General features: G+C 35.3%; 1 long non-coding RNA gene across 1 annotated transcript; it reads left to right on the forward strand.

Annotated features, from left to right (window-relative positions):
- The first annotated feature begins 13,081 nt into the window (after positions 1 to 13,081).
- Positions 13,082 to 34,981, forward strand: LOC118009149. The gene is made up of 3 exons (XR_004678824.1): positions 13,082 to 13,589; positions 17,154 to 17,204; positions 34,879 to 34,981. It is a non-coding gene; the product is annotated as an uncharacterized LOC118009149 (long non-coding RNA).
- The last annotated feature ends 37,108 nt before the right edge of the window (positions 34,982 to 72,089 follow it).

A 72,089-nucleotide genomic window follows, 5' to 3' on the forward strand; every position in this document is an offset into this window, starting at 1 on the left:
TATTTCAAAGGATGCCCTAAGTAGTGGCCACCTTCTGTTACCAACACTCTGTTATAATAGCTGGAATTATTGTGATGTAGGCAAAAGAAAAGTCTATATAAATTTTAGATTTGCTACTTCTGAATTTATGATCTTCTGCAAGTAACTTAAGCTCTTTGAGCCCCAGTTTTTTGAAAGGTGAGAACCATAATGCTCATGTCACAGATTGCTATCAAGTGAAGTAAGATAATGAACTTGATACTACCTCATTCATTAGAGGTAGGTCAGCATTTAATTAACAATAGTTCAGTTAGTGACTGTTGGCTTGATTCTTTGGGCTATTTTAATTGAGAGCTGAGTACAATATCTTTGTGTTAGAAAAAGAGTTTGGTTCTTCTGTTGTAATTATTTTCCAAACTGTAGTCTATATATTTTTGCCTGTACAGACAATGTGAGAAAGCTCTCCGGTGACTTATTCTGGCTTAGTATCTTATATGGTATTTAAAAAAAAAAAAAAAAAAAAACATGAGTAATATTATGAAAGATACAAAGGTGGTATTAGTTTGTGCTCATTGCACGCCAAGCACAGTGCTTAGCACATTAAAGATACTGTTTCAGTCACAAGAGAGATATTGCTATTGCCCTATTATACATCTGTGAAAACTGAGGTCTTGAAAGTTTAATAGATGACCCAGGATTGTGCAGCTAGTACATGATGGAACTTGGATTTCCAGGCAGGCATTCTGAGTGGAAAGACTCGACTCTACCACTCTGGGTCCACTGCCTCCCAACATTTACTTATGCACCCACTTTTTCATTTGATTTAGAAAGCTCTTGATAGACTGACTCTGATTTTATCTAGGAAATGCCTGACTTTGTTTACTTTTTAAAATCAGTTCTTTCACCATCTCATTTTTCCCTTGTAATTAATTCTGTGTTAACTCACATTGTAAGAAGTCTTTTGGAAGTAACCTTATCAAAGGCTTTTAAGTTTCTAAATATATGCAATGTATTGGTTGTTCATTTAATTCACTTACCTCCAAGAAATTGATTAGATTTACAAGGTATGTTTGCCAGTTTCAAGGAAGAATAAATACCTTTTAGATATTTGCAAAATAGACAATACAGGACAGCACACAGGTTGTTGAGTGATTTGTTCAGCCATTCTCTGTGGTGGTAGTCTGATCTGTAACATTCCGGCTATTTTCAGTAAAAATAAGTTCAGCAAAATTTTCTTTATTGTAGTATCAAAGAGAATTAATTTAGATATCATGTACTTTAAGATAACTGTCTTTGTATCATCTCTGCTTTCTTTTGGTCTACTTCTATTGTTAATAGATATAGAGAGAGACATACAGAAATATGTAAATACTTGTATGCACATATACATACATACACACATATATTCACATATTTCTGTAGATACATCTCCTCTTTATTCAAAAAAATTAAATTACAGTTTTGTGTTTAGAGTTTCTGCTTAAATTTAACAAAAATGCACTAATTTTTCATTACATATGATGTTGAAACCATACAGTGATTTATATATTGCACTGAAATGTCGTCAAAGGAATATATCATTGGTTTACAACATAGTGTAACCATTGACCTGGGCTATGTTCAGCTGGTGACCTAGGATTGATGTGCTCTGCACATTGTTACCAGAATAATTAATCACAAATATGTGAACATAAAGAGATTTTAGAGAAATTGGCATCTTCCTAATGATCAAGAGTACTTGCTGTTATCACTGTTATAAATATTTGCGGGGGGACTTGCTTAATTAAAATTAGTATTTACTCTTATTTTTTTTAGAAATTATCTTTCCTTACACTTGGACTTAAGGTATATTGAATACATTTTAAACCCTTCAAAGGTATCCATGGTAGCCATGTTTTCTTTTTCTTTCAAAAAATTTTCAATTGTTATCTGCAAGCAATTTTATTAATCAGGCAGTTTCGAAGTTTTCTATATTCCTATAAAAATTTAACTTTGTTATGTCTGTAACTAACTTTCTTAACAGACCTTATCAATTTTTGTTGCAATACATTGCATTTTCCCTAGAGCAGTAATGCCCTTTTCTGGAGTGGTAGCTAGTACTGTACTACGGAGAATGAGGGAACCTGATTAATTGCTTTTAGAATAGTAAATGAAGCCTTTTAATTTAATGAATATTTCAACAGAATCAATTCACTTTGTCTCTCTAAAGGCAAAATCCATAGGGAGAATTTCTTTGGGGTGACCTAGAGAGCAAATTGGAACCTCTGTGAGGTTGGCGCACAACAATATGTTTTCACAAGCACTTAGATTTTCTGAATACCTCTAATATATTACCGCTAACCTACAATGCATTTGGTTTCAAGAGTTTAGATTTACAAATTATCCTTGGGTATTGTGAGTTGTGAGGCCAGGGCATGGGTTCTCTCTATCTGAGATCTGTCTATTCTAAGTATACCACTGCAGTTGGATCTCTTAAAAGGCTGGAGAGTATAATGGATAGGTTGGTAGACTAAGAGCATGTCTATGTGTGGTAAAGGGAATGAACTGCATCTTAAATCCTGTGAGCATGACACAATACAACTCATTTATATGACATAGCCATTTAGATCTTTGAACTAGCTGGATTTTATAATCATAGTCTAAGATTATAAGCCAGAAATCAAGGCAATCTTTTTCTACTTGTTTAACCATTTGCATATTTCCTTTACTTCCTCTGTTGGGCCTCATTTTCCATTCATTTGAAAATGTAGTAACCACATTGATTATTAAGTAGCTTTCTCTGAACATTCTTTTTCTGTGATGGAAAATTAAAGAATGATAACTTGATAATGTTTTATTTAATTTGAATAAACTATTGTCATGTCTTCATTAATGTATATACATAAATATGTATTCAGGAAAATTTAAGACATTAAAATATTACCGTCAGAAGTAGGGCCAGTATTTATTTATTTATTTTTTTAAAGATTTTATTTATTTATTTGAGAGAGAGAATGAGAGGGGGGAGGGTCAGAGAGAGAGGCAGACTCCCTGCTGAGCAGGGAGCCCGACGTGGGACTCGATCCTGGGACTCCAGGATCATGACCTAAGCCGAAGGCAGTCACTTAACCAACTGAGCCACCCAGGCGCCCAGGGTCAGTATTTATTAAAAGCAGATGCACAGTTTGATCTTTCTGATGCTCTTGGCAATTTAATTTTGCTGATTTTTACAGAATTTTCAGACACGTGCTTCATGACTGCTTAATACAAATGTACTAAGAATAATGTAGAACAATTTAAAAATTGTAAGATAATGGATGCTAGCATTCTACCACTCAATAATAAGCCATTTTATATCCATAACATGTTAAAATAGATTGCAATTTCGTTGTTTGCATCTATTTATTTTATATTTTATTTACTTACGATTATCTCTCTCCTTTGGCTGTCTGGTTTGAAATTGATACTTCTAATCTTCAGTCCAATAAGGTGTTCTAAATATATTCATTAAACTCAGATTAGTGGAGATTTATAAATATGGTGAGGTACAAAAATTAAGAGGTCTAGCCAACAGAGCATAAAGTTGAATGATACAATAAAGTAGAAAAAGAAATTGCAAAAGCTGTCTTCAGAAGTCTTGTTTTTACATCAAGTCAATCCACAAAGACATGAAAACTAGAAAGACATCTCGAAACATCTAATTAGCTATTTGATTCCTTGTATATTAGCATCAACAAAATTGGAAAATAATAAAATTTTATTCCTAATTTTTAGATATTCAAAAATTAGCAATTCAGGTAAATATTTGATGATAAATATAAGTGATATTTTTCAAAAAGTTTTGACCTAGAATGTGTATTTGGAAATAACCTTATAATGAATCTCAGAATAGGACATAAATAAGATAAAACTGGATTTCCTGTTTAAATCTGTGGAGTATCAGAGCCTGTCTGCTTCTGTTTCCTTTATCTTTACTCTCTCACCCCAGCAATCTTTGGGAGGTTTCTGAGGAGGCCATTGGTTGAAAACACCTGAGAAAATTTTCTGAATGGAGGCAGAAAAATTGAAAATATCCAGCTAACAGTGTTCCCCAAATCAAGTTCATTTTCTATATCAGAATAAGATCACATTAGGAAATTTGTATTCTCCACTGAGCTGTTTTACTTTGATTTCATCTCAGAATCTATATTCTTTCAAGGCATTTGCAAAAACACTCATTTTACAACAGTCATTATTATCCATGAAGTGTTTTAAGTTGGACAACTCATATTTTCTCTTTGGAAGGGTAATTTGAACAGCTTGGAGTAGAAGATTTAGGGAGGACATGAATATATGAAGATCCTGAAGAAAACTAATGTACTAGTCTAAAGTTTATAGCTGCCCTCATTAAGCAGCTAGCCGGAACTAAGCTGCAAGAGTGTTTGTTACCGCTGTGAAAATGTGTTTGACCCATTAGGGCCGCTCCCACAACTGGTTAGGAAGCCTCATTCTATGTCACTGTTTCTCATATTTAATAATGCGTAGAACTCATTTAAAAATGAATAGCTTCTGCAGTGTTGAATATCTTTGGGCAGCTATACCAAAATATCACAAAGTAGGTATCTTATAAACAACAGGGCCTGTCTCATTTCTTGGTTTAGTATAGCTAGAAGTATATTAATTTTGTTGATATTTTCAAATACGCAGTTTTAGGCTTTATTGATATTCTTTATTCCTTACCTTTTCTATTTAATTGATATTCACTCTACTTTTTCTTTCCCCATACTTGTTTTGCTCTTAAAGTGCTCTTCTTTTTCTAGACTTCTGAGGTATAAGCATAGAGTTTTGGTTTGGGACTATTTTTCTTTTCTACAAAGAGCATTTAAAATTGTGACTTACCCGCTAACTATTACTTCAGCTTTATACCACAAATTCAGAAATGTTCTGGGTTTTAATTATCGTTCAAGATACTAATTTTCCTTCTTATTTTTTATTTGACTCATGAGTTGTTTGGAAGTGTCTTAATTTCCAAATATTTATGTCTTTTTAAATTGTTAATTTCAAAATTAATCCTCTTCTGCTCAGAGAACATACTCCATATGATTTTGATCCTTTTAAATTTATTAAAACTTATTTATGGACTATAATATCTATATTGGTTAATATCCCCTATCACTTAAAAAGAGTGTATATCATACAATGCATGTGGCAATTTGTTGAAGATAGTTTGTATATTAGTACAGATTCTTTTTGGTCTAGTTTTTTTTTATCAGTTACTGAACCAAGTGTGTTAAAATCCTGAATGTAGGGCGCCTGGGTGGCTCAGCTGTTAAGCGTCTGCCTTCGGCTCAAGTCAGATCCCTGGGGTCCTGGGATGGAGTCCCTCATCGGGCTCTCTGCTTTGTGGAGAGCCTGCTTCTCCCTCTCCTCCCTGCCTGTGTTCTCTCTTGCTATCTCTGTCTCTCTCTCTCTCAAATAAATAAATAAAACCTTAAAAAAAAATCCTGAATGTAATTATGTATACGTCCTTTTAGTTTTGTTGGTTTTTATTTTGTTTATTTTAAAACTCAGTTATAATGTATATCTATATATATAATTATTATATTTTTAGGGAATATATAAATTTATCATGATGAAGTGTTCTGTATTATTGTCTCTAATAATATTCCTTGTATTTAAGTTTTATTTTTCTGATATCAATTTAACTACTCCAATTTTTTTAAGCTGGTTTTTTTTTTTTTGGCAAGGTACTTTTCTGTTTTTACAATTTCAACTTAAGTGTATATATTTGAAGTGTTTATTCTGTAGAAAGCATAGATTGTCCTTATTTGTTTTTTGTTGTGGTGGTTGTATTATTTATGGACTAAAATATGATCTATATTGGTTAATATCCCATATCACCTAAAAAGAGTGTATATTATGCAATTTATGTGGCAGTTATTTGAAGGTGGTTTGTATATTACTACAGATTTTTTTTGGTCTAGTGTTTTTATCTAATTGTTGTCTTTTACCTCATCTCAGCCTTTTGATTTTAATCTGAGCCTTTTGATTGGAAGGTCTGGTCAATTTGCATTTAATGTAATCAGTGATACAGTTGTATTTATTTTAAACTCTGATATTTTGGTATTTGTTTTCCCGTTTGCCTTCAGTTTTTTGTTTTTGCTTTTTGTTTTTGCTTCTCTGTCTCTTCTTTCTTATTTTGTGTGAGTCAAAAACTATAATATTCTTTCTTAATTCCTTTTGGCATTCTACCTGAATCTATTACATTAATTTTTATGATAGTTTTGAGGATTAAAATATGCTTCTTAACTTATTGCAATCTCCTTATAGTTATTATTGAATTATTTCTGCTACAATATCAGAAGTGTGCTTGCAGTGACTTATTTCCTTTTATACCCTTATTCTATTGCTAATATTTTCATATGCATTATATTCATAGGTGGTGATGATATAATGCTACAATTTTTGTTTTAAACAGTTACATGGGTTTAGGGGAAAAAGATGAAAATGAGTGTGTGTATTTTCCCACATACTTACATTTTCAACATTTCAGTATTTCAGTGCTTTTCATTCGTATTCATCTTGCCATCTGGGGTGATTTTCTTCAGCTTGAAGAACTTTAGCAATTCCTGCAGTGCAGGTCTGCTGGTGATTAATTCTTTTAAGTTTTGGTTTATATGAACATGTCTTTATATCATTTCATTAAAAAAATAAATTTGCTGGATACACAAATTTTTATTGGCAGATTATTTTTTTTAATATGTGGGATATCATGTTATGTTATAATTGTAATGAGAATCAGCCATTAATTATATTGTTTTCTCCTGTAGTAAAGGGTTTTCTGCTGTTTTTGAAGTGTTTATCTCTAGCTGCTTCCACGATGTTCTCCGTACTACTCCCTTTCAGCTATACTGATTTTTCTTGTTTTTATTCTGTTTGGGGTTTATTTATCTAGAGAAACTTTCTGTCATTATTTTTTCCATTTTGTTTCTGCCTCCCTGTCTTCTCTCACTTTGAGAGTCAAATTTCACTTCTTATTTTCCACCTGCTATTTTCCCATGGGTCTCAGACGCCTTTCAGTTTTCTTAAATCTTTTCCCTCTGTTCTCCAGGTTGAATAATTTCTTTTGATCTGTCTTCAGAATACGAATTCTTTCTTCTGCCATTTCTTTTATTATTATTATTATTTATTTATTTGAGAGAGAGAGAGAGCATGTGCGCACAAGTCGGGGGGTGCAGAGGGAGAGGGGGAAGCAGACTCCCCACTGAGCAGGGAGTCCGACAGAGGGACATGACGTAGGGCTCAATCCCAGGACCCTGGGATCATGACCTGAGCCAAAGGCAGTCACTTAACCAACTGAGCCACCCGGACGCCCCTCTTCTGCCCTTTCTAATCTGTGTCAAAACAATCTGGTCAGTATTTTATTTCAGTTATTATATTGATCAGCATTAGCATTTCCATTTTTTATAGTTTTTATATCTCTTTTTAGATCATCTGTCTCTCTCCTCTTTATGGCTTTTCTTTTCCTTTGATTACTTGAATATACTTGTAAAAGCTGTTTTGAAGTCTTGGTTTGCTGTGTCCAACATCTGTGCTGACGGATTTGAATCAGTTTCTATACACTGCTTTTTACTCTCAATATAGGTCTTATTTCCATTTCTTTGGATGACTATGAAGTATTGGTTGAAGGGCGCCTGGGTGGCTCAGTTGGTTAAGTGTCTGCCTTCAGCTCAGGTCATGGTCCCAGGGTCCTGGGATCAAGTTTCACATCGGGCTCCCCACTCAGTGGGGAGCCTGCTTCTCCCTCCACCCCCATCCCCCGCTCATGATCTCTCTCTCTCTCTCTCTCAAATAAAATTAATAAAAGTTAAAAATAATAAAGTCTTGGTTGAAAATGATCATTGTAGGTAAGATCTAACAGTGACTCCAGTTCTGTTTTCCTTTTCAAAGGATTCTCAATTTTTGTTCTGCTCTGCTGCTTATTTTAGCCTACTTCCTTTTTACTCTACCTTCCAGAATATTCCTCTGCAGTAGTGTAGTTTGGTGGTCAGTCAAGTATTTAGGTATGATTTATACATAGATTTTGGGCTCACCCTTTTTGTTTCTATGAAATACCTAATAAATTTCTAGCTGTTTGCCTGTCTTGGTCTCTGTCTTCTCAGAACTCAAAGAGTTAGGTTTTAGCTTCCTGCTGCCTAAGCTGTGCAGAGATTATAAATGCACTCAGTTAAAAACAATAACAATGGCAAACAAAAATCTCACCAAGTCAAGCTTTGTCTCTAAAGAGTATATTCTTCTCTGGGCTCTACTATGAAGGAGGACCTTCATAATTCATAGTGAAAATATTTCAAGCCTTTAGTTCCATAGCAAGGTGGTCTGTTAAATATAAGGTTAGCAAAATAACATTTCAGACATGCAAGATCTCAAAAACGTACACCCTATCTCAGAAAGCTACTGGAACAGATTCTCCCATAAAATGGAGTGAATCAGGAAAAAAAACAAAAACAAAAACAAAACACATGAGAGTTTATCTAGGAAAAAGGGGATCTATCTCAAGAAAATGACAAAGTTAGCCCCCAGAATGGTAATGAAGGAAGCATCTGTGTTTATGCTATGCATCCAAAATGGCAGAGAAGAAACATTTCTAGGAAACAGAAAGTGATGGAATACTTGAGGTATGTGAGGGAAATAAAAGAAGATTTAGGCTGTTAAGAAAAGTTTGTGTATAAACTGGGTTTAAAATCTACACAAATTAAAAAGTTCAAGAGGAAAATTCCAGAGAAAACAAAAGGTTGTGCAAGAAAGGTTACGATGATCATGGCAAATATAAGGCTCATTTGTGAATAGTTTACAGGATCACAGTTGTGTCCCCAGTGAATGATACTCCCATCAAATGCTTACATAATTATATTGAAAGATTGAAGAGGGATAGGGGTACCAAGTAAAATACAGGATGTTCACTTAAATTTGAATTTCAGGTAAACAATTTTTTTGTATAAGTAAATAGGATTTAAAACATTTTTATACCAAAAAAATTGTTTTTGTACCTTATTTGTACATTAAATTCAAATTTAGCTGGCTATGCTATGTTTTATTTGATATATCTGACAACTCAAGGGATGAGAAGTGGTGAGGTGGGAGTACATGAAAGAAAGCTAAATTCTCACCTTACCCGTAGAAGATAATAGAGAAAAATTAAAATTTGAAATAAAAAATAGGCAATATACTTATATTTTTAGAGACTTGGAGGTAAATACCAAAATAAATAGCTGTAATAGTTGAAATTAGTTGCCTCTAAGAGGTACAAAATATGTGGGAGTTGGCAAAGTTTTTTTTTTTTTTTCTTTAGAAGTATTCTAGAACCGTATGCATAAAAATGTAATGAAAAGACAAACAAGGATGCCTGGGTGGCTCATCAGTTAATTGTCTGCCTTCAGCTCAGGTTATAATCCCAGGGTCCTGGGATCGAGGCCCACATCAAGCTCTCTGCGCAGCGAGGAGCCTGCTTCTCCCTCTGTCTGCCGCTCCCCCTCCTTGTGCGCTCTCTCTCTCTCTGTCTGACAAATAAATAAATAAAATCCTTAAAAAAAAAAAGGAAAATAGAAACAAAATAAACAATTTAAATGCAACCAAAAGTACAGAATAATAAAAATTAGAAAAAATAAAATTAATTTAATGAAAAACAAGTTTTTGAGGTTGAAATTGAAACCTCATTCAAACTATGAATCTGGTGTAACTCCAATAGCCATATTCTTTGGAGTTTGGCATGCCTATGCTGGACATAGGTTCCATGTGTTCACTCTAAATGAATTATTTTAGACTTCTATTTTAACTATTACAGAACTTTATTGTGATGGATCAAGATATCACTACGTTCATTTAATAATGAGTGTCTATTTATGTATTAAATATTCCTGTCATTTTCTCATTAACAAACAACATGAAAAATACTATGATGTGGTGCTAATGAGATCATGAACATAAAGACAGGAATGCTAAAATTATTTACTAATGCTTAGATTTAAGTGATTGTCCAGTGAACAGTGTTCTAATGCTAACATTAATTTTTAGTTTAATACTAAAATGGAAACATGAAAGTAAAATATTCATGTGGAAATCTCAGATATCCCTGAGATGACTTTCGTGATACCTAAAATTCATATATGACATTGTGGACAGTGGTGGCTGCCTTGCTTATTTTCTTTCCTTCCTTCCTTCCTTCCTTCCTTCCTTCCTTCCTTCCTTCCTTCCTTCCTTCCTTCCTCCCTCCCTCCCTCCCTCCCTCCCTCCCTTCCTTCCTTCTTTCCTTCCTTGCTCCCTCCCTCCCTCCCTTCCTTCCTCCCTCCCTCCCTCCCTCCTTTCCTTCCTTCCTTCCTTCTTTCTTTCCTTCCTTCTCCCTTCCTTCCTTCCTTCCCTTTCTTTTTTTCTTTCCTAGATTAAAATAAAGAGAGAAATTAAGATATTCAGGTTATACCTCTAAACTCTCACTGAATAGTCAATTGAAAGGAAAATCTAAATGGCTGCAGAGTTGAAATTTTCATATATATATTAAATATAAGAAATGACTTCTAGATTCATAGAAATTCTCAAACAAATCCTCTTTTTTTTTTTTTTTTTTTTTTTAGAGAGAGAGAGCTCACAAGCGGGGAGGGGCAGAGGGAGAAAGAGAATCTTAAGCAGGCTCCACGCCCAGCTGGAGCTGATGCAGGGCTCCATATCACAACCCTGAGATGATGACCTGAGTCGAAATCAAGAGTCAGATGCTTAACCAACTGAGCCACCCAGGTACCCCAGAAATCCTATTAAGTAGGTTTCATTTTGCTCCTTTTAACAGAGGGGAAAACAGAGCCAGAGAATTTAGGTATCCTGTAGTTAACAAATCTACAGAGGTCAAATATCCAGTCAGAGACAGATGATTATACCCCAAATGCCTAACTTCATTTTCTTCTCTGAGGCTGGGTTGCTCCCTCTAATCTATTAAAAAGTGGTTGCTTTCAATTTAACTATACAACTCTAACCATTTTTGAGCAAAAGCCTATGCTTGCCCATCTTCCTTTGTTCAGTGTCAGTATTACTAATTTCAGTGCATTCAGTATCATTTTTAATAAAATTTCATTCTATGATATTCATAAAAATAAAATATTTTCATAAAAATATATATAATGAAACATATGTTTCAGTGTCTAGTGAGATCACTGTTATCATTAGAGTGCAAAGTTTAGGGCCAATCTCTAACAATTATGTTTGTTTTGAATCTGATACGATTCTGAAAACTGTTTCTTGAAGATGACTTTTTCTTATCTCCATTTAAATTTCTGGATATTGTAGATTGCATAGGAGAGACTGTGGGAAGGTTAACTGCATAAACATTTATCATTTTTAAAACAAAATCACATACTGCAAAAGACACATAGTGAAGCACCAACTTCTACATACCATGAGATTATCCACTTCCAGGATGAGAACCAAAAATGGATCAGCATTCTATGTTTGGTTTACATCTGCCTTTTATGTATTAGGAAATACTCTCTCAACCACTCCTATTTACTTCATCTTTTCAGATGGGAAAACACTTTTCTCTGAATTGATGACTACTTATTTTTCAGCTAAAGTAAATACAGGTCTATATCTCTTTTCATTTGTGTGAGAAGCTGACACATTCTGTCACAACATCGCTTGAGTAAATGGGAAAGTGACAGCTTCCTGGCAAAATTTTAAAGAGATAAACATGTATTTTTGTTTAAACAGCCACTAAAAAAATCAGATAGAAGCTTTCCAGGTTGAAAGGATAAAGAATGCATGAGTGGTGCAAATTGGTAAATGAATGCACGTTCAAAAACTTCTGATGTTTGCCTCTGCAATTTTAACCACAGCTCAGTGTTTTTTGGGATTAAATAATAAGTCTTCAAAGAATAAATTCTATCAAGATGATAGAATTATCAAAAAGTAGATTAACAGGATTACAAAAACCACACAATAATATCCTTAGAAACAATTCCAAATTGAAATATCAAATATTTGCTTTTCCCAGCTTTTGAAATTTGTTTATTTTCGATTCCTAGAAATTCTATTACTGGTTTGAAAATGGCTCTGAGAAAATTACTGTTACTTAGTCTTTAATACTTTTAAAATAATATGTTTTATAATGTTTTCCCTTTCTAGCTATTTTACTGTTATCATATAAGCATTACTATTTTTATCCTGGCTTCTCTTAGAATCTATACACATAGTGTATATATACCAGTATAGTCAATTTTTATCTCAAGTAACAATGTTACTTACAAAACTTGTGTTTTTCCTTCTTTTTGCAACTGAGTCTTTAAAACAGAATTTTATAATTTACTATCAGTTTTTATAATATAGGACGAGTGAACACTTTCTATTAAATTTAGCATAAAGAATTTGGTAAATAAGAAAATTTGTGTTAATTCTGGAGACATAAGATCACATGAATGTCAGAGGTAGGTATTGAATACATCATTATTGGATTTTATGGTTCTCACATTTATAATTCCTGTTGATAGTAACCTTCTCTATATCACTGCAGGATTCTTCTTCAGAATTTCCTGGAGCAAGTAAACTAATGTTTAATCTTACAGATTCTATGTTGTTCCAATAACAGTCAGTGAGCCTTCCATTGAAACAACCATAATGTATTTCTGTATTCCTGTCTCATCTCATTCCACACCTCTCCAACCAAATCACAATTCTTGGAAGATGAGAACAGCAGGGGATTTTAATTTTCTTTTCAGTTACAAAACAGAGGTTGAGAGTCCTAACCTTTACTTCTACATACTGTTACTGATTAAGTAGAATCATATACTGGTAACTGATGAGTTGTATGCTTAACACAATGACTGGCAAATAAACCAAACCAGAATAGTGTTCAAACTATTCTGATACTTAAGCTAAAAATGGATTTTCTTTATAGAAGATGATTGAAGAAGAGTCATAGATTATGAAATGTAACCTGGGCCCAAGGGTGCAAGAGTGTCTGGCTCTGAGAGTCCCAGACAATCCACTTGTCACTGACAAAATCCAAAGGCAGAGGGACAGTGGTAGCGAAATGAGAAAGGAATATATTTCAGTGAGGTCAGCATCAGTGGACTAATGTCCCAAAGCCTATCTCCAAAGTGCTGAAAATACTTCTAGGTTTATACAAGGACAATGTAGGACAAAGGTCAGTGGGTCCATGCAGGGAGCAGTAAAGGGCATGTTGGTCATTGTCTTGGAGTCAATCATACAGGGTCTGGCTGGCTTCAGGGCAGTCATTATTGCCTGGGGTGGTAGTTTCGGTTTCCTCTCACAGGATGCTTTGCCTGAGTTAAAAGATAAACTGGAAAGAAGAACTTAATCAGTTCTTCGTTGTTTCGAAACTTTTGGAACATGTACTGTTAAGGTTTATATGTGAAAAAAAATTTACTAATCTACATATTTATAGAAGCATCTAATCCTGAACTCCATCATGAACTTTATCATGTGCCTCCTCTGACAGTCTTTCTGATTTCCAAACAGGGAGACCTTGGGATTGCAGTCAAGATGTTCAGGAAAAAGCAGAAGTGGATCAGCCAAAATGATATTAACTGTGATGACCAGGATCTCCATTTTTCAAACCTGAGTATCGAACTACTCTGAAGCAAGAAGGAAGAAAGGTGGGCTGAGATTTAAATAAACAGCACATTCATTTTTACATTGTAGTCTCTTGATTAACAGTAGAAGACATCACTCCTGAAAGCATCTGCAGTGTCAGTAATTCCATTAACAAAGAAGCCACTTTATTATCAACATACTGTAGATTCATTTTAATGTGTCATTTGCACTTCAAAGTCACATAACTTTTATTATGGTAAATCAATTAAAACTATTTCTCATGATAATTTATCTTCTGCAGAGTTTATCATCTCAGAGAATGCAATATTTCCCAATTTAACTTCCAAGACAAAAGTGATGTAATTTGAATGCCTTTTACTGAGCTTATTAAGCATAAAGATCACAGAAATTTCAAACCCTGAAAGATAACTGTTTCATCTATGTGATAAAATGGAAGCCACAGTTTTTTGTAGTGGACTATAGGTAGTGGAGACAATATGCTAATTAGTAATATAACCTCATTTACTGATTTTCTGTGTCTCCCATTTTAAAAGATAATCTAGTAAAAGCAGATAGTTTCTCTGATATTACTTTTAAAGAGAACGTAAAGATTTATATAAAAACATTTTATTGAAGATTTGCAGATGAACTGAATTTGAGGATGATAAAGTCACCTGTTTTGTTACTTTCAATGACTTTATAAGAGGGTGCTTCAAAGATTTAATTCTTATCTTTGAAAAATGCCAGTATTTTTCAACAGTTATTGAATATTTCTAAAATAAGCAGTTTTAATATCCTTTGCAGCCTAGAAAATGTTTGTGTGAAATGAGGAATTTTAGCTTTCCTAATTTGAGTAAACTTAAAAGATATATTCAAACACTGGCCACATTTTTTTTTTTTTAAGTTTATTGTCCAGTTGAATTTAACTCAAAAATTCTATCAATACAGAGATAGAATCAAAGATAAAAGTCATAATTTCTTTATGCGTGGTGATCAGAATATGTTAGATAAGTACTGTGTAAAGTACAGGGTATATTTACTTATTAATGCAATTTTAGTAAGGTTCAGTTTATTTTATGATAAAAATAAGCAATTTAAATGGCATTTTTTCCTTCTGAGATATTTATATTTCTTGAAAAACCTCATTAGAAATGGATGCATTATTCATTTTCTTATCATTGTCTCATTTTGTTTCTAAATATTAAGAAATTTGTGCCTAACAAATATCTTTGTACCCATTCATTTAATTTCTGCAAGGAGATTGTAGTATCTACAGGAGAAGTAGCACTTAAAAAAATTAAGTTACTATACACTATCAGAAACAGTGTCCTTAATTTCAGCGTTTGTAATGGAGAAGTTAGAATCTAATATAAAAGAGAATTTTGCTTATAAAAATGACTAGAGAGTAAAATCAAGTTAATTATAATAAACTTCCTGCCTCCCACCATCATAACAGTGCCTGAAGGATTTCCTGAAGTCCTTTGGGTCTTGGCAGAATAATTTGGGCACTGAGGACATTGTTGAAAATCATGAGGATTGAAACTGGAGAGACCTAGTCTAAAACCTGATAGATGTTATGTGTGGTTTTTTTGTTTTGTTTTGTTTTTTGCTTTAGAAACTTTACAGTATCCCATACCTCTTTTATTGTTAGTGGTGGTGGTGATGGTGGTGGTAGTAATGGTGAAATGTAATTAATATCAATTATTTTGAGGATAGTACTGCAAAGCATTTGGAATCTAGTAGCATGCAAATCAAAGGAAATACTTCAAGCTAGGACTCTGATCCCCTACCAGTCTGTACCTCTAACCTAGAGATTTACAGCATCCCTGAACCTCATGGCTATGTATTCCAAATTGTAATTAGGTTTCCACACCTAAGAGATCTTTTTTTTTTTTTTTAAGATTTTATTTATTTATTTGAGACAGAGAGAATGAGAGAGAGGGAGCACATGAGAGGGGAGAGGGTCAGAGGGAGAAGCAGGCTCCCCGCTGAGCAGGGAGCCCGATGTGGGACTCGATCCCGGGACTCCAGGATCATGACCTGAGCCAAAAGCAGTCACTTAACCAACTGAGCCACCCAGGCGCCCTACACCTAAGAGATCTTGAATTTAATCAGTCCACCCTTCTTTTCTTCTCACTACCATACAGTGTGACTACAAAAATAGACCTATATCAACCGGAGGAGGATTTGCAAATGAACTAAATTTCAAGATGTTGCAGTTGCCTAATTTTTTTTTTTTTTTTTTTTTTTTTGCATTTACCTATCCTGATAATTTTAATGACTTTGTAAGAAATTACTTTGGGGCCTTACATCCGTTTTTTATCTTTAGAAACTGCCAGGATATTTTTCCTCCTTCCTTATTGAATCTTTCTCAAATAAGAAGTTTTAATACCCATTTGCAGCCTGAAAATGTTTGTGTGGAAATAAGAACTTTTATGCTTTTGTAAATGGAATCTAGATATTCTGAGGTGATATCCACACTTTTACATTACATACCTCCATTATATTACATGTATATTTATTGATGTATAGAGCATATCTGTGAACTTTTATACTAATGTATTATGTATTTCGAAAATATAATTTAGCAAGATGTCTTCCTAATAAAAGTGGCTTAACATTATCTCAATGTAACTAATATCTCAAGGGGAAATGTACACTTAAGATAAGGCTATTGGTACCCATGGGTGTAAGTCTACTTTTCAATGCAGTTTTCAATTTCAAATCCTGATAACTTTGAATTATTTTGAACAACTTCTTTTTAGACATGGTTATGTCACAAATGTGTTGCCTCAGAACGAGGCAGATGAAGAGAGTTTTGAGCAATAAACTACCAACTCTGCTATAACCTTGTTGCCCTCCTGTACTTAAATCACTGGGACTATCATCAATCCATATTTTGTAGACATCTTGTTTAACTCACTTGTCCATTTTGTATGGGTTGGTTTAGTTAAAACTGGATGATTAAGTAGCAAATCCATCTAATTATGGAAATATACAAGAACTGTTCAGCAATACACCAAACTCCTGAGGATAGCTCCTTCATGTGGAAATCCTGCTCTCCTCTCAAACTTCCATTATAAATGCAACAGACATGAAATAGACCCGAGAAAGCTTACCATGTCAATTAATGCATTCAAGACTTAAATACCTTAAAGGAGCTATCATTTTTAAAATAAAAATTAAAGATAAGTAGAAATTTTAACATTTTCTTCATATATCTGTGTAGTTTGTCTTGTACAACCCCTGGTGTGTTTTAATTCTGTTTTAGAGCTGAAGTATCAGATGCTGCTATTTGAGCACTGTGATTCAGTTTTCTCCCTCCAGATACCAGCACATATATTATAGGAATTCTTTCTCCTGGGGAAATGATCTTACTTCCCATTGTTAAACTTGATCGAAACACAAGATTTCAGCTCTTTGTGTTCAGCTCCATCTGTTACCATTGCAATCGTCTTCCAGAGAGGCTCCCAACCAGAGATGTTCTAAAGTGGAATTGGCTACTATTTGAAACCTAAATGCTACCCTTTCTGCCTTTGAGAACCACACCCAAATCTTTGGCAAGTTTTACTTTAAAACCAGAGAAAAACAAAGGGTTTTTTATCTTCATTTCCACTCTCATCCAGGACCATGCGAAGACTCATGAAGCCACCAAAGTTATGCAGTCCGTGTTCTCAGTGAGTTCTCCACTTCCCTCCTCAAGAGATGCCATCTTATAAATTCAGTGTTTACTTCTTGTTATTATTTTAAGGAAGATCTTGTCAATGATCCCAAGATGCTAAGTCTGCTCTACATGAAAGAGGGGGGAAGGATCACTGGTAATGGTAAGGCACTCTTTACAGGCCCTCCCTGAGGGCAAGTGCCCTCAGTGAGTAAAAATTTATATGTAGCATATCCTTAATAAAGAGCAAATGCGAGAGACGATGGACTGTGAAAAACAAACTGAGGGTTCTAGAGGGGAGGGGGGTGGGAGGATGGGTGAGCCTGGTGATGGGTATTGAGGAGGGCACGTTCTGCATGGAGCACTGGGTGTTATGCACAATGAATCATGGAACACTACATCTAAAACTAATGATGTAATGTATGGGGATTAACATAAGAATAAATAAAAAAAAAAAGAAAAAAATATAGAAAGAGCAAATGCAATTTCTAAAGAGAGAGAGGATGCCAAAGCAAAATAAACAACAAAAAGCTCTTTTAACACTTCTAATCCTTTTTGCTATTATCGCTTTCCCCTCTGTTGTAAAACTTCTTGAAAAAAATTGCTCCCTTTCTTATTGACATATTCCTAAATTCTAAATTCATATTCGTGTAATCATCGTATAAAAATGGTTCTTTGGAATGTCACCACTGGCTTCTCTTCCTTGGGAAATGAAACCAACCACATTTAATAACATTAAGTACCAGGAGAATGTCTTCATTTACATAACTTTAGCATTCAACTGTCTCCATTAATATAATGATATGAGTCTGACAGGAAACATGAATAAAAATATAAAGTTACAGGTAACTTTATTGTTTGTTTCAGGAACTTCCTAAGAATCTATTTATCTGATAATACCACTAGTCTTCCTCAAGGATCCTTCCCATAACAATAGATTATTCAAAGGAGTTCAAAAGATTGTGTACTATTGGAGAGTTCTCTAAAACTCTTCCTCAAAACTCCCTTACCTCAGCCTGTTCCTCAATTGTACCATTATCTAGAAAATATTTCTCAATCTTATCAAACCCCTGCATAAAAAGACCTATCTTATACCAGACCCCCAAACATCCTGCCCTTGTCTTCCATTGACTAAAGAAACAAAAGAGCAAGTTATTTTACAACTGACTTTATAACAGTGGAATTGCAATTTGGGACAAGCAAACAATGGCAAAGCATGGCAAGTCCAAAGAAACAATGGGAAGGTCCGCTTGCATTCAGTTTCAGGAGAAATTGAGGAGGACTGTTTTGAACAAAAAGTTCACTGGAGAAGAACTTTAAGAGTTTGAGGTTGTGGAGGTTTCTTACTGGTTGTGAGGTGTGACTAGTGCCTTATGGGGCAGGGGGTGATCTTCCTTCTTTCTGCTAATTAAGCAGGCAGTAATGAGTGGTATGTGTATTTGCACGAGAGCGCCTCCTTCAGGGCTTTCCTTCATTTTAAATTAGGTTGCCCTTTATTCATTTTCATACTTCCAACTTCCAAAAAGGCACTCAAACTCTAAGGTAGCACCTTCCTTTATTCTAGGAAGCAATGACCTCAACTATGCTTTATTAGCTCGTTATTTGGTGGTGTGGTTTGTTTGCTGTTTGTTTTAGGGACTTAGGTATTTCACATATGCTCATCTGTTCACTTGTTTGTTGTGATATCTTAAAAACAAGTATATATATAACATATATGTACATTCTAAAGAATAGTGTTAATAATTAAATGTACTTTTGCTTTCTGATTATTTATGGTACTGTTATGGCAACCCAGCTTTCCTGCTGTAAACACTTGAAAAGATCATATCAAAAGATCAAAATCACACAAATTTTAAAAGCATCATAGCGATTCGAGACAATGAAGACTAGATGGACTAACATTCCAGAGAGTGGAGATTTCATTCCAAAGTGCAGTCACAGTTGCCTTTCCTGGCCAGAGAGAAAAATTTATCTTTGCTGGCGCAGCCTGAATTTATGTAGGGGAAAGAGAAACCAACAAAATTTTTAACAACTGCGTGGGGTTAGAGTGAGAAAGCAGAGAACTGAGTGTCCTCAAATGTATGGTCCTTTGCTCCACAAGACATTTTCTGTATTCTGAGGCTCTGCAGAAGGTTAAAATGCTCGGTAGAAAGCTTCTGAAAAATAGAGCAAAATTTTATAAAGTTTACCAGTCTTTAAAAAATAGAGATCTGTGGTGAGGGGTGGGGCTGAGGTGGGTAGAGTCTTTCAACAAAGAAGAAATTAAAGTCCTAGAAGGAGAGTTGAATGGATTCTGAGGACCTGTAGCCATATTTCCTCTGGGGGCACTTCCTGATTCTGGGTGTAGGTGGGGACCAAGAATCTAGGCTTGGTCTCTAACAGAAGGTTTTTGTGGAGGAACAGGAAATCAGCAGAGATTTTGCATTCTCTCTGGGTTACAGTGATGAAAGTGGTGACTGGATGGGCCTGAAATATGTGACATTTCTATATATCAGGATGTTTGCTGAAGTCTGAGGCTGTGGGGTGCTGAATGGCAAAGAGCAAATCTAAAACCTTCTGAAGGACAGAACTGAGTCTCCTACTGCCTTCCTAGGCGGAGGAAGTAAAGAATGGTTATGTCTTAGAATCAAGGATAAACTAATGACTGACTACAAAAACTGCAGTCCAATGCCAGCCTAACAAAATTTTTGATTTGATTGAGGCTATCAATTAGATTTTGATGTCTTAACCCAAAGAGAAAATGATGGACTGGATACATCTTTGCTGCTTTTAGCCTACTGCCTGAGCTGGTGGGAGTTTGAATTGGAGACCCTTTACATAATAGCTCGATAGCTGAATTAGAAAAGAAAAACCCCAAATCACCTGCATTGATTGGAGGTCATTGGAGATATTTGCCAGTCTCACCTTTGGGAATAGGGGGACACTATTAAATAAGTAAGGAGTAGTTAAATAGCTTCACCAGAAGTATCCATTTAGCACCTTATTGAAGACCAATTTTTGTTTACATATGTGAAATTTCAACGTGGAGTTGTTTACTTTCTGCTTAAATTTAGTCTGCTTTGGACTTTCCTTATTCCCTTACTATTTTTTTTTTCCTGGATGATTATATCTTTAACCTTCATTCTTAAGTGAATATAAAATTCCAAGTTTATAATTAATATCTCTAAGTTCTTGGGCTTACTCAATTGGTATCTTTTAAGAATTTTGAAAACTGATCACCCCATTATCTCTAGATACTGCTATCTTCCCTATTCTATTAGATGCTTTGGGATTTTATATGGACCTAGTGATGTGCTGGTAAATGTTTAACATTGGCTTTTCAAAATAAAAAAAGACCTGATTATAGCATTTTCAAATTTCCATGGTGTGACTATTACCATCATGGTGAGTTGTGAGCTACCAAAGGTGATGTTTACAAACAGACTTGGAAAGAGATAATGTACAAACATCTCTTGCAAGCTGATCAGAGCTGGTTCTAGCAAACTATTTTGTAGACTTACATTATTCTGTCTTACTGTGTCTTCTGTGTTACATATTTTAGTTGTTCCTCCAGGTTTCTAACATTTGCCTGAGGTATGATTAATCTGCTAATGCAGACCTTGAGTTTTAAATTTCAGTTTTAGGGGCACCTGGGTGGTTTAGTCAGTTGAGCATCTGCCTTCAGCTCAGGTCATGATCCTGGAGTCCAGGGATCGAGCCCCATGGCGGGTTCAGGGATCCTGCTTCTCCCTCTCCTGTTCCCCCTGCTTGTGTTTTCTCTCTCTCTGTCAAATAAATAAATAAAATCTTAAAAAAAATAAATTTTATTTTTAAATTTTTTCATTTTTGGGTTATGTTGAATAAGTTTTTAAATATGCTAGTTTTCTGCTTTCAAGCCTTATATTTATTTCAACAAATACATATATGTTACATATAAATTACATATATGTAGTTATGTATATACAATATTTTGTTTTCTGCTTAATTATTTCAAAATTGTTTTTGGAAATTTTGTCTGTTTTTGCTGGTTTTGATGCAGAGAGCCTTGTTTTCTTTCATGTTTTGTGATTTTTGACTGTGAACTGCTCATTATTTTTGGAAACTTGAGCTGAAGTTAAATTTCCCAAAAAGGATACATGTTTGTTTCTAACAGTGATTTTTAAAAAATTCTCTCTCAAGGTTTTAGACTGTGTACTATAATTTCCTAAAACAAATCAATATGAAAACGAAACCACCTTGTGGTTACAGATTCTCCAGAGATTTGTCCCTTTCCACCTCGTTCCAGAATTGAAAATGGCACGTTTTCTTGCTGTTATTTTCAGTAAAATAGTCTTTATCTCTCATTAATTGTTATTCAGAGTATATACTTTGAGGTCCTGGTTTTACACAGATTTCTCCTATTAGAGTTCCCATGTTACGTGGGCCTAGGGATTTATTTCCTATTCTCTGCAATCTTTAAAATAGTCTTCAAAACAGAAGCTTAAGGTCTCCAGCATTTAGCAGATACCGTCAGGGGGAATCTTTGAGATAAAAATTGGATTTGGTTCTCATCTGATTTTGGCATTCTGGATTTCCCAATTTGGGGGCTGGGAATTGCCCTACCAAGTTTTTGTTTTTGTTTGTTTTGAGGGGTGTCAATTTAACAGGAATTTTATTTGTATTTACCTTTTTACTACTTTTTCAGAATGTTACTTCTTTCACTGTGGAAAGTAACATGAAATATCTGATCTCTCAAGTTACATACCAAAACCTAAAAACAGGATTTTTTTTTTAAAGCCAGAATTTTAATCTAATGAAAATCCAAAGCACAGAATACAGCAGACTATGTCAACACTGAGAGAAAAAGGTTGTGCTTTTAATCTTAATTGATGCATGTTTTATCTTTTCACCTAATCCACTTTTAAGGAGCATTTTCAGTTTATAATAATTTAAATTTAGAACTTTTTCAGATTGTTAAATTAGATTGAATTTGCCTAATTAAATTGACTCACCTCACTTGTTTTACCCAAAGGTTTTTCCAAGTATAGAATGTAACAAGCTAGTTGAGTTCCTGTTAACCACAGACAACTGCATTTAACATGCATTAGTAACATCAAAATAACTTCTGAAACTGAATTTTACTCTTTAGTTGAGGTATTTAAGAAGCATTTGTTTTGAAGTTCTTTCTGGTGTTTAAATTTTATCTCTCTTTTCTCTATAGCTTGTGGTAAAACAGGGTATTTCTCTACTTAATAAAAATTGTCTTCACTCACTGATAGATACAGATTATCAGACCCTTAAAATTGAAGGATTACATTTTAATATTATACCTTTATTGTGGTTCCAAAATTATCTAACAAGAAACTGGTAATTTTTTTCTTTGAGTATGGATATTAAGAATCAAAGCGGGACTTAGTCATTAATAATATACACCTGTTGGGGGAGGTCACCCAAAAGACGTGACCTCTGATTGGCCTGTGAGCTGGACTCAGGCACTGGGAGAGTTCTCTGTCCTTGGTATGTGACTTCCACTTGCTTTTTCTGCTCACAGACCTAGGGATCAAATTGTATATCAAACAAATGTTTTCAGCATTTTGGATTGTGGTAGACAGAATAATGGGTCTCCCAAAATGTCCAGATCCAATTCCCTGCAACCTCTGCACCTGGAAATAGCAAACTAAAACTTGCTAGGTTACATGGCAAAGGGGAATTAAGGTAACATGCAATTAGTTTTGTTAATCAGTTGACTGTCAAATAGAGTAACCTGGGTTACTCAGGTGGGCCCAATGTAATCACAAACATTCTTAAAAGCAGACGAGGGAGGCAGAAGAGAACTAGAGGAAATCCTGACCATGGAAGCGTGGTTAGGGAGCTGCAGTGCTGGCTTTGAAGGTGGAGGAAGGGGTTGTCCCTCCAGGAGATACAATTGGTTGCTGGCAACTGGAAAAGGAGAGAAAATGGAATCTCCCCTAGAGCCTCCAGAAAGAAAAGCATACCTGTCTACACTGAGTTTGGCCAGTGATACCTGAGATGAACTGACCTCCAGAACTGTAAGGTAATATAAATTGGTAAAGTTTTAAGTCACTTAGTTTTTGGTGATTTGCATAAATCTTTTTTTTTTTTTTAATTTACAGCTTTAGTGAGATATAACTGACATGTAACTTCTGTGTAAGTTTAAGATCTATAGTGTAGTGATTTGATACACATAACAATTGCAAAATAGTTAACATTCGTGGTGACTTGTTACAGAGAAAACTTGCAGAGGTATCTGTTAGAGTTCTATGAAATTTATACTTTTGGTACTTAACATTTCATCCGCATTATCCAGAAATCTATTAGTGAACATAATGCAGCTATTTAATACTATTTTCAAAACACTTCGCTAGAAGTTAAAGGTACAATAGTAAACAAGACAGAAATCCTACCTGTGCTCAGAGAATACATAATAATATAGAATTTCCAGCGTATTAACTTTATTATTAACCATAAAAGCAAGCTCATTGGGTATAATACTCTACATAAAGGGATGAAAGCCGTGTCCTCAAAATATCGTTTAATTTTGGAAATTTTGTGGGTATAGAGGAAGATTTACTGGAGCAGACCTGAGGGTGTTGGGTGGAATAATCTCTCCGTCATACCAAATTTCAGTTGCAAAATTGGCCTGTTTGCGTATCTTTCACCACAGTGTCTTGCTGTGCTAGAGCAAGGTTCTCCAAATGAAGGCTGCTCCTTTGTACCTCCTGAGTCTTTACCTGTACTGTTCTTTTGTTTAACTGCTCTTCCCGTTGCTATTCACTTGGCAAACGCATTGCATTACTACTTCTTCACTTTCCCTCAGACTTGACTTATAGGAAGCGTCCATGATCCTCTTACTAGCCTAGGTTATTTTGTCATGTTTGTGTTTCCACAGTTTTCGGTGCTCATCACTATCCTATTTTAAAAGCATATTGAGGGGTGCCTGGGTGGCTCAGATGGTTAAGCGTCTGCCTTTGGCTCAGGTCATGATCCCAGGGTCCTGGGATCGAGCCCCACATCGGGCTCCTGGCTCAGCGAGGAGCCTGCTTCTCCCTCTGCCTCTGCCTCTCTCCCTGCTCATGCTTTCTCTCTCTCTCTCTGTATCTCTGTGTCTCAAATGAATAAATAAAATCTTTAAAAAAATAAAAAAAATAAAAAAAAATAAAAGCATATTGAAAGGAAAATTGTTATGTGACTATAATAGAAAATAGGTGCAAAAGTAAGTGTGTGAAAGAAACCGATTCAGAACCTACAAAGGAAACCTCTGAGAACTAGTTCATGACTAAGCTATAAATAACATTGAAAAATGTAAAAGTATCCTAACATAATATAAAGTATATCAGTATGACAAAAGTGGGCTAATGAGAGAACAGAATTTCCTTGAGAGAACCCTTACCACTTTCTGATGCCGAAAGCATGCCCCCACACCCAGGGAGAAGGATGGAAGTTACTATCTTCCTACCTCAAGATTAGTGCTTTTTTTTTTTTTTCCCTCTCAAGAGACCACTCAGGGAGCTTGGCCTGCATCTCCTGAAGTGGAGATGCTCTGCAAACTGGTGCCTGTTTCACGCCTGAGCAAGCCTGTGTGCCTATGTTGTGGCTGGATGAGCAGGTAGATACTAGCGATAGTATGCTACATTCCTAACAAATGATGAGGCGAGGGATATGAATGTTCCCCAGGGGTCAGGAGAGTTGCTCTGGAGTCCTCACAGGGTCTTCCCATAGTGGTGAAGTATTTACTGACTTTTGTTTTTATGCTCCTTTGATTATAGAATTCCATAGATATTACGTATTTATACCTCTAATACATGGCTGGTGCATTGTTATACAGTAAATTGGATGTTGAATGATGAATGAATGTATGATAAATTGATAGGTTACTGTTTTTTTGAATATTAATCCAAAAAGGTGGCCTTTTAAAAAAGACAGAGGGGTGCTTGGGTGCTTAGTCAGTTAAGCGTCTGCCTTTGGCTCAGGTCATGATCCCAGGGTTCTGGGATCGAGCCCCACATCGGGCTCCCTGCTCAGCGGGGAGCCTGTTTCTCCCTCTCCCTCTGCTGCTCCCCCTGCTTGTGCTCTCTCTCTCAAATAAATAAAATCTTAAAAAAAAAAATTTACAAAACAACACTTTCCCCTCTAATTTTCTTAATATTTATCTTAGGTAGAGAAGACATATTATTAGTTCTGTCTTTCAGATTAGGTAACCAGCTCAGGAAGAAAAAACTAATTATATAGTTAATAAGAACAGAATTTGTTTTTCTAATTCTTCTTTCATTGCATCATGTTGATTTAAAATGTCAATTGAATTAAAATGATGAAAGGGTCCCTATTTTGTGTACATGGAAACATTAGATGAACTTTTTGAAAATTGTCATTTTAATTATCATGATAATCAATATGTAATTTATTGGTTGAAAGTTGAAATGAATAGAAAACCGAGAACTTAATGTACCAGGCATACTATCTCAAAAATCTACATGGATGATAAAATATTCCAAGTATTTTTACTTTTTTTTTTATTAATAACATTGCTAATTTAATAGCCACACCTTGACCATGCAGCTTTTTTATAGAATCCACTTTCATTACTAGTCAGTTTTGCCAAGTAAGCTTCAGGGGGAAGTAATTAAATTTAATAGAAGCCACCTTCATTTTGAATCTGCCGTCAATTTAAAGCCATGGGGAAAGGTAATTACATTTAATAGACACTACAGTTTCTAGACGAAGATGTACGGTATGTGACGTTAATCATTAGCCCAACAGTCTGAAAAGTAAAATCTCACTTAGAACAAACTCCCTGTAAGTAAACTAGACCTTCCTTTTTCCTTTTCAACTTAATAGAAGTAAAAAAATGATGCCTATTTGGCTCTTAAATATGTTATTGAACTCTTACTCAGAAGATCCAGTTCATTGATTTCAAACAGTGAAACGAAGTTAGATGGCATTTATGAATCACACTGCGGTATTATTAACTCTTAAGGAAATATATATTGATAATATTTTTAAATATTTCTTAGACTCAATAACCTCTTTCTCTTTCCTAATTGCTGAGGTTGGCACAATAAACTACTGTTGTTGTTTTAATCCATTCTTATATTAGTTTTTTATGCTGTGCTTTATGTAAATTAAAGATGTTTGTTAAGTTTCAGTATATAGGAGTTTTAAATCAGTGAAAGATCATAATAAATATGAAAGCAGAACATTCCTTTTTGGTAAACACATCTACAAGCCTGACTGCATTTCACTAAGCGTTTTATAGGTTCATTATGCCATTTGGCTCACATTGAAGTCACCTTAGATTTAATTTTTATTTCTTCAGGGTGTATGAATAATTTTTGGCTTCTGTTTAGACATTTGATTTTAAAGATAGTTTTCAAATCAAATTTAGATAATGAGCTCCTATATAGTTCCCATGGAATTTCCCAAGAGTTCGTGGAATTAAAAATGCATCTAGAATTGGTAAAATTTACAGTGCTATTTTAGGAATCTAGGATTATTACTCTTCAGTGATAGTTTTATTCAACACTTTCTTACTTGTACCTATTCAGGCTAGCATAGTCCTATATAGAGAGAGACAAGGAGAGAAGAAGAATATGAATGGGAATAGTTTTCAGGATTGAAGACAATCAAAAATAATATCTTAATTGAAAATAAAGTTGATCTAAATAGCATCTTGCCACTTAACTAAAGAATAGTAATAATTATAAATCTATAACTGTTAAGACAATTTTTTTTAGAACTGAAACACTGTAGAAAATTTTGTAAGGAAATTTTAAGAAGTTGGACATTTACCACTTGTGATAAAAACAAAACCACAATTGTCCTTTTTTAAAACATCTATACTTCTCACTTTTAACTAGCAATTTTTTAAGAACTGTGGTGTCAGTTTTCTTTTTTACTTCTGTTGAGTTTGCTCATTTTTCAAGTACTTATTCAGACTCCATTGGTTCATTATCTCAGGGGATAGGTTTCTTTAAGACTAACAAATAATTATGGGGTCAGGTTTCACTGGATTTTTAAAAAGATTCATCGTGTTTAGTGAAGTACGATTAAAACAGTTGATTGATCACATCAGGTACCCTGGTTGGATGTCTAGAGGCATCCTCCATATTTATGAATTAAATTTGTTCATTTTCAAAAATCTTAAATATTCAGTATTCATTTATAGTTTATCTGAACAATAAAACCTGAACAATTAAACAAGCTCTATGGTTTTCTTTTTGAACTCAACGTTGCTTATCTTACATGTTTGCAACAGCCCAAGGATAGTTAAATTCATACATTTTTAATATTAGTAGTTTTTCTATTCATCAACCTTTTTATCATACAGTTTAAGTATAAAGGGGAGTTTTATATCACTATCTACAAAGTTTAATAGTCTTTAAAACTTTTCAGTGTAAAGTTTGGTGTTAAAAAAAAAAGTTTTTGAAAAGTTGCTTTTTATTTAACCCATATCAATTGCAAAGAGAATGCTCCAAGGGCATCTATTTACACAGACTATTCCAGTGCCCAAGTGTTAGAAAATAATATGCCTTGGTCAAATGATATTTCAAAACTGTTTAAAATTTAAAGTTTTACATTTATCTTTTTCAAATGCTGTATATAAAGAAATACCATAAAAGCTGCTAAAGCAAATAATCACAAAAAAAAATTTTGTAAATTCAATGAATTTTTGATCCCCATGGATTTAAAATATAGCAAAACAGATTAACTCCAAAATTACAGTGTGGTGATTTAGGAATAAGGGTAATATTTTCAGAATAGTATTGTTAATTGTTAGTATTGGTGGATGTTGCTTGAAACCAACCTCCAAATAAGGTACCTGATACCTTCATATAATAAAAATACATTTTACTTGTGGTACATTGTGTACATCCATGCTAAAGCAAGTATACTCAAGAACCTAAGTTTATGAGTATTAGAGTTGAATAATAGAAAAATACAAATTGACTAATCTGTAGCCCATACCCAGCCATGTTGATCCTTATTGTTAAACTGTTGCTTCACAATGTCCTTTATAGAAACTTCCATGTGAAATAGTCTCTGCTTCTCTAAGAGGTCTGCCTACTATGGCATGAAACTCTTAATATGTTGCAGTAATACTTTATATCCCCATTAATATATTTGTCATGTTCATCTGAAAAGTAAAGGCTTACTATAAAAAAGAATGCCTGTTGGCACTGAATATAGCAACAAACAAAATCTCACATGGATTATACAATTAAGTGTATTTTAATACTTTTAATGAATCTGTTTATCCCATTGTGGGCTGAACTATTATTTATTGAAATGTTACTTATTATCCATACATTAGTACGTAGTTTCGACTGGTACAACAAAGAGCTCCAAGAATGCAATGCCCAAACAGGATAGTTTATTTCTCAGTTAAGTAATAGTAAAAAGGAAATGGGAAATTCCTGGCGAGTAGATTTTTGCTCCACAAAACTGTCCAGAGATCCGGGTTCTATTCATATTATTACCACACCATTCTCTAGAGTAGCATTGTGCATCAGAAATATAAGGCAAATCAAATCAAAAATTAAAAAAAATTCTAATCCTATTAAAGATAAAATTAGTTTTAATGTATTTTATTCTAATATATTTCAGATCTCCAGCATGAGATCTAGATCAATTATTGAAATATTTTACCTCTTTTTTTCATACTATATCTTTTCTTTTTTTTTTTAAGATTTTATTTATTTATTTGACAGAGAGAGAGACAGCGAGAGAGGGAACACAAGCAGGGGGAGTGGGGGAGGGAGAAGCAGGCTTCCCGCCAAGCAGGGAGCCCAATGTGGGACTTGATCCCAGGACGCTGGGATCATGACATGAGCCGAAGGCAGATGCTTAACGACTCAGCCACCCAGGCACCCCTTTTCATACTATATCTTAAAAAAATAGGTGTATATTTTGTACTTGCAATTCATGTCCATTTGGATTAGCCACTCAATTTGGATTAGTGTCTGCTATACTGGACCATGTAGCTATATGAATGGTGGAACCTGGCTCATGACCACTATATTTAGTACCACCCTTAGAGCTGGGCGGGAGGGACTGCTTCCTTGCCTTCCATGCTGCAGAAGGGTCCTACTCCTTACTCTACACTTCTCAGCATGTAGTGGTGAGCCCAAGAACAAGGGTATATGTGACCTGAAATCTGTGCTCCTCTTTTTAGACTGCAGTCAGAGTACCTGGGAACTCAGAATTTCCTTCCAAAAGTTTCTTGCCTACAGGGCCAACACTGTTTTTCTGAAGGTAAACCTGACACCAGTGTGGATACCCATTAACCTAAAGGATGACAGTTTGGTTGGGATATACATGGGGCTTGGACGTGTGGTGGTCTGGAGTATTCATGCATGTCTGCAGCCAATCTCACTGTGAAGAAAAGTACATGAGGCAGGAAGAGTGTACTAATCCATCATGGACTTTGGTCTAAGTGCCAGGTTTTCGAGTATTCCTAGTTGTGACACAGTATGTAGATGAGTGGAAATTCTAGATTTAAACCTGGACTTTCAGGTGGTTAGGAAGGTGAAATTATCAAGTTAGAAGGCTACAGCATACTTTATATAACTGTTATATTGATATGTCTCTTAAATATTTCTACATGTATGCAGATGTCCATTTGTACTCTCCAGTCCTTGCAAATGTTAAGGAGGTGCTTGGTTGCATCTGTACTCCGCATGTAGGTGAGCGAGTAAAAGAGGGAAAGGTATTCCCACTCATGTTAAGTGTAATATTCAGAAATTTCAGCCATGATCTCTACTCACAACCCATGATGAAAGCTTAATTACCTAGATTCAATTAACTGTGAAAGAAGCAAGGAAATACTGAGGTGAGAAGCCATTTGACTAGTTAAAATATCTGTAAATGTATTAATATATAAAAAAGAAAATGAATATGGGGGAACAATTAGAGGTATCAGCTACAGCCCAGCATGTGCTTAACATTTCCATCAGCTTTCCTGGTGCTAAGTAATCACCCATGCCTTCAAAAAGTTTAGAGTTTAGTGTGGAACAAGACAACTAAATAAGCCATCATATTACAGTGTAATGAATCTTGTAATAGTGTTAAACATAGTCCAAGTTGCTTTGAAGGGCCAGTAAGAGCAGCGGCCAGTATGTTTTTTGGCAGAGGAAAAACTTGTCTAACCATATTATTTTATCATAAACACATGATAGTACTCCGTGAGTATTTGCTGGATGAGTTAGCTTCCATTAGACCCATTAACAAGCATGCCATAGTTCTTTGTTTTTACATTGAGTCATTTTGATCATAGATTCTCAGAACATGTAGAAAAAACAAGTTATGAATGGTTATTCAACTTCTTAACCAGAAAATAATTCTTTATGGTATTTGTTAATATGTCCTCTAAGTCCTGCTTTAACTTCAGCTACTTTTCAAAAATGTATTCTTACTAATTATTCTAAGCCTCAGGGCATTTTGTATATTTCTCTAATAGAGACACATTATATTGTGATATACTTATTAGCTCTCTGTATCTATGTTTCCCTTGCTAGAGCGTGGCCAACTCAAGATGAAGCTGTATCCTATTCATCTTTATTTTCTAGCATATGTCCCAGTAGATAACATAGTAAATACTTAGTAACTAAAAATGCTCAAACAATTTGTAAAAGCTTCATCTTTCACAGCTGTGAAAGGTCTAACATGTTCTTCTGCTTGCAAGCTAACAAATTAGTCCACAGGAGCCCAGAAATCTCTAGAAGAGAACAGAGCTCACAAAGCAATCTTATCCATTCCTCCAAATAGCCATGAAGCAACATGAGGGCTTGGTATCCCCTGCATGTACAGGAGTTGAGGCATAGAAGAACCCCAAAGTTGGGGAAACTTGGAGTTTATATAGGGCAGCTGGCTCATCTGTTCCTCTGCACCTCAGGAGAGTGAGAGAGAGACCCTTGCTATGGAATACAAAGAAATCCTCTCCAACCTTCTCCGTAGGACCTATTTTTAGCTTTTCTCCATCACCCTGGAATGTAAACCCATGGCTTCCAGGGGTAAGGATACTTTAAGCCCTTCCAGAGCAATACATTGTGTGCCTTCTAAGGTAACCTTGTCATTCAGTCATCCTTTAACCCAGGAGCTAATGTTCTTTGCTCAGAAAGTCTTTATGTGGGGGAATGTGAAAAATAGTTTCCCAACCTAGTTGGTAAAGTTCAAAATAAGAACCATTTGTGAGGTGGTTTTAGTTTTCTAAAGTTTTAGAAATGAAATCTAACTAACCCTATATATATGTTGGCTGTTAAGTCATTTGAAGCTATGTTCCTGTTATCCCTTTTCCAGCTTCAAGATTTCCAGTCCCTTCTACTTTCAATTAAAGAGGCATCTAGAGTTCTTTTTTTTTTTTTTTTTGTAGAACTCATTATGATTATTGAGGTGTCAGTATGAATTTTTTAAAGAAGGAATTAGCCCATAAATAAATTTAACTTGAACTTGCTGAGAAAAAACATTTATTAAATACCATGATCTAGGTAAGAACCTGGTATTGAAACAGACTGGTTTATCTGCATCAAACATGTCTAGTTAGACTACTTTCAACCTGTATAATTGTTTTGAGAGGGAGAGAGCAATTGCACATTTTTTCCTCTTTAATTTTTTATTATGTTCAGTTAACCAACATATATTACAACATTAGTTTTTGATGTAGTGTTCAACGATTCATTAGTTGTGTTTAACACCCAGTGCTCCTCACCACACGTGTCCTCTTTAATACCCATCACACTGTTACCCCATCCCCCCTCCCTTCTGTAACCCTCACTTTGTTTCCTGGAGTCCAGAGTCTCTCATGGTTTGTCTCCCTCTTTGATTTCTTCCCATTCGGTTTTCCCTCCCTTCCCCTGTGGACCTCTGCGCTGTTCCTTATGAAAACAGTATGGAGGTTCCTCAAGATGTTAAAAATAGAGCTACCCTATGATCCAGCAATTGCACTAGGTATTTATTCCAAAGATACAAATGTAGTGAAAAGAAGGGGCACATGCACCTCAATGTTCATAGCAGCAATATCCACAATAGCCAAACTGTGGAAGGAGTTGAGATGACCTTCAACAGATGAATGGATAAAGAAAATGTGGTCCTCTTTTTTATTTTCATCACTGCAAGTATTTTGAGCCCATGGTCTTTTAAAAATTGTCTTACATTTCTTCCCAACTTTGATTTTTTTTTTTTTTTTGAGCTTATAGTTCAGCAGAGATGGAACATGCAGTAAGTTACTAGTACATTACAGTGTGGTAAATGCTATTCCAACATAGAAAATGGGCTTTCCTATCAGACTGCAAGGTCAAGGGTGATCTCCTAGCAAGAGCAATGCTTGAATAGAAGTTGAAAGGTAGACTAGGATTTAACACTAGAACACAAACACGGTCCATCAGAGTTCTTTGTCACTCTCTCACGGAATGGCCTTTCCTCCAATTTACAATACCACATTGCACATCACCATCGGAGACCTCCACAGACTAGCCCTTACTGTCCACATTTCCAGCAACCTCTATTCAGGATTACTAGGTATTGTTTAAGAAAACCAAGGCTTTTCTCTACTGCTCTCCTTTTTTTCTTAGCCCTCATTAAAATCCTCCATAATGTCCATTCACAGCAATGCAGGCTTTTTCTAGCAAGCAGCTTGAAACTCTTCCAGCCTCTACCCATCAACCAGTTCCAAAGCTGCTTCTGCATTGTAGCTCTTTGTTAAAGCAGCACCGCCATGTCTCCATTACCAGTTTCTTAGTCCGTTCAGGCTGCTATAACAGAATACCATAGATTAGGTGGTACAAAGAACAGAAATGCACTTCTCTTCTGGAGGCTGGGAAGTCTAAGACCAAGGTGCCCCATATTGTGTCTGAGTCTCCTTCCAGCTTCATAGATGGCGGTCTTCTCACTATGTTCTCACATGCTGGAAGGAACAAGGGAGCCCTTGGGGACGTCTGATTTTTTTTTTTTTAATTTTTAAATTCCAATAAAGTGAACATATAGTGTTATATTATTGTCAGGTATATAATATAGGTAGGGATTCATAATTTACATTACTCTGTATGCATCATGGTAAGTGTACTAATAACCCCTGTCACCTATCTCACCCATCCCCTCACCTACCTCCCATCTGGTAACCATCTGTTTGTTCTCTATAGTCAAGAGTCTGTTTTTTGGCTTATCTTCGCCCCCCCCCCGCCTTTTTGTGTGTGTGTGTGATGATTTTTTTTGTTATTTTTTTTAGTTTTTATTAACCTATATCATTTGTTTCAGGGGTGCAGGTCTGTGATTCATCAGTCTTACACAATTCACAGCACTCACCATAGTATCTACCCTCCCCAGTGTCCATCACCCAACTACCCCATCCCTTCCACCCCTGCTTCCAGTCCAGCAACCCTCAGTTTGTTTCCTGAGATTAAGAGTCTCTCATGGTTTGTTACCCTCTCTGGTTTCATCTTGTTTCATTTTTCCCTCCCTTCCCCTATGATCCTCTGTCTTGTTTCTCAAATTCCTCATATCAGTGGGATCATATGATACTTGTCTTTCTCTGATTGACTTATTTCACTTAGCATAATACCCTTTAGTTCCATCCACGTTGTTGCAAATGGCAAGATTTCATTCTTTTTATGGCTGCATAATATTCCATTATATATATACACCACATCTTTATCCATTCATCTGTTGATGGACATCTTGGCTCTTTCCATAGTTTGGCTATTGTGGACATTGCTGCTATAAACATTGGGGTGCATGTACCCCTTCAGATCCCTACATTTGTATCTTTGGGGTAAATACCCAGTAGTACAATTGCTGGATCGTATGGTAGCTCTATTTTCAACTTTTTGAGGAACCTCCATACTGTTTTCCAGAGTGGCTGCACCAGCTTGCATTCCCACCAACAGTGTAGGAGGGTTCCCCTTCCACAGAAGTTGCTGTGGCTGAGGTTGAAGAGGTTGCTACCTGTGCTCTCCTTTAGGATTTTGATGGACTCCTGTCTCACATTTAGGTCTTTCATCCATTTTGAGTCTATTTTTGTGTGTGGTGTAAGGAAATTGCCCAGTTTCATTCTTCTGCTTGTAACTGTCCAATTATCCCAGCACCATTTATTGAAGAGACTCTTTTTTCCATTGGACGTTCTTTCCTGCTTTGTCGAAGATTAGTTGACCATAGAGTTGAGGGTCCATTTCTGGGCTCTCTATTCTGTTCCATTGATCTGTGTGTCTGTTTTTATGCCAGTACCATACTGTCTTGATGATGACAGCTTTGTAATAGAGCTTGAAGTCCGGAATTGTGATGCCGCCAGCTTTGCTTTTCTTTTTCAACATTCCTCAGGCTATTTGGGGTCTTTTCTGGTTCCATACAAATTTTAGGATTATTTGTTCCATTTCTTTGAAAAAAGTGGATGGTATTTTGATAGGGATTGCATTGAATGTGTAGATTGCTCTAGGTAGCATAGACATTTACACAGTATTTATTCTTCTAATCCAAGAGCATGGAACGTTTTTCCATTTCTTTGTGTCTTCCTCAATTTCTTTCATGAGTATTCTTGACACTCTGTTCTTAAGTCCAGTACTTTTTTTTAATGGTCATTTAAATTCTCTATCAGGTATATTATCTCCATTTTTGCTTAGCATGCTTGCTGTGTTTTTTTGTTTTTTTTTTTTTTTTTTGTCCTTTCATTTGGGACATACTCCTGTCTCCTCATTTTATCTAACTTTGTCTCTATTTCTATGTGTTAGGAAAGTCTGCTACATTTCCTGGTCTTGAAAGCCGTGACCATATGAAGAAGAGGTCCTATAATGCCCTGCAGTGCAATGTCACCTCTTCACCAGAACCTGGTGTTTCAGGTATGTCTCCTATGTGGGTTGCATGTACCCCACTATAGTGGCTGAGCTGCTTTTGCCTTTAGTCCAGTCATCTGCACTGACTTGCTGCTTGTTGTGGGTATGGTTTGGTCTTGTTTTGTTAGTGGACCAGGCTGGGGTCACCTAGGTGTTGAGTTGAATAGACTAGGTGTTTGCCAGAGATGCAGTATCATGGAACTGTAGGGCATTTTCCCTGTGCTGTCCCCTGAGAAGGTTTTGTTGTTGGGCAGGTCCTGCCATCAGACCAGATGTCTGCCCCAGTCCACTGCTGAGTCTTCAGTAGGATTGGCATCTGTGGTTATATTTTACTCTCCTTGGGCAGGGGGAGAGGGGTCACTTTGGTGCTAGTTCCTGTCTGGGCTGCTTACATATTTCCATACTTGTGGCACTACTTTGAATGGCCTCTAGCCAAAGGTATATTGAAGGGGTCAAGTTTGCAGGAGAATGTGAGGATAGGGTGTGGTGATCGAGGTCTGTTGTGAGAGGTGAACTGGTGCTGCTTTAGAAAACTGGGGTGGGGTGGGGCTTTTTTGCAGGAAAGTGTGAGGGCAGTGTCCTTTGCCAGCCGGATAGATGAAATGAAGCCTCATGAATCTCCCAGGGCCTGTTTGCTGTGCTAAGGCTGGGGACTTGTGTCCTCTTGCTCTCCTGGCTCTCCAAGAGTAGAGCCTACTGATTTTTACATTTCCAGGTGTGAAGTCCCATTGATTGTGAGAATTCACAAAATTATGCCCCTCTGGTCTTAATGTGGTCCCTGTGCCTGGGGTGCTTGGTATGGGGGTCTATCTTTCCCCCCTTTTTGCACCCATGGTCTCCCTCCCTCTGGTAGACCATCCCAGTGGTCCATTTAGCTCCAGACCATGTCTTTGCCCTTCCTACTATTTACTGTTTCTCTACATTTTTAGCTGTGGAAGGTCTGTTCTGCCAGTCTTTGGGTTATTTTCTGGGTTATTTATACTATGTGGGTGTTACCTAGTTGTATCCATGGGATGAGGTGAGCTTAGAGTCCTCCTACTCTTCTGTTTTCCCCCATAAGTACAGGGATGCATTCTATGGGTCCTTTTTTATAAGGGTGTGAATTCCATTCATCAGATCTCTGCCCTTATGACCTAATGGCCTCCCAAAGGCCCTACCTCAAATCCTATTACATTGGGGATTAGATTTCAGCACATAAATTTTGGAGGAACACAAACATTTAGTCTATCGCAATTATAAATTAATTTTAAATTTATATGAAGACTTTTGGCCAATTTTTACTTGTTCATGCATTAGAAACTTTCTAATGATAGCAATCATAGTACAATAGTACAGTTATGTTGTATAGTTGTTGCTGTGTATGGAATTAGTAATATATTTCAAAATATGGATGTATTACTGAATTATAAATATGCATCTTCATTTTTATGTATAGATCAAAAGAGCATTACAGGAACCACACTTAAAAATGGAACAGTTACTTCAAAATGAACTTGAAAATGCATTAAAAGTAGAGGCAGGTGGCGAATGGGCAAAATGGGTGAAGGAGGATGGGAAATGCAGGCTTCTAGTTATGGAATGAATAAGTCATGGGAAAAAAAGGCACATCATAGGGAATATAGTCAATAACATTGTCATAATGTATGGTGACAGATGGTAGCTACACATGTGGTGAGCCTAGCATAACATGTAGAAATGTTGAATCTGTTGTACCTGAACCTAATGTAACATTGTATGTCTACTATACTCAAATAAAAATCATTAAAATATATTTTCTATGATATACTTAATTGCCAGAAACTGATGTTGTATAATCTGTCACTTCAGTAATGTTTCCAATATATTCTTATTCCTTTTACCAGTGCTATTAAGTGGATTGACCACTCTATACAGAGTATCATTTCTCACCTTTCTCAGTGTTTGAATTAATTGAACTTCAGGGATAGCTTATATTACATTTCCAATTTAAAATAAATATGTTGATATAACCTAACTTCTTTCTATTTCATTAGTTTAACAATACCAAATAACACATTGTTTTCTTAGTTTTTTTGAGTAATTTGTAGAAATGTAGTTATTATTGGGTCTTCTAAGTGTTTTAGAGTAAGTTATAAAGCATACTTTCAATACAAAATGTGAGTATATGAAGATAAATTTTTTATTTAAATTGAAAATATTTGTATTTAAGTATCAGTGAAGATTTAGTCAATAAACAAACCTTCAGGTAGCTCCAAAGCTAATGTTTAATAAGCAGGACTCTTAAATCTACCAATGCTATAAATCTTCTTGGTTAGCTTAGGAAGCATGGAATGTGTTTCCTTTCACTTGTTCACCAGTAGTGGATTAGAAAACCTAGCTGTGCAAATCACTGCTAGTTCTGTCATTAAGACATCAGAAATATCACTTTATCTCCATTTGCCTAAGTGAGAGGACATTAACCATATCTTCTAAGCTCCATTAATAGCACAGAAATATGTACCATTGTACTTTAGGGGAAAAATCCATTTGATATACATTTTGTAACTATCTTTCAGCAGGGAAGAAAAAGAACCAGAACTCTATGCAATCTTACCACTTTTAAAAAGTTTCTAAATTCCAGGGTGCCTGGGTGGCTCAGTCGGTTGAGCATCTGCCTTCAGCTCAGGTCATGATCGCAGGGTCCTGGGATCGAGCCCCAATTGGGCTCCCTGCTCTGCGGGGGCCTGCTGCTCCCTCTCCCTGTGCTGCTCGCCCTGCTTGTGCTCTCTTTCTCTGTCAAATAAATAAAATCTTTAAAAATATATATATTTTTTTAATTCTAAATTCCATCTATAGAGAAGTAAGCAAACACATAGGGATTTATATCTAGATGTACTGTCCAAGCATCACTAGTCTATCACATATGCAGGATCTCATAAAATGGGTTTTGCTAGAATAAGTGTATGTATGTTACATGTTTTTACAAAGTTGAGTGTGATTGATTTTATAATTTTTATAAAAAGGCTATGCATACTGGAATTCAAAATTGTTCAAATAAGATTATGAATTTTGTAAATTTTTGTCAAATAGTGGAGTTTTGGGCAACTCAATTTACCCCTGAAGGCCACTAAAAGTTTACTTTTACTAAAGCTATAAATAATAGATTTTACTATTAATGCAGAAACAGATTGAGATTAGAGCCCAATTATTTTCAGGGATACCATCCACTTGGTGACTAGCAATGATTAAAAAAAAAAATACCAAACTATTTCATCTTGAGGGTCTCTACCATGTTTCTACACATGCATCCGGGTGTGTGTGCGTGCTTGTAAACATGCATACCTATACCTATATTCAAAACTACGCAGTGCATAAATGTAAAGGAATAAAACAAATATATGTATATATCTTAAATTTTTATGGAGGTTAGTTGACCTACAATGTTAGTTTCAGGTGCACAGCATAGTGATTCTATAATTCTGGGCATTATGCGATGTTCACCGTAAGTATTAACATCTGCCACCGTATATTACAATATTATTGACTATATTCCCTATGTTGTACTTTTTATCTTCGTGGCTTGTTTTATAACTGGAAATTTGTACCTCTTAATCCCCTTCATATATTTTGCCCATTCTGCAACCCTCTCTTTTCTGGAAACTACCAGTTTGATCCATTTATGAGTAAAATCATACAGTATTTGTCCTTGACCTGTTTCACTTAGCATAATATTCTCTAGATCCATCCAAGTTGTCACATATGACAAGATTGCATTCTTTTATATGGCTCAGTAATATTCCATTATATATGTATATCACATCTTTATTCATTCCTCTGTTGATGGGATGCTTAGGTTGCCTCCATATTTTGGCTGTTGTGAATAATGCTGCAGTGAACACAGGGGTGCATTATCTTCTTGAATTAGTGGGTTTTTTTGGGTAAATAACCATCTGTGGAATAACGGAATTGTATTTCTATTTTTAATTTTGAGGAACCACCGTACTGTTTTCATAGTACTTACACCAATTCCCATTTTCACCAACAGTTGCATGATGGTTCCCTTTTCTCCACATCCTTGTCAACTCTTGGTATTTCTTATCTTTTTGATACTAGCCATTCTAACAAATGTTATATCCTTGTGGTTTTCATTTGGGTTTCCCTCGTGAGTGATGTTGAGCATCTTTCATGTGTCTTTGGCCATTGGTATGTTTTCCTTAGAAAAACATTTATTTTTGGTCTTTTGCACATTTTAATTTTTTTATTTGTGTGTATCTGTGTTCAGGTATAGGAGTTCTTTATATTTGGGACTTTAACACCTTATCAGATCTATCATTTACAAGGATCTCTTCCCATTCAGGAGGTTGCCTTTTCATTTTGTTGGTTTCCTTAGTTGTGCAAAAGCTTTTTAATTTGGAGAAGTCCCAATAGCTAATTTTTGCTTTTGTTTTCCTTGCCCAAAGAGCTAGATCCATAAATATGTTGCTACGGGTGATGTCCAAGAGATTACTGCTTAGGTTTTCTTTTAGGAGTTTTATGGTTTCAGGTCTCACATTTAGGTCTCTGATCTATTTTGAGTTTATTGTTGTGTATGGTGTGAGAAGGTGGTCCATGTCCTTCCTTTGCATGTAGCTGTGAAGTTTTCCTAGCCCCATTTTTGAAGAGACGGTCTTTTCCCCATCATATATTCCTGTTTACTTTGTCATGGATTAATTGACTAAGTATAGGTTTATTTCTATTCTGATCTGTTGATCTGTTGGGTCTGTTTTTGTGCCAGTACAATACTGTCTTGATTGCTATAGTTTTTCAGTATATCCTGAAATCTGAGATTATGATACCTCCAGCTTTGTTCTTAAGATTACTTTGGCTACTCAGGGCCTTTTGTGGTTCCATACAGATCTTAGGATTATTTTGGTTCTGTGAAAATACAATTGGTATTTTGATTAGAAATGCATTAAACCTGTAGATCGCTTTGGGTAGTATGGACATCTTAATAATTTTCCAGTCAATGAGCACAAATAATATTTCTATGTCAACTTCAGTTTCTTTGATCAATGTCCTATAGTTTTCAGAGTATAGGTCTCTTACCTATTAGGTAAAATTATTCCTAGGTATTCTTTTTGATGCAGTTGTAAATGGGAATATTTTCTTTATATTTCTGCTACTTAGTATATAGAAATACCACAAATTTCTGTATATTTATTCTTGAATCCTGTAACTTTACTGAATTATTCTAATAGCTGTTGAGAGTTTAGTTTTTTTTTTTTTTTTTTTTTTTTTTTTTAATGCTGTGTCATGTCCTTTGCAAATAGTGACAGTTCTTTTTCTTACCGATATGGATGCCTTTTATTATTGCTGGGGTGCCTGGGTGGCTGTTGTTTAAGCATCTGCCTTTGGCTCAGGTCATGATGCCAGGGTCCTGGGATTAAGCCCCACATCAGGCTCCCCGCTCAGCGGAGAGCCTGCTTCTCCCTCTCCCACTCCCCTTGCTTTTGTTCCCTCTCTGTGTCTCTGTCAAATAAATAAATAAAATCTTTAAAAAAAATAAGATTTTCAGTGATATGTTGAATAAAAGTAGCAAGAGTGGATATCCTTGTCCTGTTACTAATTTAGGGGAAAGGCTTTCTATTGTTTAACATTGGGTAGGATGTCAGCTGTGGGTTTGTCATATGTGGCCTTTATTATGTCCCCCCTATATCCACTTTTAGTGAGTTCTGAACATGAATGGATATTGAATTTTGTCAAATGCCTTTTCTGTGTCCTTCATTTTGTTAGTGTGATCTGTCTCATCTATTTTGTAGATAACAAACCATCCTTGCATCCCTGGAATAAATCCCTCTTGATTGTTGTGAATGATCCTTCTAATATGCGATAAACTTCCATCTTAGTACAGTTTTCTTAGTGACACAACGATTTTGGACCATTGTATTTTTACTTTCATTTGTCTGGTAGTATGTTTTGACTTCCTCTTCAATTTCTTCACTGACTCACTGGTTATTTAGTAGCCTACTGTTTAGTCTCCATGTGCTTGTGAAATTTCTAGGTTTTTTTTGTTTGTAATTTCTGGTGTTCTGTTTTTGGGGTCAGAAAAAATGCTTGATAAGATTTCAATCTTTACTGAAACTTGTTTCGTGGCCTAACATTTGATCTATCTTGGAGAATGTTCATGTGCATTTGAAGAAAACCTTCCAAAGATAAAATGTTTGTTATATATCTGGTAAGTCTGGTATAATGTGTCCTTCAAAGCCACTATTTCCTTATTGATTTTCTGTTTGTATGATCTATCCATTGATGTGACTGGGGTGTAATATATGTATATTTTATAGATGTATTAGATGTATCCTTATATAGGTCATCCTGTATGTGTGTTCTTAAACAAAACACATTAAGAACTATATATGTAACAATATGGCAGTAGAGAGAGCAAGACAAAGTTAATACTTTTATGAAAAGAAACAAAGGACAATAAAAAATATTTATCCTTGAGAATGGCAGGGGAGAGAAATCCAGGTAAAAAGTACAGTGTAAGGAAAAAGTTACCCAGAGGGAATGTGCCTGGTATGTACCTAAAATGACTGTAATTAAGCTCTCCAGAGGAAGCAGAATACTAGAAAATAGAAATGATAAAGCATTAAAGAGTTTGAAAATGAATTTTGAAATCCATTATTTTGAAATTGGAACTGCCTTGATTTTTAACTTTTTCTTTTTTTTTTTTTGAAGATTTTATTTGAGAGAGAGAATGAGAGAGAGCACATGAGAGGGGGGAGGGTCAGAGGGAGAAGCAGACTCCCTGCTGAGCAGGGAGCCCGATGTGGGACTCGATCCCGGGACTCCAGGATCATGACCTGAACCAAAGGCAGTCGCTCAACCAACTGAGCCACCCAGGCGCCCGATTTTTAACTTTTTCATACATCAGCTATGCACCCTTGGACAATTGGCTTAATGTGTTTAAGGCTCTGTCTATATACATACAGTGGGGTTAATAATGGGACCTCCATTACCATCAGCAAGTGTTCACTGATGACTAATTTCACAAGTAACCTTTTTTTTTTTTTTTTTTTAAATGAGGATAGCCTCTGAAACCTGAAGAGCTATGGCCATATCTGTACACGTAGCAGGCACGTGTTGGGATGGTCTCAAGATGGAGGCTAAGCATTTATCCTCTATACTACTTTCTCACAGAAAATCTAATCAAAGTACTTTAAACAAAATGTTTCCAAAAGATGGTAAACATTTCTTCTTTGAAACTATATTTGCACCAATAGTTAAAATAATTGGGAAATCTGGAGAGAATGAAGTTGCATTCAACTGACAAAGGGTACTTTCAATCCAAACAGGTGAATATGCCAACTGGTGAGGTGAATGTCATGTCTAATAGATTTTTCACAAGTTTAAGGGGGGAGGAAAATAGATTTTCTGTGTATGCCTCAGTTTAATACTAGAAAACATGAACAGACCCTCAAAGTATTCTTAAAAGTAATAATTTCCAAGTAACTTAACTTGCTCCTCCAAAATTAGCTTCTTTTAGCTTTAGCATCCTATCCTTTATTTTCAATTACGATTTCCTCAAACTTGAGTCTAGTTTTTAAGCATGATCATTTTGTCTATATTTTAAAAATTGAAACTTATACACAGACATGACAAAATTATTTTGTTTAGCTTGAAACTCCTGTTTTTTTCCTTCTTGAATGATCGAACTAAAACTTTTTTTTCTATTGACAAAATGTCCTAAATCAGCACCACATCTCCACACACAAATTGCATTAAACATTTTTTACTCTTTATCAGTAGAATACATTTCATTCTTGCAGAATTGAAGGATGTTAACTTCTAAACAAGATTGCTGACATTAGTGGGAATGTACTGAACAGGTCCTGTCCCTCTCTACATTCTATTCTGTCAGAATATAATTAAGCAATTAGACATGACAGTGTGTATTGTAATGTAGGAATAACACAGATCCTTGGATATGTTGTGCAGTACAAGACTGAATTCCATTAGTTTTCTCCCCTGCACCAAAAAAATAACCTCACACACACACACACACACACACACACACACACACACACACCCCAACAACAATTTATTTACAAGAAGAAACCTTACCCTTAACTGAGCACTCCAACAAAACAAGTTTATGTCAGGTCACTTTTGGTGGATTATGGTAAAGTTGGAGAAAAGCAAAGGCTACATTTTGGGTGGTTGTATTTTTCTTTACAAAAACCTATGTTCTTTTGCCTCCAGCTATTAAAGTCAGTTGGCATACTAGAGATGCTATTTTTAATTCCATCCTAAAGTATGAATTTTCTACAGTTTCCTAGGTTTCCAAGTATACCTTCTAAATATAATGTAAATTTTAGTTCTTAAATCTTAAGTCATTGAACCTTTTTCTTTGAAGGCTTGATTCTTGTACCTGCATAAAAGTTATTAAAAGGGGTATCATTGAATTTATCTGTTCCAATATGACCAAATATGAATCATAACTAAAAAAATAGGTGTTGATTTCCATATGGGTATGTTTGAGAATTCTAACTTATAGAACAAATATATATGTTCTATAACTTTAAGCTTAGACATATTTTTAAATGTATGAATGTATGCAAGTCCAAATTTTACTATACCATGAAATATAACCATGTGAAGGCTATGTAATATTAAATAAAAAGATGACAGCTTAAATTTTTAAATCTGTAAAATTTTAAATTTAATCCTATTTAGTTGCAATAGGAAAGTATGAATATTGATAAAACTTTAAAGTAGCTTCTATGAAGGCAAAGACTTTTCTAAAAGAATATTCCTAATTTACAGGAGTAAAATTTACAGTTGACTGTGAAACTAATCAAATTCATTACAGGACGGTTTTGTGTAGTGTATATGTATTGGTTTAAACGTGTGTACATATAAACATACACATATCTGTAGGCTTACTCTGTATCCAAATTTGTACATAAATTTACTTGAAAACATGTATGTACACATACTTATATGCATATACATATGTGTGGGCACATGTAATATACCACAGGTAGAAAAACTAGATGAATATATTTAGGCCAAATTGAATGTAATAATTCAAGTACATGTTTATTGTTCATACTTGAGATGAAAATAATCCTGAGGTTAGTAACCACTTGTGAGACCTTGAGCCAATCACTAAACCTCTGTTGTTATACACACACACACACACACACACACACACACACACACACGCCCCTCCTGAGTCTGGTTTGTCTCTTTTGGCCCAGCTTGAGGCACTCTTCAGCAGTGGGCCCAGGAAATAAGAATTGAGTCATGTCAGTAATTCTGCATAGAGAGAAATACTTTATTTCTATTTAAAACTGCCATTGGACATTATAAACACAAAAGGTAAAATCCATGTTAATTTAAATTGTTCTTAGAACCATATGAAATAGCAAATAAAAAGTAGAAAGAGGGAGGAAATGGGAGAGGAGGGAGGGAGACAATAAGAAAGGAAATACGCGTTATGTATACCTGTTAATGTTTTTTTTTTTTTTTAAGCAAGGAGTCAGGCATGTTCATTTTGCACAGGGGCCCGAAATTTGGGTAGTTGGCGTTAAGAACCCAAAAATGTTGTGTTCCTATTATAAAGATTTTTTTTGAACTTAAAGTGCACTATGTGGTAGATTTGGACAATTTGGTACTTGGTTTTACTTTATTATAATTTTCCCATTTGGATTTTCAAGATTAAAACTTTCTTTTTAATCTTGTGTGAATGTATTATATACACAAATGTTTGGTCAAAGTAACAATTTTCATTTATATTTCTGATAAACACTGAATGTTTGTGATGAGAAAATAGAAGATATAAAATAAAGCCATAAGTATGCTATGCAAATTATGAATAGTAAATTGGATACATTGATTGGATTCTTAGGTATAATAAAAAAAAAAGTGTCAACTAAGTTTTTGACAGTGTCAAATACACAACTATTTTAAATAAGATTAAGTAATTAGCAGAATATGCTATGTGCACTTTTTATATTAAGTATAATACAAGTGACTTATGGTGTGAAGACTACTTCAGGAATTGATGAGTTCTTCAGGTCACGTCTCAAAAACATGTCCAAATTCAGTACTAAATTCAAGGTTTTACAATAAGACCATGATAGCATTGCATACTTCCTACAGGAGTAATGCATTCCTTGTAGGTGAAACATACGATGCCAGGCTGCTTCTGTATCTTAGTGTGGCCATCCAAACTCTAATATTACAACGAAAGGAAGATCTCTAGATATGGGTTTGAGAGTCCCAAGTTCAAGTTACAACTCAGTCTTACTATCTGTGTGACTTTGGGCAGGAAATTAGCATTACTAAATCTTGGTTTCAGGATCTGTGAAATGGGTATAGCATTCCCTGTGTCTCATGCATAGAATGTAGAAATTTATAGAAGAAATAGTAAACATAAAAGCACTCTGTAAACCTTGATGGACTACACAATCGGGAGTTTCATTAACATTAATGGAATGATTTCCACTATGGGCTCAGTTTGTACTTATCCAGAGAATAACATTGGTAACCCATTGTATTATGACTGTTTGGGGTGTACAAATAAATAACCCTGTGTACAGATTTTTTTTTTTTTTTTTTGTCGAAGACTAATTGTTAGTTATAGCAAGTAACACAACAAAAATAGTTGTTGAGCTGTAAAATAACTGGAGAGAAATGAAAAAGTTCCTAACTTAAAATGAATGGTCTGATAATACTGCTGTGATGAGGAGGGAGCATTTGAGTTGAGTTCTTCTGGATGAAAAAGCTAAATAGGGAAAGTAAACATAAGGCAGAGAGACCGCAAATAAAAAGTAAGGGACTTTGAAATGCAGTGGAAGACCATTTGAAGGGTTTTGCATAGGAAAATGTATACTTTTATTTTTTATTTTTTTATTTTTATTTTTTAAAGATTTTTATTTACTTATTCATGAGAGACAGAGAGAGAGAGGGAGAAGCAGGCTCCCAAGGAGCAGGGAGCCCGATGCGGGGCTCGATCCCAGGACCCTGAGATCATGACCTGAGCCGAAGGCAGACGCTTAACCATCTGAGCCACCCAGGCGCCCGGAAAATGTATACTTTTAAAGGCTCATTTCAGCTGCAGTGTGGACAATGATGGGACAAGGTGCTTAATGGGAGCAGATGAAATAAGAAGCTACTGGGGTAGTCCTGATGAGAGGACCTGGGCTTGGGCAGGACTGCTGTGTACAGTTGTGCAGTGTGTACATGCAGAGCTCTAGGTCTGCCACTTGTAGATTGCAAAGTGAATGGATCTCTCTAGAGTCGTACAGTTTTTTGTTGTACAACTGTACACAAAGATTCTGCTTGGAGCAGGCTAGTGGTATTGGAAGTGGTGAGAACTGGCTTAATCAAAACATCGTTTGGAATAGAAAAAATTATGCTCCTTAATGTATGGATATCGGTAGAGAGAAATGGGAGAATTCCTATTCTTGAACTTGACAGGTATTTGTTATTCTTAACTGGTTCTGTGCTTTCTTTTTATGTTCCTTATTCTAAACAATTGAATAATTCTTTAAATTTGTTAAAATGGGGGCTCCTGGGTGGCTCAGTCGTTAAGCGTCTGCCTTCCGCTCAGGTCATGGTCCCAGGGTCCTGGGATCGAGCCCTGCATCGGGCTCCCTGCTCAGCGGGAAGCCTGCTTCTCCCTCTTCCACTCCGCCTGTTTGTGTTCCCTCTCTCGCTGTGTCTCTCTCTGTCAAATAAATAAATAAATAAAAATCTTTAAAAATAAATAAATAAATTTGTTAAAATGTCTTTTATATATTTTTCATCCCTTGGACAAATAGGCACCTTATGTATGTATATGGTATGAGTTTGGTTTGTCAACATGGAGACATTTTGAAAAGATTAGCTTAACAAATTGGAGACATTATGATCTTTCAAAAACTCAGATAATACACAGTAAGTGATCAATAACTATTTATTGATGATGCTGTCTGCCCTTTGAGGAGCTGTTAATACAATGCAAACCATGTGCTTCTGAAATCACTTGAATGGGGTATTTAATAACATGATTAGACTAATTTGCTGCAAGATTGAGATTCTTATCTGGCATTAATGTGGACTATAGCGTAGGCCTCTAAAAGTCACAGTTGTACACAACGGTGTTTTTTTTTTTTTGAAAATAAGCTTTTGTAGATTTATATAATATGTCATTCAGATATTGATTTAACCTATTAAATTCAAAATGCTGAAATTCCAAGGCTTTTCTACTTTTCGTTCTGCCCAACAAATCACAGCATGTTGATTCTTTACAGGGTTTAACACATTAACTTGGTCTTAGAGGATTGGTATTTAAGAGCAAACAAAAAACTTCATTGTAAGGAGAATCTTCAAGGCTCCCTTTGAGAGGCTTGGCAATTGATTCAGTATTTCAGTGCGGTCGCTCTGTAATCCGTTGGTGTTCATAATTCTTCAGAGATACTGTAAAGATTAACCAAGTAGTTTGTAAAGTATTTTATCTCTTCAAATGCAAGTTCTGGGAGCTGAACATTTAGAAGCCTCATTATATATAAGCTGTAGTGCGCCAGAATCCTTAAACTGTTAGTAAAACCACTTAAGTGTTGTACTTTATCACTGCTGTCTTGATAATGCAGGGCTGTGCCTATCATATCAGTTTTTGTCTCTTGAAGACTGTTTAAGCATAGTACTATTTATATTTGAAGTACTATTTATATTTGACATTTATCAGAGTTACAGTGATCCTTTTAAATTTGGAGACTATAGAATCTTTAATCTATCACCTACTATTACCTAATGTCAGATCCTATATAACCACAGCCCAGTATTACACAAAGAGCCGTGCTGTTTAATGTACAGAGTATGTGTAACAAACCTCCCAGAGTTTTGCTCTATGACCTAATGTGTTCTCCCAAAAGAGCTTCAAAGTATAGGAAGCTTCCCTAAGCTACCTAAAGAGTAGTACCTCCTATCAATGCAACTTCCCGGATCATTATCATAAATAATGTTGATTCCAGAATGTAATTTCTTCTAGAGAAGTCTTTAATTTCTAGAAAAGAGAAAACGTAAAGTTCTCCAGAATTTAGAATTACCAAATTCTACCGTGAGGAAGAAAGAGGCAATGAAATAGAGTTGTAAGGGAATTCTATAGTGACCAAGCACCATTCTTTTGTTTTGTTTTTTTGTTGGTCACCATACATTACATCATTAGTTTTTGATGCGGTGATCCATGATTCATTGTTTGCATATAACACCCAGTGCTCCATGCAGTACGCACCCTCTTTAATACCCATCACCAGGCTGACCCATCCCCCGGCTAACCCATCCCCCCACCTCTCTCCCCTCTAGAACCCTCAGTTTGTTTCTCGGAGTCCATAGTCTGTCCTGGTTCATCTCCCCCTCCGACTTCCACCCCCACTTCATTTTTCCCTTCCTTCTCCTAATGTCCTCCATGCTATTCCTTATGTTCCACAAATAAGTGAAACCATATGATAATCAATTTTTCTCTACCAAGCACCATTCTTTTGAGTGGTGGGGAAGTGGCTGGATCCTCATTCACGGCTGCTCACAAGGTTTGGGGGCAATCCTGCTCAGGAAGGGACTGTCACTGAACTTACCAAAAGGAAAAACTGCCCATCACTTACAGGCTAGCATTTCTTTTGAGGAGAAAACTTTAATCTGGAATAACTTAGTTGTAAAACATGTTTCTTTTTGCTATAGTTAGAGGAGTAGGGTCAGACTGTATATTCTGGGGGAAAATAAAAATTCAAATTTTGTTATACGATCCACATTAAATCTATATCTAGCTTAATGACGTAAACAGTTGAGATTATTGAGAATAACTTTTTTTTCTTTTCTGATTGGCTATACATTTGTCAAAGTATTTCCTAAGGTTAAGAGTTTCTGATCTAAATATATCAAAACATGTACACCACTGAACTGAAGAGAAGGTAGTGAAGACAGATGAATGAAATAAGAACAGATACCTAAAAATAGGCATAAAATGTGGGGGGAGAAAAGGTCTAGGCATTATGATTATGCATTAAAAATGTCAGTGCCTTTTATTTCATATTTCTGGTTTTCTCAAATACTGGTTTTTATTTTTTATTTTTTTATTTTTTTAAAGATTTTATTTATTTATTTGACAGAGTTAGCGAGAGCAGGAACACAAGCGGCGGAGTGGGAGAGGGAGAAGCAGGCTTCCCGCCGAGCAGGGAGCCTGATGCGGGGCTCGATCCCAGGACCCCAGGATCATGACCTGAGCCGAAGGCAGACGCTTAACGACTGAGCCACCCAGGCGCCCTGCAAATACTGGTTTTTAATCAAGATAAATATTTTTTGAATCATGAATGTTATTTTAATCAGGAAGTGATCATGTTCCTCCTAAGCCGTTTTAAACTACTTGTCACTTGGTCGCCTTTATGCTATATTAGAAGGAAAACATTTCATTGACATGTATCTTGTGTCATTTATATAAATATCTTCTGAAAAACATTCTTACAAATCCCTCTGTTTCAAAGTATAAAAACTATCACCTACCACTGACACAGATTTGGCCTTAATTCTCAGGTTTAGTTTAAGACTTCATTTATGTAAGAATTTGATTTCTTTACACTATAATGTTTCTTAAAATTTATCTTTGCTGAAAGTTTCTGCTTACATTGACTCTTTGCTACGTATCAAGATGCACTTCATAATGTGTTTCGTTTTTGACAAATACATTAAATCATTTGACAATTACATATCATGATAGTGATATTTTAAGAGGCCTTATATATCAGGTATACCTAATGCTATTTTCCAGAAGTTTTCTACTTGGACAAGTAGGAAATAATTTAAACATTAAGGAAACTGCGGGACAGTTTATGAATGTCTTAAGAGTAAAAAATGAGTTCTCTCTCTAGATACAATTATTGGTGGCAAAATTAGATGCCTCAAAAGATAATTTTTAAAAGCCCCAAATAATGTGAAACCTGTAAAAATTAAAAATTTCAGCTAGTTGGAGTATTCAGTATTTCAGAGGTAATATTGAAAATTCATAACACTTTATAAGAAGTTACTCTACCAGAATTGTCAGCAAGACAATCAAAGGGGAAAAGCGCCACCTATTGATGATAATATGCAAATTATTTGGTGGTCTTTGAGCTTAGCTATGAAGCTGCATTGGAGTAAAAGAATTCACTAGGTTGAACATTTTTAGCTCTTCAATATGAAATCCTTTATGTCTCTTTCATTCTTAAGAATATCATTCTGTTTAAGGCTATATTCAATGCATCTTGAAACCCTGTCTTAACAGACATTTTTATCCTATTGTCTTTATGAGCGGCACATCCCAGTGCTCTCAACAGTATGTTTGGATTGTCTTCTGAAATAACGATATATAAACACCTCTCCTTTTTATTCAACAATAAACTTTATAAGTAGAATAAGTGTTCATAATCCTGGGAAACTGGTGTTTAAAAAAAACCACATTTTAATGAAAGAGTTAGATTAAGGTCAAATGTGAATTGCCTGACATGACATCATACATGTAGCTTAACGTGTTTAATGTATATAATTATAAATTGTCATTAGCTACGTATTTAACTTTAAAATCTTAAGGCTTGATAATGAACACTTAATTCGTTGAGTGACATTTCAACAAATCGTATTAAAATTCATGGACCATGTAGGCTGTGTGAAAGGTAACTGTTAGTATTTTAAAATAAACTTTTATGTCTTCATAGAATTGAGAAAGATTCACCTTCATGTGGGAGATCTCTGTTCTTCTGTTATCAATAGAACAGTATTCTTCATCCATACTAGTGTCTCTTATCCTTTGAATGCATAGGAGATTATTGGACCTAAATCCTGAACGTATCTACAGGCAGAAACGGCCCTCAATCTATGAAGTTATGGGGGAAACAATTTAGAGTAAAATTTTAGTGTAGTTCTAGCTTAGCAAAATCACTTAGCCTTTAAAAAAGAAACAATACTGTTAGGCAGTTGAAGGAACTATAGAACTGTAAGTATGACTAATTAGATTAAAATGTGCTAAAATTTTCCTTAAGTAGGATTTCAAAGATACGTTTACAGAAAGAAGAAATACCCAGATGTGCTTACTTGCTAAAGACGTAGGACGTTTATAATTTGCGTATCTGTTTTACTCAATGTGATTGTAATGCCTCCATTTTACTAGCCCCCTGTGAAACTTTACAGGTTATCTTTGTTCTTTTCCAGATCAATAAAGTAACAGCAGATAACTATTAATATATTTCTTTGCATCTGCACAGTGAAAACTTTAAATATTAAAACGAAATATTGCAGCCCATATATCATCTACTCTTACAAGACAAGAATGACAGTATTAAGATGCACATTCCGGATAGCACTCTTTCTACTTTGAACGCTGTCAAGAACAAAGTGCTTTACAGACTTAAAATAAATCTAGGTACTAATCCATTGAATTTCTGACAACAGGAGCCCAAGGTTTCCATGCACTTAGCTGAGTACTGCATAAGAGCTTGTGCATTATTTATGTCCACTAATGGTGTTGCAGTGCGCTTTGTGTGAAGCCGTGACAGTGCAATCTGCTAAGATAGCTGCTGCTGTGGACAAAGCCATACATTTTCTTGAGCTTGAATTTTTGACAGAATACTCTATTAATGCCAATTCTGCTTAAGTAAATGTTGAACAGGGGTCAGTTGTTCCTTTTTCCCCCACCCTTCTCTTATTATTTAAGAAAACAGTGCCATAAAATTGAAAATGATGTTCTGAGGTTTGCTGAATTTTTCAGTACAATAGGAGCCAATAAAGGTCACTCTACTTTTTTGGTCTACTTTTATGATTTCGTGTGATGGTCCACAGACTCGCTAGGAAAGCTCTTAGCACTAGGAAAGGGAGGTGCTATTAATTCTAGTTTCAGTGCCATTATACTCTTCAGCAGATCAATAGAATTAAATGAGCTGAGATATTAGGAAAATATTGGGAAGAAAAAAAAAAGGGCAGGAGGGTTGTATTGTTTGACCAAGGTTGGGATGAGTTGAAAATAAAGAGCCATCCACGGCAGCTGTCAATAAATCAGGAAAACTCTGCTCTTACCAAATAGAATACAGCATAAAGCCTCAAGTCTTAAATGCCTATAATATCTATTGTGGTTTCTCTAATTAAACAGTTTTGGAAATAACCATTGTAGCTCTCTTCTATCAAGTAAATTTTAAAGTGCTCACAAAGGGAATATTCCGCAAATGACCTAAATGAGGACAGTTCTGTTCACAAACTTAATATTTTGGTGTGTGAAGCACATCAAAAACAGGGAGATATTTCCGATGTTAAAGATTCAAAATTCTGCTCATCTTTGGGTACCTCTCTAGGATACAACTTTTTATATTAGAAATACATGGTTGATTTTTCTCTCCTATATTGCAACATTTTGCCATTTAAATGGTAAGAAGTCAATACATTTTAGTCTTAATGGCAAAAAATAGTGTGTTTTAGCTGATAGAGATACATATTAGATTGCACATTACTAATTGTCCTTTGAAGAAATAAGAGCAGAAAAGACTTCAGTCCCTGGAAGGGTGAAGTATGCAGCACGATATAAAGTAGGTCACAAGCCACGTGTTTAATTCTTCTGTCATTAAGCCTTACTAGAATTTGGCCACATTTTAAAATGATCTTGCAATGACAAATTTAGGATTACTGTAGTATTTTCAAAGCTAACTTCAAAAATATTGAGAAAAATATTTTTCCTGTGTCTAATATGGTGGAGACTGCAAATTGCTCATCCAGAGATACAGCCTCTTTAAATTGGGCATATTTCTAGACATGTTCTTCGGCCTTTGCAGTTGGGTGTGGGCATTTCTAGAAAAGAATTTGGAAGTGAATGGTGTGTACCTTTTCGAGATTAAGATATTTAAGAGGTGGCTCTGCCACCTCCTGCCTTTTTTCCTCCCTGCATCTGAATGGATGCAAATGATAGTAGGAATAGTAGAGCTACAAAGAGGGGAGCCGCAAGGGCACTAGAATCACTATGAATGGGGACACAGGCTTGTTCTGTTATGAAACCAAGAATAATCCTCAGCTCGGTCACTGAATCAGTTGTGTTTGGTTTGCTACCACTGTTTTGGCTTCTCACAATAATAGAGACAATGTTACATAAAGAGTCCATAGTTAACACATATGGTTGTAAAAGAGAAACATGTTACCAATAGAAAGCTCAAATTGTTTTTGAGCTTCTGAGTTTTTTGGTTTGACATAAGTAGCGATTTATGCTATGGTCCGTTTTCCCTTTCATGACTTAGAATTTGTCCTTTTGTGAGCGGTCCTCTCCTGTTTAAGATAGCCCAAACGAGTTTAATTTGACAACATTTTCATTAGGCCATGCAGATACATGCATTGCCAGCAGGATGAAATACAACTGGACGGTCATTTCATTTGTTCTGCCCCCAAAAAAGTTATTTTAATCATCTTTCTGAACTAGAAATTATAGTTCTCATTCTTGAGAAGAAAACTTTTGATTTCTCTCAGAGCAACCTTTGCAGTTGAGCACAAGTTTGTATTTGGACAAGACGGAATAAGAATTTTGGGTTTCATTTTCTCTAACTTCATGTAGATGCATTCTAATCTCTTGATTTTTGATAAGGTTTCTTCAAGTTTATAAAGAACAGTTGATTGAGGTAAATGATCTCAGAACTTGGCAGTAACCCTTACATCCATCTTAAATTGAAGACCAAATTTTAAAGAGAACACACTGAACTTTTAAAAGAATAATCAATTAGAAAACTTAAAGTTGTTTTAGCAATTATTGTTTTTCTTTCTAGTTTTAAAGAGATGATAATTGTGTGGAATTAAATATAAGTTCCGTCATCTGTAACTTCTTTTCTCAAGCCTTAGGATTTAGATTGCATAGTATGTTCTTTTCTATGTATATCCTTGACGTCAGCCCATATGTACTTAAAAAATGAGAGAATTAGTCTTTATATGATATCAGAGGTTTTTAAAGTTCTAATAAGAATTTAGTACGTATTTGTAAAATGAACACATGAATTAATAAGTAAAATGTTGGTGTCAACAAGTATACATGAGATTTTGGTTTCCCAGGAACTATTTTTAACCCTTAAACTTCCCTAAACTTCCATATCTCAAAGCATAGGAGCAGCTTAACATCTTACAAAACCTGTTAATCACGTGAAATAAACAGATTTCTAACAATACCTTCTTTAGTTTGAAACTCTACAACGGAGTATAAAGACAGTGATGCAAGAATTCCTAGGACTCTCATAACTGTTAAGTGGTATAGCAAATGTTAGCCCAAAGAATGAGGAATTACTATTATCTGCGTCCTTTTTTTTTTTTAATTTTATCTGAAATTCCAGGCTTATAAATGTTTGGTGGAATCAAAAGAAAAATTGAGGAAAATTAATGAGATCTTAATCAAGATTGGTTAAGATCTAATTTGTGGGCAGGAAAAGCCGGCTCTGATTGTCATAAAAGTGAAACTTGTTTGAAATATATGGGAATATTTTACAGTTGCAGGAACCACTGAGCAACAGATTTGAGAGGTGAAGGAAATGGGAATGAGGAGAGTTTCAGCAATAGAAATACATGCATCTTTCTCGAAAACAGTGTTGTTGGTCATGTTCCATTAGTGGCTCCTGAATTCTGCTTAGTAGGCCATCATCAGTACTTAAAACAATGGGTTTTCCTATTTTCTATTGTATTCTATCATAATGCCTAGGGTAATTATTTTGTAGAAATTTTTCTTAATATATACATGTGTGTACTAATTCTGTTCTGTATTATTATCATCCCAGTCAAAAAATTTAAAAGACCTGTATTGACTTAACTCAGTTTCACTGTATTCAAAATACCATTGCAAGGAAAAACCTCTAATTATTTTATCCTGGGCCATATGTTCACTCAAGGGTCTTCATTCAGCTATGTCCACTAATGCAAAGTCCAATAATACAGACCTGGGGCTGTTCCCTGGGCAGCTGCCCAGGAAAAGTAGACTTAATGTGAGATCTAATTTACTGTATTCATTAAATTCATGGACTTCTTTCTGAAACCTAGTGATGATTTTTACTAAAATCAGAAATCTCATTGGAATACTGAATCTATGAAACAATGTACTCTGTTCGAATCTGTAATAATTGGAAAAACAGAACCAGGGGTATATGGCAGTGGTTAGAGTGACTTATTCTTTTTTTTTTTTTTTTTAAGATTTTATTTATTTGTTTGACAGAGAGAGACAGCGAGAGAGGAAACACAAGCAGGGGGAGTGGGAGAGGGAGAAGCAGGCTTCCCACTGAGCAGGGAGCCCGATGCGGGGCTCGATCCCAGGACCCTGAGATCATGTCCTGAGCTGAAGGCAGCCGCTTAACCAACTGAGCCACCCAGGCGCCCCTAGAGTGACTTATTCTAAGGTTGCAGAAATCACATCCTTCTTATATTAAGTGAAATGCAGTAAAACATATGCAAATGCATAACCTCTATTTTGTTTTCTTGAAATGTCTTTTTGTGGAGAACATGCTGCAAAAATATTCTGCCACAGGCTATTTTGGTGTGATGTCAAAATCTCTTTCCTCTTCTATCAATCTGTATGTGGGAAATAACCTAACCTGCCAAAACAATAGTAATGTTCTCTTAAGTACTTTAATAATTTCAAAATACAGATTTACAGTTTTAATTTCAGATAATTTTGTATGTAGCTATTACATATCACTATTACATCTTTCTTTTTCCTAAAATCAAATTTCCGAAATTCATATGTAATTTCAACCTTCTATAGATCTTTCCTTCCAAAAGTAGAATCCCAAAATTTGTCTTTGGTGACAAATTATTGGAAGTGGTTGTAGTTCAGAAATCTTCTACCAATAGGGAATTTCCTGCTGATTGAAGAATTTTCCATTAACTTCTTAGAGGGACGTTGTCTTAAATTGTGATACAGACAATAATCTGGTATTTACAAGAATTATTTTGATTTCTACTTCTGCCTCTTGCTATTAATACTTATAAATTTTGTTTATCATATACAATTTTGTAAAGTTTGGCTTTAAATTCACCTCCTTCAGCAGCACATTTCCAACTGGACCTAAGTTGTACAATATAGTTTTACTTATTTTTCAGATATACACAACATTGTAGATACATGTAAATGTTTTATCATACACCAATCCTTCTCTCAGTCCTCTAATGTCTCCCCTTTTCCTCTGCCCTCTTCCCTCACCCAGCCTTCATTCCAGCTGCAATAAAAAAAAAAAAGATAATTTGCAATCAAGACCAGGAATACAGCTGAGGGTCAATAAAGTCTGAAATCCAGGTCCTTGGGTACCACCCAAAGTCTGTGTTCATTCCCTCCATCTCTTCTGTTCCTGCATATTGGTTCAGTATACACATTGTTTTTTTAAACAAAAAAATGGCTGCCACAGTATGGGAGTTTTGCATCTCTCAGCTTCAGAGATCTTTTTTTCTGTGATACCTAGTCCTTTCTTAGTCCAGAACCAATATATCCAATACTGGGTTTGTTGTCCCATGTTAGGTCAGATACTCAAGCATGGACCAAATAACTGTAGCTAGTGTCAAGGTCAGGAAGCTGTTGTGATTATTATAATTACTATTTTAGTGTTTTGTGGCAGAAAATTACTTGGTCTGGTATAAATGCTATGAAATGTGTTGAGATGACATAGGAGCTTAAAATGTGACTGTGTTCAGGATTATCTGGAACCCTGTGGTGAAAGAAGTAAAATCAAATATGGGAAAATAATTCCTACCTATCCATTGGAAGATAATCAGCAGGGAATTGGCTACATAGCTTAGTGTGGAAGCAGCATTGGTTAAATCCATATGATGCAATAAATGGACATAAAAAATGTTCTGAAAGAATGCGTAAAAATAGATTAAATGACTTGGAAATGAAGGTCAAATGATAGAATATAATTTCTTAAAAATCTATGTTGTACAGAAATCATGATTTCAAGGGAGATTAGGTATGAAACTTACTGTTCTTGCAAAAAAACTTGGTAAATATAGACTTAAATATCTTCTTACTATAAAAAAAAATGTAACTTTAAGGGCACCTGGGTGGCTCAGTCGTTAAGCATCTGCCTTCAGCTCAAGTCGTGATCCCAGGGTCCTGGGATCCAGCCCCGCATCGGGCTCCCTGCTTGGCGGGAAGCCTGATTCTCCCACTCCCTCTCCCCCTGCTTGTGTTCCTGCTCTCACGCTCGCTCTCTCTGTCAAATAAATAAAATCTTTAAAAAATGTAACTTTAATTAAAATACATGAAATGGGAATCATAAAATTTATATGTATGTGTATATGTGTACATGTATATATACACACATACCTATAGTTAAAGCTGGAGTGGTTCTTAAGAATCCACTAATTCAAAGCTCTAAATGGAGAAATTAAATGACTTTCTCAAAGTCAAGGAACCCAAAGGTGAAAGATCCAATAAGTTTTTACATTTACATTCAAAGTCTAGCCTCTTTTCAATTGTACTACATAAATAATGTAAATTTTCATTAATTTTTGCCATCGTATATATTTTTCTTACAAAATAAAGTTGAATACTTGAGGGTAAGAAGAAATGTTTTTTAAACAATAAACAAAATGTCATACTTCTTTAAATTTAGATCTCATTGGTAATTTCTTTAAAGGCTTACTGGGTACCCAGTTAGCTCTGAGTCCAGTATGTTCACATAGCACTCCTCTTTAGGGTTTATAAAAATCTCTTAGAAGAGCTATCAATAAGAGTGACTAGTGGGTAGGTTCAGACCCAAGAATAACATGACATTATTTCAAAACCACATAATACTGTTGTCTATTGCAAGTGTTCAACTTAAGATTCTTAGAATGATGTCTTAATTGAACCAGATTCCTAGTAAAATTTCCAATGTATTTTTTTGGAATGTATTTATTCCTTACTCAGACATTATACCTTCAGTGCAATACATAGGTCTGAGGAAGGAAAAAAAAAATAGACTTGGAATTATAACTTAAAAGTTGTTCATATAAACCTGTATCTCTAGTAAATATATAACAGATGTGCTAATGTGTCCTAAGGTAAATGCATAATGGACAAAGGTAATATTTTCTCCACAATAACATTTTATTTCTTTCACCTGTTCATCTTTTATGCACCTGTGTCTTGTTGGCAGTTTGCTCAGTTGCAATTTGGAAGACGTAAGTATCAACAAAGTGTAACTCCTATTTTCTCTTGTGTGTTGTAAATTGTTCATAAAATGTTCACATAGATTTTTGTATGCCCTTAATTATACTGAGAGTCAGGCTTCTTGGTATTTCTAGTTTGTCTTGACTTTCCCCAATTTTTTTTCTTTTAATGAAAATGAAGGAATAAAGTTGTCAGAATATTCTAATTTGGGCTAGTATGTATTTAATACTTCTCAAATGTTTGCTTTTTGGTGATTTTGCTATGATTCTAAATTTCTGTCATCCTATTTGACCTCTGCAGCTATGATTTTGGGACACTACCTTTTTGTTCATAGGATGGGGAAGAATAGGTGTTCTTATATGGGTTTTTAAATCTTGTTATTCACTATCACAACTGTTATGAGTGAGTAATACTTTTGGTCCAACAGCCAGGGTTCTAGTTATTTAACTCTTAAAGGAAACTTTGGAAAAATCTGTATTTTCTTCTAGTAACCATGAATCATGTTCACTTAGGGATAGATTAAATGTTGTCATTGGATATTATGCCTGCCTTATTATTGTCACTCAAAACTTTAATATTCTTACCTAAACCAATGATAAAACTGTACATCTAAACTATATTAACCATTTCTTTTCAGATATGTGTCCTGTCTAATTTGAATCCTAGAAATGAAATAAAACAGAACTACCAAATTGAACTACCAGGAAGTAAGGCTACAAGTAAGCTAAATAGAGCAAAATAAGTTACCTGTTATGGAAAAAAGATGGCAGAAGGTAACTTTGTTTTCCATTATAATAGGATATTGTCTGACAGATGCATGAATTATTCCCACATAGAATATGAAAAGGATGGAATTACTTAATACTACCCATGGAATCCTTTTTTTTTTTTTTTTTAAGCCAATAAAAACATAGTAAGTGAAGTATATAGGATAGGGAAGAAAATTTTTCTTAATTTTTTTAGGCAGCCTAAATGTAGCATGGCCAAAGAGTAGGGATGATACTCATATAACTTGTCCAATTCTTAATCTTTTAGAGTTACTATTCAAGTTCAAATGTGGCATCATAAACTACCTATATGAATGTATGTGCCAACTATACTACATAAGTAGTAGAATTCTTAGGAGTATTCCTTTTACTTCTTCCTACATCTTCGCTATGAAATTCTCATGAAAATTTAAGTTGTCATTAGCTACATGTGGCTCGTGGCTACCATTATCAGGCAGTGCCCAAATTTTCCATTATTTACAGCAAGTGTTATTGGATAGCACTGCTCTAGACTACTTGCATCCATTTCTTCAGTGTATGTACTTCAGAACAATTTCTAAGCCCACCATTTCATGCTTTCTGTAGAAAAGAAGCAAATACAGAACTTCAGGGTATCAGTGTAACTTAACAAGGATTTAGTGCAGGAGGTAAGAATTTGTTCTACTTTTCATAACCTGAATAACTTTGAAAATAGGCTTAATTTCAGGTTCTTTGTGTACAAAATAAGACTGATAAAAATATGCCCTCCTTGGATTATTAAGGTTATGTAATATCTAAATCATATAATACAGGGTCAGGTCAGCTACCTAATAGCATTCGGTCAGTATTAGCCATTAAAATATTTATTGATCAGTAGTTCTCTCAGATGAAGTAATAACATATGGTTTACTTCATTATAATATTCTATCCCTTATTCTGCTTTATTTTATCACTTTTTGGGGAACATCAGCAAGTGCTGTGAGGGGAAGAATCTTCCCATTTCCGTGCCTTTTGGAATCGGAACAGTATCATTCTTCCGTAAACTCATGGGGGGCATTTAAGCTAGATAACCCAGTTAGAAAATTGAAACTAGTATTATAGTATCATGGAGTTATTAGCTGGTCTCTGGATTATTCAACAGAAGTTATAGCAAGTAGGTGAGGGATTTCTAAATAAACAACCTTATTAGTAAATGCAAAGTCATCTTAATCATTTGCCTGCTCAGTCTTTTACACCAGTGGCCTTTGATATACTGCACTTACCATGAATATATAGTATATTTCCCTTGTATGATAATTTCTTGCATGCTCACTTAGGCATTAGAGCTTAGCACCAGATGTGTTGCTGTTTTCGTGTTGAACCTTTTACTGATTTTCCACAAGGAGCAGTAGATTGGTTGTCTATAAATGTACTGAGTGTAATTTTCTGTTTTGTTCGAAAGCAAAGCACTCTAATCATAGAAACTAGAATGAAGCATTTGCTTTTACTTCATTAAAGCTGTTAAATTCTAGTGAATTATTTAGCAATTTAGGACCTATTTAGTCTATATAGAAAGGGTAAGTCTAGAAAGCTAATCTTATTCAGTTAGAGTAAGTATTAAACACTGGAGTTTGAATCATTCTACCACATTTAACTTCATGCCTAATGGAGGTAGATCTGAAATTACAGTATGTCATATACGAAGACTTGATTTAGGAGCTCTTGGCTGTGTGTTCTTCACAGTGCAGTTAGTGAAAGCAATCTGATTTAGTGAGCAGTTGTTAACTGAAAGACATTTTGCAAAAAGCACATTTAGTTTTTAACATGACATGTGTATGCATACGTACATGTTAATATACATGCACTACCACTTTATATGTCTCAATTCTGTTATCTGGAACCAATTAGAAATATGTATTTGTCATCTATTTCTACTGTATATTTTCCCTTTTATTTACTGGATAGTCTTTCAAAATTGCTTGGACTTCCTCAGAACTAAGCTGAAGATGTTGCTTCCTTTTGCTCCACTCGGGATCCCATGATAGAGCCTTGCAAATAGGGAAAGATGGGCTTGAATTCTAGGTCTTCCCATCCCATTTGTGGGTCTCTTTCCTCATCCAAGTTTCTTTCCAGAAATGCCAGTATATGAACATGTGATAATTCCTTCAGCTTGCTTGCTGTCCTGATATCAGTCTCAAGTTAACATATCATTATTGAACAGTGTCTTCATGGGGAGATCATTTGAAAATGGGGCTTCCAGAGACTGATTTTCTTAATGAGGTTAGAAATGAAGGAGAATGAAAACTGAAGAACTTACCACAGACTGGAAATCCTCTGTTTCTTCTAAGTTAAAAAAAAAAAAAAAAAAGTTGACTGCATTCCAATGCCTGAATGAAATCCGACTTGCATTTTTGTTTTCAAATAAGTTCTAAGAGTAATCAATGTATGTATACTAGAATTTCAAACCTTGGACAAAAATCGTATTATGTGAAGATACTTTCTCTGGATTTAACTTTTTAAGGCATGACAACATTGAGATTGAGTGTAGTTCATATCTTTACTGAATGATTTTAATTTACTTCATTTTTCCAGTAATAAATTTGCTAATATCCTACAGTATAGTTAAAATAACAATCAGTGGTTAGATTTCAAAATCCAGTAAGATTTGATACAGGATTATGATGATCATATGAGGTTACTCTTGCTCTTGATCTTCTCCACTTAAATTTTACAAATAATCCAGATATATTTCTTTCTTCCCATCAAAAAATGTTAACTATGGCATGAATCGAGATGTACCCCTTGTCAAAATATTTTCCTTCTTCTTTTTGACTATTTGTACCCATTTGCTTTGTATCACTTGTTAGCTCTAGATGTTCATAGCTGCCATTGTTTTATAGTTAAAGGAAAACCAAGTTGCTTGGAGATGATACTTAGCCTTAAACCATCAACTGGGAAATCACCAGTATTTCACTAAATGGCTAATGTGAGCTCTTTTTCTGTTTCTGCTGTGTCTGTACATTTTTACTTTCAGTCCTTGTCCTACCTTTGGTTTTTGTGTTCCCCTGTAACTGGACTCCATGATTTCTGGTTTACTTGTTAGTCTGAAATTCCAGTATTTCTGTATCATGAATTCTTCCTGTCTTCTCAGTTCCTTGAGAGCATGAGTTGCATACTGGTATCAAGTGTAACTAAGGATGTTTCCATCAGAGCTGGGATCTGTTGTTTCTAGGATCTACTTCTTAGCATGTTTTCTTGTGATTGGAGAGTCTACAACTTTGGATTTTGGTTTCTGTCTCTTGGGATGCATGGGTTTGAATAGCACTTTTGGCCTTCTTTCACTAGACCACAAGCTCGATGAAGGCATACATCTTATATTTCTGTCTGCCTGCTTCATGCTGATCAAGCGCCTTGAAGAGTAAAACATGCTTATGTATCAAGAGAATCTAATCCGTAACTAGCCACTTTAGCTTTCCTAAAATGTCATAATCTCTGTGAAAAGCAATATTAATCACTCACTTGATATCACTCAACTAAGTGTCATGGCCAGAATTCAAACAAAACTCTAATTGCTGACTTTTTCAGTACATAACTTTATTCAATCAGGGAGAAGAAATAAGAAAATGCTTAGAAATATCTGAAACATAGGAAATAGCCTACGTGAGCAAAATGACTAGTTTCCCGCTAGAAAAAGGTCGTTGGTAGCTTTTACTATATTTAAGAGCTTGAACTTTGAGGTCTAATGTATCTGAGTTCAAATCCTGTCTATTCCTTCTCCTTGGTATTCTACCTTAAACCTCACCAACTAACTTCTTTATGTCCCAGTTTTCTCATTTGTAAAACTAGTTTTAAATCAGAAAATGAATATAAAATACTTTATACACTGGTGTATTAAATATGTGAGCACTTATTTTTGAGACCTTAGATTTCTCCTGTGTAAAAAAACTGACGAATATGCAAATGTGTTTGCTTTTCTCTCCTTCATTACACATATTTCTAACAGAAGGGAAGAATGCTGTTTTTTTTTTTTTAAGATTTTATTTATTTATTTGACAGAGAGAGATGCAGCGAGAGAGGGAACACAAGCGGGGGGAGAGGGAGAGGGAGAAGCAGGCCTCCCGCTGAGCAGGGAGCCCGATGCGGGGCTCAATCCCAGGACCCCGGGATCATGACCTGAGCCGAAGGCAGACGCTCAACGACTGAGCCACCCAGGCACCCCAAGAATGCTGTTTTTATAGCCATTGACTCAAATTCCAATATAAAAGACTTATACCTTCTGAAGGATAGACAATTTTTAAATCTAAGATGATATTAATACTATAAAATGAATTTCTGGGTCTACACCCCCTTTATCTTCCTGTGAAGCAAAACTGGAGACTTAGAGAATCCGTACATACATATTCTTATGCTTAGATGTTATATAATCCTATCCCCTATTTGTGTCAGTTTGATATAATTAATTAGAGATGACCAAATAATAGAAGTAGAAAAGCAAGGAAAAGCCTCACTTAGCACTTGGTCCTTTTCAGATTTACTTCTGGAAACACTCTAGCTTCAGTAAAGTAAATAACAGAAATCTAATTGTTCCCAGAAGTGTAATATTTAATCCCATCACAACATGCTGTCTATAACATTTCATACTCTACCTTGATAGAGTAAATTTGGCAAACAACTTTGTTAGAAGTGGTTTTGTGTTTATCATGTTCCTTCTTTCATGAGGTTTCCAAGAAAAGAGGGGTTACAAGCTTGACTAACTCACAACCAGCAGAAATTTTATTGCCATTCTTTTTTAGTAGTTTTAACTGGTACTTATCCCAGAGGGATATATACTAAAAGACAGATGTTGGTTGATTCTTTTTTCTTTTCTTTTCCTTAGGCTAAAAACTTTTCTATTTATTAATCAAGGGTAACATATATACTGACTAATTACTACTCAGGCTCTAAAACTATACACCTTTGTAAATTTTTCTCTTTGAAATCTTTGAAAACAAGAAACAAGGCATGGTTCTTATTTCAGTTTAGCATAAAATAGTTTGTCAAGTCATTTGAACTGACTAGCAGACAAAATGATTTTTTTTCTCTTCAAATATTTGCTTTTTTATTCTTAAGATAAATGTTTTCAGAATGCATTTAACTTAATTTCCATTTGCTATCTTAACTTTTCTTTTATAACCAGGAAAAAGAATCCCTATGTAATTAGAGTATATAGAAGTAAAGATAAAAATGGCAATAACAAAAAATGTGGAAGTTCCTTCCTAATACTTTCAGGTGAACCAGAAAATTTATTCCTTGGCAACAGTGTCTTTCCTTTCTCAGCCAAAGAACAACAAAGGCAACTTCTACTCCTCCTATATAGAATGACATCATAGAGCACTAAACTGTATTGAATGGAAAGAAATCTTCGAAAGTATTAGTAAACTTAAATTTTAGAATAAAAATTAGGAGTTTTCTCAATATATCTAAAACTATTTTAATTTACTAGAATAAAAATTAAATTATAGGAAGCCTAAAAAAAACACTGTCACCACCAACACACACACACACACGCAAATTTGTACTTTTAAGAGAATCTCACCTCTTTTTTTTATTTTTATTTTATTTTTTTTAAAGATTTTATTTATTTATTTGAGAGAGAGAATGAGAGACAGAGAGCACGAGAGGGAAGAGGATCAGAGGGAGAAGCAGGCTCCCCGCCGAGCAGGGAGCCCGATGCGGGACTCGATCCCGGGACTCCAGGATCATGACCTGAGCTGAAGGCAGTCGCTTAACCAACTGAGCCACCCAGGTGCCCCAAATCTCACCTCTTTAAAGTATGTAAAAGCATAACTAGGATAATGAAAAATTATATTTGGACAAATATTTCCTTTAAAAGGGTTCACTTTAGAAACCCTTCCTTGATTCTCTACTTAATGAAATAAAGCAAACAAAACTTCTCAGGATTGGATCTGTTCGGTGTATAGGGGTGTGTGTGTGTAGCCTATAGAATTCATATTAGGATCTATTTTATGTGTGTAATGCACTTGATATTGCTAAGTATGTTACTAAAATTTTACAAACTTTATTAACATCTGAAAGGAAGTACTGCTCAAAAATTTCAGTATCCCTCTTTAGAATATAAATCCCAAAATTTTTTTTTTCTGTGTTTGGACTGCAAAGATCAATGTATACAATAGCTGATACTTATAAAGAGATGCCAATTTTTAGAAATATAGAGTGTTTGGTACTGGAAATTATGTAACCACATTCTACATTTGAAATTAACCTGAAGATTAAAAATTGTTTATGAAAAAAGTGACAATATGAAAATGACAGTATACAAAAAGTATTTTCAACATGGGCTTAACATCTTGACTTGAAGGAAGGAAACAGAATTATACAGCAATGCATTTTATAATAAGGAATAAAATTTCATGAAGTATAAATGATACAGGAAGTTCAATTGAATACGGAAGGCCTCCATGTGGGTTCATTTACTGTAAGCTAGTTTTCTATACTCCTTTCTTTTAATGCTTATACACCTTTGAGTTTAGCTTCCTTAAAAACATTTTACAGTGATTCACCAAGAATACGCCATGGTCATCTTTTTTTGTTTTGTTTGTTTTTAATAATTGTCTCCCTGCAGGCATCAAAAATGTTGTATTTTTAGGATTAATCTTTATTTCATAAAACTTCAAATAGCAGGACTGGAAATATCCTTACCTTCAATTAGAAATATCACTAAAGTTTCTAAAATTTGTCTTTTACAATACTTCAAAGAGAGGCACATACAGAATTCTGTGACACACACAGAGAACCCATTTTTGTTTTGCTAATAAGTATCTTCTGTAGCATTAAAATAGATCAGGTCTAGTTGAAGTATTAATTCTAAGAACAGAAGTATGAGAGAAAATAAAAAAAAAGAGTACTTAAGAAATTTCTCTATAGGAAGCAGTATTTTGCTGAATAGCCAACAAATCAAAAGCACACACAAAGGGACTAGTCAAAAATCCATCACTAAGGTACTCATGCAGATCCTTACAGTCATGAGGAAAAACGTACAGATGAGGAATATGCAAAATTTCAATTTGAAAATTCCTGTGATCATTGGGGAAGGTAATGTTTCCTAACCATTTAAGGAAAAGTCAGTGGTCTTCTGAGGCAAAGGGTTACTGGGAAAAACCCCACCAAAATATGTAATAGGAGACAGAATACCAGCAAAGGCTTTACGCTGTCCCCGGACGGCACCCAGGTTAATATCTCAAGCAGCTGTCCTGATCTCTGTGGTCTAAGCTTTTAACTAACTTTAATTAAATGGAACCTTTGGTGTGCAAGGGTACATATGCCTGGGATATGAATAAAAGAAACAAACAGCAAAGCCTGGCATATGGTTGCATACACATGCATCATTTGATTTTTGATTTTTTGCAAGGATATTTTAACATTCATGACAGGTAAAAAAAAAAAAAAAAGATGAGAGCAGAAATAGAATTGTCTCTCTGGACTTTGACTTTTTGCCTACTATTCTTACCATCACAACTAGCATTAAGAAACACTAGGTCTTAATTGTCAGATGCACAATCTGCAGTGTTTAAATGGACCCTGTGGATTTTGGTCCAAAACCAAACCAATTGGTTGCAAGCTATTTTTCTCTTCTATTAGATGTTCTGCTGCAATATTTGCATAAATGTAACCGTGCTGTCCGTCTTTTAACTTTCACTCAATTAATTATGCTTCCAGCCCCCTGCTGATGGACAAAAATGAGACTTCATCTGCAAATAGCTTCAGCAGTTTACAGCTTATTAAATGCCAAAATCTAGTTAAGACAGTTTGAGAATTCTCATGTCAGGCATTTCAACATGCCATTTTTAACACAAAATTCTTATTAAAAAAAAAAAAACTACTTCAAGTCAGGGGGAAAAAAATCACTGGTATAAAGGTAATGAACAGATTAGAATTTTATACAAATTGTGTACTTAGCATATGTAGCTTACTCTGAGCACACTTAATTGGTTTGCCTAATAATGAAACTGCTATGAGAAAGACTACCAAGTTGACAAGAAAATGGTCTTTACAAATTACAAACAGCTTTCATCTATGGAACCACCTTTTATAATTTATATAAAAGTCTGTGTATAGTCTAGAAAAAAGAACGATGAATAGGAGTTATATACTCAAATATTCTTTTAAAAATAACTTTTACTTCATGTGACAGGTTTTACATATTACATCAGACATCTGGTGCATTCGTGATCTAGTATTCTTTATGCCATTTGGGGTTAGCTCTTCATTTCAGCCAGAAAGAGAGAGAGAATAATATATCCATTAAAGCCAAATGAATAGATAAAACCTACAGCATTTTGCATCCTACTCTGAAAGGATTGAAATAATTCTTTCCATAATTCAATGTGATAATTTGACCTCCCTACATCCCCATGAGCGTGCTTATGAAATTAGATAAAATCAAGATGTCCTTGAGAAACACGTTTTTTTTTTTTTTTTTTTTTTTTTTCCCCAATCAGGTGCCTCGCAGTAAACGTTTAGTTTCTGTAGACACTTTATTCTTGGTTTATTTTATAATATTTCTAGTAATAAGATACATGTGATTCAATTTCCTTAGTTTGGGGAGTGGGGGAAAGCATTCTGATTATTCCACTGAAGGAATTAAAATACTTAGATACGTTTGTGTTTAATTCTGCTTTAAGAATATTTTAGCTATTGTCACCTAAGAGTCAGCTTAGGTTCTTATAGCAATTGGCCATCCATCTCAGATCTGAGGTTGTTGATTTTTTTCTTCAGTCTTATGGCCTATCATATGGTACTTTACCGTATTGGATTTTATTGACAAATTGTGTCATGTTTATGTTCTCTTCTTATAAACTACCATGATAGAGCTGAATGTGACATGATGATCTATGACAGAAATGTCAGATTATTTTAAAAGCAATTTATGTCTGATCATATACCAATTAACAGCTTTCATAACAAATCCCCACATATGTAGTTGGCATTTGATCAAAAGCAACATATTTTATTGCTGATATTTGAATATTTGAAACATGTTAAAGGATTCATGATATCCACTCAGTGGCTAGGACTCTGGAAACCCTCAGTGGCTAAAACTATTGCTTTGACACACAATATTCTACATTACTCCAAGCACATGTTACACACCCTCTTTCCAGAGCTTCTGGTAAAAGGCGGGGGGTGGGATAAAAAAAAAAAAAAAAAGTCAAGTGTTTTCTGAGTTTTAATGAATCTGGCATGATTTCTTATGTATGTTTGCTATTAGCAACCAGAAGGGTAGATTTCTACAGCTAGATAGAAGCCACCAAGATAATTTGACCCAGAAGGAAAATTTATAGTAGCCGGAGCCTTACATTATGTACAGTGTTTGCAACGATCTGTAAATTGTGTTGTGGACATGGTTAAACAGTTCTGGGATTTCTTGGGACTTCTTTCCATGGGTGATTTATGTGCAACAAGTGGGATGATAGAGCAGAGGGCTTGCTTGACTTTTTGTTTCTTAGTTAAAAATGAAGAATCTTTCATTTTTTTCATTTTCAGAAAGACTTTGAGATATAGCTGTGTGTGTGGTTGTAATGGGAATCTTGGGATGTTTTATGGGTGTCTGTCTATTGGGATATAATAGAATGTAGAGTGTTTCCTCCTCAGCAAACATTTCAAGTATGTTTGTTTTTGTTTTATCTTATTTTGCTTTAGTTTTCTTTCTCTGCCTCTTTGTGCATTATCCCTCATTCATTTCTGGGCTTCTGGTAGAGGATTTGCATTGTTTACAAAGTTGAAGCAGAGTTGAGAAATACTGCTCTAACTATGGCATGGATCTCTCTCTCTCTCTCTCTCTCTCTCTCTCTCTCTCTATATATATATATATATATATATAGGCTAAAAATTCTACAATGTTCTAGCAAAAATTAAAAAAATATAGAATGTAGAGCAACTGCACCTGATCTGTAAGGCAGGTGATTTGACCGTTTTATCTGCTACAGCAGAATTCTGACCTACTCCTCCAAGAGGGTCACAGATACACAACTTTAGTGCCACAGACATAACCTAGGATTTGTTAGGGAGAAAACCTTAAAAGCAGAGAAGTAACAGCACACATACAATCCTCTGAATTTCCATTATTGCAGAGCACAGACCAGGCATGGGTGTTTGATGTGTGTCATGGTCAAGGTTCCAGCAGCTGAGACCGGCCTTAGCAGCCTGGAGATGGGCCATATGATGGAGTGGGGCTCTTCAAGAAATAACCAGCTTCCCCTAAACCCACCTGTTTGCTTTGCATATTTATAGGTTAGCCTGAGAGGTTGGGGGGTACTTGAGTAAAAGAAATCTATCCTCAAGGGGTCTCCATACCCAGAAACACCACTAAGGATTATGCATACTCAGGCCCTTGTCTGCTGGGAATGATTAAGTCAGGCCAAGGCCGCCTCTCTCAGCAAACTGGCTTCCTGCAACTGAGCCAGCTCTCTAAAAAACCAAAGGCAGAAAGGAAATAGGGCCTAGGGCCATCCAAACTTCTCTCTAATGAAATAGAAACTTAGTCTCAGACTTTTCATGAACTTTTAAAAGTTCTTTCCTCTCCTCCTACCCGTTCAGGAATTTCACATTATCAGTCACCTTTATGGTTAAAAAAAAAAAAAAAATTCTATCTTTGTCCTCTTATGTTTTTCCAGCTTCCTGTTTCCTTCCCCTCATAATCAAACTACTCTGAAGAATTGGCTGCACTCGCTGTCACTTTCACTTCCCTAGCCTCTAAACAAACTGGCTTCCATATCCACTCCATTGAATCAGTGGTCACTAAGGCCACTAATTACTTTCATAACTCCAAATCCAATGTCCATTACTCAAGTTTTAACACTTTTTTGTAGAACGTGTTCTTCTTTTGGTTATTTTGTCACTACATGCTCTAGGTCCCTTATTGTTGTCACTACCTTACATGTTTCTTTATAAATTCATTCTGTCACTTGACCAGTATATACTGGAGAACTGTAAGACTTGACTCTATCCCATATTTTCTTCTAGAGTCTCACTAGGCAACTTCATCCATGCTTATGGATTCAATTAGTGTCATAAAGGTCATGGCTTCCAAAGCCATAGTCCCATCTAATATCATCCTTGAGCTCCAGAAACATGTACCTTCTTGTTAATATTTCTACTTGGATTTTTCAAATCTACCTCAAACTAAACTCCAAGACAAAAATCATGATTTTCATCCCAACACTGGTTTTCTTGTGTTCTCAAAAACAGTGAGTGATAACACAAAACATCCAGCTGGAATTAACACCTGCCACGTACCTCCCCCATTGTTCTATCCAGTCTCTCAGCAAGTCCTGTCAATTTTACCATGTAAATATCTCCTAAATTTATACATATCTATCACCACATCCTTTACTGCAGTCTTACCTAATATTTGCTTAGATTATCTGTAAACCCTCTCTTATTGCAGCTGGACTTAAATTTTCAAAATAAAATCTTACCATTAAAGCCCCTCAATGACTTTGCATTTTTCTTAGAATAAATTCCTTAACACAGGCGAAGATTTTTGTGATTGTAACCATGTTTATCTTTTCAGTCTCCTCTTGTACTACTTGTTGCGCTTTGCCAACTCTGGCTTCTCTGAAATTCATTCTAACATCTAGAATTATATAGCATGTCTGCTCCATGTCCCTTCCACCAACACCAAGGTTTTCCCATGTTGTCTGCTCCCTTTGTCAGAGTACAAACCCAGTGTTAACAGCCAGTTGTGAGGCCATTCCTTTAACTTCATAGAAGCCTGAGGATTTTCTTTGACCTAATCCTCATTGCAGTGTGAAATCAAGGAGTTTATAGACAGACACGGAATCCAAAATAAATGAGAACCTGAGAATCCGATGTACAGAGACAAGCACCTGTCCCTTATTGAGGTAACTTGCTGAGTAAGGAGTAACTGGTATTAATGAGATACAACTGCACTGGAGAATGGATTCTATTCGCATGTCTCTGAGGGGTACAGAACTGTACAATATAAAATCCAAAGGAACTCACAGCTTATTGATTCCCTGTTACAAGGTAGTTTGCCCCAACCTCCTGGGCACAGTAGGCATCCCCAATGTAACTGCTCTGAGGCTTCTACGATGCTTCCGTCGTAAACTTGAGGTCCCTATCTACCCTATCACCTCCCTAAAGCAAAATAAATTGGTGGTGGGTGAAACTCAGTCTACCTCGTATATTTTATCAGGCCGAACTCAAGAACACAGGTGCTGGACAAGCAAAATAGATGTGCCACATGGAAATACATTACTATGTGCACAATAGCCCATTACTTATGGTCTTCCTCCTCCTAATCTCCCCTCCATTAATATTTCTGCAGTGAAAACTTCTTTTAAATAGCAATTTAGGTTACAAGTTTTTACTGGAATTTCCTTCAGATCCCTATGTCTAAAAATAACAATCTTTCGTGTGATTTATCTACCTAATTTACCTTAGCATCCTCCTTGATTTAAGTTCCTGAAGAGCGGATACCATATCTGTTGCATCTATCCTTGAGTATCCCTAACCCCTATCATTATGCTTGACATGGAGGAGAGTTAGTAAGTACTTGTTAAATAAAAGAACGCAGGGGCAAGTTCTGTGCTATCTCACTATAGTCTAATAACCTGGAGCTTACTGCTACACTGCTGGAAGAAGTAACATTAAGCTAAAACCTAAAGTTGGAGTAGTGATTGGGGAAAATTAAGAGTATTGCATTTCAGGCAGAGAAAATATCTGTTCAGGTTTTGATGTGTGGGGAGGGAGGATGGGGGATCATGCCACACTCAAGAATTGAAAAACAAAATTGAGTAAGGTCAGATTATAGCTAGTGAGACAGGGAGAGAGACTATAGAGTTAATCAAGCATTGAATCAGGAAAGCTTGAGTGGCCATTTTAAAGACACTGTTCTACAACTTAGTTAATGGAACTCACCGAAGGAATGTCAAAAGATTTTATTTTTCCTTCTATCCAACTTGCACCTGAATTCTTAGCCTAATTCCTAACCCATTCTACTGGTAGTACCCTTTGCAACTTCTTAGTCTCATTTTCATTTCTGTTATTGGTACATATTACTTGATGTAAGCTAACACTTATAAGTCACAAAAGCTAAGTGGCTTATACAAAGGAAGTTTATCTTCTAGGTTACTTAATGGTTGAAATTGGTGTAGCTGATGGGTGGGATTTTTTCTTTACATATTTTTCTCAGAAAACTTGGATTCTTCATTCTTATGACCCTTCTAGCAACTAAAGCTTTGGCCAACACAGGTACACATTTC

This window comes from Mirounga leonina, unplaced genomic scaffold, assembly GCF_011800145.1.
Source record: "Mirounga leonina isolate KUSES-001 unplaced genomic scaffold, KU_Mleo_1.0 Mir_127, whole genome shotgun sequence".
NCBI lineage: Eukaryota > Metazoa > Chordata > Mammalia > Carnivora > Phocidae > Mirounga > Mirounga leonina.